Below are 65,195 nucleotides of genomic sequence, written 5' to 3' on the forward strand. Positions count from 1 at the left end.
CATTGTGATACTGTGGTACACGTGTCGATACTGTGGTACACGTGTCGATACTGTGGTACACGTGTCGATACTGTGGTACACGTGTCGATACTGTGGTACATGTGTCGATACTGTGGTACATGTGTCGATACTGTGGTACACGTGTCGATATTGTGGTACATGTGTCGATACTGTGGTACATGTGTCGATACTGTGGTACACGTGTCGATACTGTGGTACACGTGTCGATACTGTGGTACACATGTCGATACTGTGGTACATGTGTCGATACTGTGGTACATGTGTCGATACTGTGGTACACGTGTCGATACTGTGTACACGTGTCGATACTGTGGTACACGTGTCGATACTGTGGTACATGTGTCGATACTGTGGTACATGTGTTGATACTGTGGTACATGTGTCGATACTGTGGTACATGTGTCGATATTGTGGTACATGTGTCGATACTGTGGTACACGTGTCGATACTGTGGTACACGTGTCGATACTGTAAATAAATAATATGTGTTATCAAATATTATGCAGGCGGCCTTGTATGATTCTGACCATAATTAAGAGAAAAAAAATGCAAGCGTCGTCTGATTAGCTCTTGTCATGTCACACGAATACCTGCGTAACTATTTTTTATAAAGCATAACATTTTCCATGAATAATGTATTCAAACATTTCATTAGTCATTGTCACACAAAGCAGCAAATCAAAAACGCCATTGTCCTTTTGTGATAATATTAAAACATAGCTGACGTGTAATTCTCTCATTTGGAATTCGTTATCAGTCGGATATACACATCCGCTGTATAACAACCAAATCACCACACCAACGATACATGAATACATCGAAATTAACAAAGGAACTGCCATGAATAATTTTTTCACATTTTTTTTTTCAAAATGATGTAATGATGCAATTGTAAAAATAAATTCTCTCACAAAAAGTGCACGCATTGTCATCATTATCAGAATCCCAAGAATGTTTTATTTACAAGTCAATAAGAAATAAACCCGATACGCGGTGAATACATACTTTAATTAATGACCGATTACCTGACCACGCTAACGCAATACAAATCTGTTTAATTTGTATGTTAAATATCTTAATCTATTTGATGGCTAACATTGAATCCAAACAGCAGATATATTCATTCTTATATAATGTTTAAATATTCTAGTCATATATGCCATTGCCATTTTCATATTTTGGAATGAGGAAAATATCTATATTTGTTATATTTTTAATCAAGCTAACCAAGCTTGCATGTGTTTACGGCGTGTATCAGCTTTTGCTTGTTATTGATTAGTAAATAAAACATGTATATGGCTCTTACAACTAGACAACGCATTCCATATTAAGCGAATGCTTATTTCCGACTGAAAATAACTCCCAAATGGGGCCGCGGTGGCCGAATGGTTAAGGTGTCCCGACACTTTAACACTAGCCCTCGCCCTCTGGGTTGCGAGTTCGAAACGGGTACTCCGGCTTTCCACCACTTCCAAAACCTGGCACGTCCTTAAATGACCCTGGCTGTTAGAATGGACGTTAAACAAAAGCAAACCAAATAAACTCCCAAGTGAGAGAAACCTACGAATGCATTGTTGTCAATTGAATGAAATCAAATTTGAAATGATGCTCGCATCAAATTACATGCTAGCCATGTTTCAATGTTATCACAAACGGGAAATCGCGTACATGTATTTGATTGGTTACATTGTAAGCCAATACCTAATAAACTGTTCGAATAAATTAGTCATGGTCAAGGAAACGATTATTAAACCTGTTAACGCATGTTCGTGTGTATTCATGTGTGTGGCATGACAAGAATTAATGAGACAATAATTACATTTTTCTGAAATATGAGTAGATAAAATATTGAATTCATTAAAATTTCATTGATGCAAAATATTTGGTTTCCATTATTGCTTTGTCCCATTATTTGATCGGCCATGTTTATGGTAAACAAACGATGAATGTAGGTCATTCATGTAATGGATTTTCGTACATAAAGATAGTGTTAAGTCGAACCACTGGATAAGTCGAATATTTAACTTGGTGCCGCTGACTTCAACTTATCCGTGTTTTACTGTACATATATATCAATAACTAATGCAAGTACAATAGCATGATATTCCTGGATTATATTCCATACAGGTAATCAATTTAAAACAGGAAGTTTTTTGCGAAAAAACCCATAAATCATACTTATTTATAATGACTGTCTTTTAACAGACATTTATCTTAGGTTTCATTTAAGAATTGAACGATAATAATTTTGTATATATACCTTCAAAATTTTCAATAACTCATTTTTACCAAAAAAAAAAAAAAAAATTGGTTCTCTTTTCCGACTTTCTTTATACACAAGGCAAGTTTTCACTTCTTCTGGAATTCTTTGTTACCTACCACTTTGAATGGCAATGTTCAAATTAAATGCACGTATCTTATACGTATACAGGCTATTTATGTTCTGGGTTCATCGGACGTAATATTGGGAGGTCAACAGCTCGGGGAAGGAGGACATATTTCATACTGTTTAAGCGTTGGGTCTTGATCATACTGGTGACGTTTGCATGACCAGTACGTTATTTTTCTTTATTCCCAAACGGAAGGGAGAGTGAAAAATGTCCATATTATTTTGAAATTTAAAAATGTTAAAAAGTTTTAACCATATACACATGTTAGACTACGGCAATTTATTGTTTTTCTCACAATATAGCGAGTATTATTTTATTAAACAGACAACATCGATATGTGGCCAATATATATATTACAGTCCCCAGGTCAATATAAATATTACAGTCCCCTGGTCTATATAAATATTACAGTTTGTGTTTGTTTTTGTTTAACGTCCTATTAACAGCCAGGGTCATTTAAGGACGTGCCAGGTTTGGAGGTGGAGGAAAGCCGGAGTACCCGGAGAAAAACCACCGGCCTTCTGTCAGTACCTGGCAACTGCCCCACGTAGGTTTCGAACTCGCAACCCAGAGGTGGAGGGCTAGTGATAAAGTTTCGAGACACCTTAACCACTCGGCCACCGCGGCCCCATTACAATATTACAGTCCCCTGGTCAATATAAATATTACAGTACCCTGGTCAATATAAAAATTACAGTACCCTGGTCAATATAAATATTACAGTCCCCTGGTCAATATAAATATTACAGTCCCTTGGTCTATATAAATATTACAGTCCACTGGTCTATATAAATATTACAGTCCCCTGGTCAATATAAATATATCAGTCCCCTGGTCAATATAAATATATCAGTCCCCTGGTCAATATAAATATTACAGTCCCCTGGTCTATATAAATAGTACAGTACCCTGGTCAATATAAATATTACAGTCCCCTGGTCAATATAAATATATCAGTCCCATGGTCAATATAAATATTACAGTTCCCTGGTCAATATAAATATTACAGTCCCCTGTTCAATATAAAAATTACAGTACCCTGGTCAATATAAATATTACAGTCCCCTGGTCAATATAAATATTACAGTCCCCTGGTCAATATAGATATTACAGTCCCCTGGTCAATATAGATATTACATTTCCCTAGTCAATATAAATATTACAGTCCCCTGGTCAATATTAATATTACATTTCCCTGGTCAATATAGATATTACAGTCCCCTGGTCAATATAAAGATTACAGTCCCCTGGTCAATATAGATATTACATTTCCCTGGTCAATATAAATATTACAGTCCCCTGGTCAATATAAATATTACAGTCCCCTGGTCAATATAGATATTCCATTTCCCTGGTATATATAAATATTACAGTCCCCTGGTCAATATAAATATGACATTGCCCTGGTCTATATAAATATTACAGTCCCCTGGTCAATATAAATATTACAATCCCCTTGTCAATATGAATATTACAATCCCCTGGTCAATATAAATATTACAGTCTCATTGTCAATATACATATTACAGTCCCCTGGTCAATATGAACAATACAGTCCAATGGTCAATATAAATATTGAAGTCCCATGGTCCGTATAAATAGTACAGTTCCCTGGTCAATATAAATATGACAGTCCCTTGGTCTATATAAATATCACAGTCCCCTGGTCAATATAGATATTACATTTCCCTGGTCAATATAAATATTTCAGTCCCCTGGTCAATATAAATATTACAGTCCCCTGCTCAATATAAATATTACAGTCCCCTGGTCAATATAAATATTAGAGTCCTCTAGTCTATATAAATGTTTCAGTCTCCTGGTCTATATAAATATTACAGTCCACTGGTCAATAAAAATATTACCGTCCCCTGGTCAATATAGATATTACAGTCCCCTGTCAATATAAATATTACTGTCCCCTGGTCAATATAAATATTACAGTCCCCTTGTCAATATAAATATTACAGTCTCCTGGTCAATATAAATATTGCAGTCCCCTGGTCAATATAAATATTACAGTCCCCTGGTCAATATAAATATTACAGTACCCTGGTCTATATCAATATTACAGTCCCGTTGTCTATATAAATATTACAGTCCCCTGGTCAATATAAATATTACAGTCCCCTGGTCAAAATAAATATTACAGTCCTCTGGTCTATATAAATATTGCAGTCCCCTGGTCAATATAAATATGACATTGCCCTGGTCTATATAAATATTACAGTCCCCTGGTCAATATAAATAATACAAACCCCTTGTCAATATAAATATTACAATCCCCTGGTCAATATAAATATTACAGTCTCATTGTCAATATACATATAACAGTCCCCTGGTCAATATGAACAATACAGTCCAATGGTCAATATAAATATTGAAGTCCCATGGTCCGTATAAATAGTACAGTCCCCTGGTCAATATAAATATGACAGTCCCTTGGTCTATATAAATATTACAGTCCCCTGGTCATTATAAATATTACAGTCCCCTTGTCAATATAAATATTACAGTCCCCTGGTCAATATAAATATTACAGTCCATTGGTCTATATAAATATTATAATCCCCTGGTCAATATAAATATTACAGTCCCCTGCTCAATATAACTATAACAGTCCCCTGGTCTATATAAATATTACAGTCCCCTGGTCAATATAGATATTACAGTCCCTTGGTCAATATAAATATTACAGTCCCCCTGGTCTATATAAATGTTACAGCCGCTGGTCTATATAAATATTATAATGCCCTGGTCAATATAAATATTATAATCTCCTGGTCAATATAAATATTACAGTCTCCTTGTCTATATAAACATCACAATCCCCTGGTCAATATAAATATTACAGTCCCTTGGTCTATATAAATATTACAGTCCCCTGGTCAATATAAATATTAGAGTCCTCTAGTCTATATAAATGTTTCAGTCTCCTGGTCTATATAAATATTACTGTCCCCTGGTCAATATAAATATTACAGTCCCCTGGTCAATATAGATATTACAGTCCCTTAGTCAATATAAATATTACAGTCCCCCTGGTCAATATAAATGTTACAGCCGCTGGTCTATATAAATATTACTGTCCCTTGGTCTATATAAATATTACAGTCCCCTGGTCAATATAGATATTACAGTCCCCTGGTCAATATAGATATTACAGTCCCCTGGTCAATATAGATATTACTGTCCCCTGGTCAATATAAATATTACTGTCCCCTGGTCAATATAAATATTGCAGTCCCCTGGTCTATATAAATATTACAGTCCCCTGGTCAATATAAATATTACAGTCCCTTGGTCTATATAAATATTACAGTCCCCTGGTCAATATAAATATTACAGTTCCCTTGTCAATATAAATATTACAGTCTCCTGGTCAATATAAATATTACAGTCTCCTGGTCAATATAAATATTACAGTCCCCTGGTCAATATAAATATATCAGTCCCATAGTCAATATAAAAATTACAGTACCCTGGTCTATATCAATATTACAGTGCCGTTGTCTATATAACTATTACAGTCCCCTGGTCAATATAAATATTACAGTCCCCTGGTCAATATAAATATTACAGTCCACTGGTCAATAAAAATATTACCGTCCCCTGGTCAATATAGATATTACAGTCCATTGGTCTATATAAATATTATAATCCCCTGGTCAATATAAATATTACAGTCCCCTGGTCAATATAAATATTACAGTCCCCTGGTCAATATAAATATTAGAGTCCTCTAGTCTATATAAATGTTTCAGTCTCCTGGTCTATATAAATATTACAGTCCACTGGTCAATAAAAATATTACCGTCCCCTGGTCAATATAAATATTACAGTCCCCTGTCAATATAAATATTACTGTCCCCTGGTCAATATAAATAGAACAGTCCCCTGGTCTAAATAAATATTATAGTCCCCTGGTCAATATAAATATTACAGTCCACTGGTCTATATAAATATTACAGTCCACTGGTCAATATAAATATTACAGTCCCCTGGTCTAAATAAATATTATAGTCCCCTGGTCTATATAAATATCACAGTCCCCTGTCAATATACATATTACAGTCCCCTGGTCAATATGAATAATACAGTCCAATGGTCAATATAAATATTACAGTCCAATGGTCAATATAAACATGGAAGTCCCATGGTCAATATAAATATTACAGTCACTTGGTCAATATGAATAATACAATCCCCTGGTCAATATAGACATTACAGTCCCCTGGTCAATATTAATATTGCAGTCCCCTGGTCTATATAAATATTACGGTCCCCTGGTCAATATAAATATTACAGTCCCCTGGTCAATATAAGTATTACAGTCCCCTTGTCAATATAAGTATTACAGTCCCCTGGTGAATATGAATAATACAGTCCAATGGTCAATATAAACATTGAAGTCCCATGGTCAATATAAATATTACAGTCCCCTTGTCAATATAAGTATTACAGTCCCCTGGTCAATATGAATAATACAGTTACATAGTTACAATATTAGATATGATAATCTATCAAAATGTTTTTGTTATTTATGTTAATATCATAATAATTATTACCGCAATAAAAAAGTATCAATTTGTTGTGAAGCGTCACCATTGGCTGTTCGAATAATTGACTCCTCCCACTGTGTCCGACTTTTATATGAATTTTTTTTTTTATTTACAAAAAAATTTTTTTTGTTATTACAAAGACTTATAGAAACAACATCCGTAAATGTAAATATAGGGATTGGATTTCACTTTTATGTTAACCATGCTTTTATAGCTAGAATGCCATGCTGTCTTATCAAACAACTGACTGCGTTTTAAACCCTCCTCTGATGAGGATGTCTTGCTGCTTAAAGGGTCAAACTGGATGTCGCGGCATCCTTACAACCTTTCGCATTTAAACAACTCTCGTCTATTCGGGTTTCACATCTCTTAAACCACCACGATCACTGGCCTTTTCCCCATACAGAACTTGCGGTTTTGTTCTTTTCGTTCGGTCCACATCACTTGAAGCTTCTTTGTTTGTCCCCAACGTACCCTGTATAACATATGTTGACTTTGTCAGTACCCGGAAAAGTCCACGCCATCTGAAGTTCTAAGCATATATACCCATGTCTTGTTGAATATTTCGACTATGCCATCGAATGTTGGGTGGTAATGAGTTGTGCATGTTTTGCGTATCTGGAGGAATTTTCACATTTCACTAAATAGAGCACTTTCAAACTGAACCCCTTGATCCGAGTGCACCATATTGGGAACATCAAAGCGACAGCTTATTTCTTTTACTAGTACCCTAGCTACGGTGTGGGCTTTAATGTTGTGAACAGCGTATCTCTCGGTCAATTTGGTGTAATAATCGGGAATCACCATAATGTGTTTGTTCCCATGATCTGTTTCAGGCAGCTCGCACAAAATGTCGAATGCGCTCCATAGGGAATCCTGCCTCCACGACTTGCATCGCAGCCCTCTTCGTGCGACTGGGTAGTTTCCCTCTACCACATTGCAGGCAGCCAGCTACATAGCGCTTCACATCTGCTTTAATAGAATGACTGCTTAATATTTGCCAATGTCTTTCCCCGACCTAAGAGTCTAGCAGTTATATTGTCGTGCGTGTGCCCTAGAACACGATAGAAGCTTAAAACAAATCATTCGGGTGTTTCCTAGGCTTAGCATGTTTTTTTTGGCTCTCTATCAGTACAGTAAAACTTGTCCTATGGTTGTGCCCGGAGAGAATATCTGTTCTTCTGCTCTGCGATTCATCATATTGTAGTAGTGTCATTATTTTACAATACTGCTTTTTAATTGTTTATATTTATTTTATCTCTACGCGTGCGTGTATACCGGATGTCAGCCGTCCGCGAAATACGTATACCGTACGTATACGTATCATACGCAATGCGACATGGCGTTAGCGCGCGCGGGAAAGTAGCACGTGTGGATGAATGTGAGCCACTGGACGGATGTGACGTATCGTTATGTAAATTGTCTATCTATTATGTATATTGTCCATATATGGTGTTGTCTACATGAATGTTTCGAATGAATGTTGGGTAATTTAGCGAGGTTCTTGTCACTTCTGGACAGAGTGGCCGAAGCGACAGCACCTATATCTATGTTACAGAATTATACCACTATTTGAATCTATATATTGACGATTAGGCCATTCTGAGATTAATGTAAGTACTTGTCTAAATTATATAAGCGTAATATAGTATAGTATTTGTTTAATATATCTCTTAAGCGTTATAAGTTTATTATATTTGAAAGTTTGTCTTTGATTTACATATCGGGCGTGGTCAATTTAGAGAACGAGTTGTTTCAATGCAGCGTTAATATTGTTTTAATATGTGTATTGTTTTATTTAAATAGTACGACTAAATATTGTACGAGTTGGGAAGCAATGACTCCGCGGACTTGGTCCGGGAAAAGCTCTCTTCGCATTAAAGAGGTGGGTATTTTTTATAATGTAATGTATTTTGTAATTATTCATGTAATTGGTAATATATGTACATGTACATGTAGCTATCTTCTATATAAGTTATGGAATGAATAATTAGCTGTAAAGTATATATGTTTAAATAATTTCAACTGATTACGATAAGTTATTAGATTTTCGCGGCTACATTCTGCCGTTCTTAAGGGGATAATCCCCTGAAGAGCGGCAGAATGTAGCCGCGAAAGTACTAGGGAGACAGCAGATCTGTGTTTGGCTTTTTATTTTATTATATATATATATAATGTGCAGGGAAGAGAAAGAGAACGGGTGCAGGGGTCGGGTTGGGGATTACTGGGTGGCATCGGGGTTGGCATCAAAAAAATGCAAGAATGGAACAAACACTGGGTGTTTACCATCCGAGTTCATAATAATTTTTTATAGGAATGGGATAATTTTATATGAAGCATTTTCATTGCAATACAAACCAATGTGCCTATCTACAAAATCAGAATATATAGTAATTCATAGCCTATCAGAGAATTGTACAACATGCACATTGCATAACCTGCTGAGGGGGCCGCGGTGGCCGAGTGGTTAAGGTGCCCGACACTTTATCACTAGGCCTCCACCTCTGGGTTGCGAGTTCGAAACCTACGTGGGGCAGTTGCCAGGTACTGATCGTAGGTCGGTGGTATTTCTCCGGGTACTCCGGCTTTCCTCCACTTCCAAAACCCGGCACGTCCTTAAATGACCCTGGCTGTTAATAGGACGTTAAACAAAAACAAACCAAACAAACCAAACCAGCATAACCTGCTGAATGGTACTACATTAGTACAGTTATTCAATCGTCGCGTTATTTCCTGTTTAATTGTTAAAACGAATATCAATAATTGTAAATCATTCTTGTGGTAATATCATATGCCGTATATGATGCCAAATGTAGCTGATCTTATGAATCAAATTATGTAATTTGTCGCCAAGATTATATTCCAAAATGCTCAATATGTAATTAAACCATGTATAGCCAGGAATTGTCGTTGGACGAAACCTTTGATTATTGACTGATTTACAAAAAAAATGATATAATACACACAGAACATCAACAGAAAATAATTTTTGGGAAAAGAAATGTCCGTTATCAAATTGAACTTAGGTGTTATCCAATGTACCACACGTAAATAACTTAGGTGTTATCCAATGTACCACACGTAAATAACTTAGGTGTTATCCAATGTACCACACGTAAATAACGTGGTTTTTTTTTAAATCACAAACAAAACATCATAAATATATTTAAGTAGAAGTCTATAATATATAAATATAAAATAATGAATGAAATAAATCTACAGAGAAACTTTCGACATCTATTCATTTATTTTGCTTCATACTTTGGAATTTACAAATACCGAAGTGTATAGCTCTGATTTGTTTGGGCCGACAGGCAAGGCATTTGGCTCGCGATATACTGGATACTTCAAAGACATAATTCTGACAAATGAGTCCAATAAATTCATGTTTCCAATAAATACAAACGATGCTTATTACACACATTACATGATAAAAAATGTGGGACACATACTTTCGTTTCAGAAATGATTTCCACCATGAATGTCAATGCATACTCCGCTGATATCATGTATCAGATCAACATACCCGCGCCTATCATCATTCGTTAACTTTTTATATCATTCAATTAATTAGTGGAGTATATGGTACAAGTTTAACTTCCTTAAACCGATCCTGAACGGTAGATGAATACTGGGTCGGTTTAGAGAGGGTTCGATTTTGAGAAGTTACTAATTTTGGTCGACCAGGATCCGATGGAATCCTGTGATAACTGTTGATCGGGTCACGTTTTATATCTTTAAAGCAATTATATATATTGTTGTTGCAGTTAACGAATATATTCAATGCAGAATTTCTATGAAAACAACAACACAACAACAAAACAAAAGCAAAAACAAAAAAGTAAAAGATAAATTAAGTAAAATATATATATGATTATGATAAAGAAAAATATGAATAAGCCCTAATACTGATTGTAAAAATATGCCACCTCATGTATCATTCGAGACTCTCGTCATTGGCACCGATCTGCATCCGGCCTGTCGCTGTATCTATGTCACTGTAGAGCTAGTACCTACTACATTTTATTGTTCCAGCCCTGACAATATATTAAAATATCTATAAACTGTCTCTGTAAACATGCTATCTATCAACTCAGCTATACAGTCTCTACATTTACAGCTAAATAATTAATCGAAATGAAACAAACATGTATATGCTGTCTACGATGAATCACTATTGCTGGGATATTTTTTTGCATCTGGCCTTCTCTACCCCGATAAGGCCTGCACCTGGTGATTAGGGATGAGTTGATGGCTAGGTTTGTACCACGTGTTTGTACCACGTGTTTGTACCATGTGTTCTAAAATGCACTGATTGGTCAAATCTTTAAAGCCACGCCCGATAGCCCAATCTTATAAACTCACTGGTCCTCCGGACTGTGTGGCTTTAAAACATTACTGTTTACAGTCAGTCGTCGAATGGGAAGCAATATCAACAGGCTGTCAGTGAGAACTTCCCACCCAGTGATTTATACTACACATGAGATTTTAATCCATGACTAGCAGCATTATTGGCGATCCTGATGAATGCTGCGGTACTGTATGAGCCTGTGGAATAGAGTTCTCAGAACAGTTTGTCAAATTTAACTGCCAATGATAGTTGTGACAGGTCTATCCGATATGACGTGGATGTTACGGTGGACAGTGTTCTTTGTGTTTTGTTGCTGCTACTCAGGTACAAATTTATTCGATTATGATTTTTTATGTTATCATTTATTATACTTTGCTGACCATCACGATATTATGAACTTAAAATAGGAAACGAAATTGATGACATAACATACATGGAATTGTAAACTTTAGAAGTATAAGTACACATTTTAAACATTTTCCGCAAAGCAGCTGAATTCAATGAAAATCATAATAAAAAAAAATGTCGTACAGTATTTTAATAAATACGTGTTTTTTTATTATTGATCAGAGCTTGATTCAATTAGAAATGAAATTGTTCCTTTTGAGATAAAGATATACCTCCTTGTTTAGAGTATTACAGAAGAATGAAATAACACTTATCTAAATGAGCAGGTACTCCACGTTTTAATAGCAATACAACCGCAAACAAATTATTCGTGGTTTGAATTCCACGTATTATCATTGCCCTGTGCTTTTTTGTGTTTGCATGTTTTTTTTCAAAAACAAATGGCTAACCAGCATAGGCAAGTTAACTATATTGTATTGTTACAATAGGCCTGCACACAGTAACGGATGATATTTTCGCTCGAAATCTCTATTGTTTGTATCTTATAGCCCTATCGGTTTATTGCTGGTATGACACATGCATACATATATATGTGTGCGTGTGTGTAAATACATTGCGATCCAGGTATTCATATCATCTTATAGACGACTTCCACAATGATCATGTCAGGGTTTCGGGCCGGCCATCACTGCGCCATTGAAACGTTCTTTTTAAGCAGCGGTATAAGCTGCGGATATTTCTGGCTAGGCGATTGGGTGCCGTAGATCGTGAGTTCGAGGCCCGGTCAGGGCATGAGTCCAAAAGTTGTCTTCCTTCGTCATTTATTATAAATGAAATCAATCTAATCGCAATTTTAAACGTATCTGAAATGAAAAAGCATGCTTTTGTAAAACTTTTTTTTTTCGCAGTGAAATATAAAGTCTTAAAGCGCGAATGTAAGCTTTTTTTTTCATTCTAGAGGAAAAAAGGCAGTTTTGAAATTTTAACTCATTTTTGAACAATTAGAGCAAAGTTTTGAAATGACAAGGTACTTTTCCTGGAAATATAAAAGTAATTCATTCAGCACTCTTTAAATTAGAGAAACTTCTGAAATATCCATAGTCTGCTTCCTGACAAATACCGGAAATATTAATTACTAGCTATCATGAAACAAGAAATCAAACAGTCTAAATAACTAAGGGAAAGTGAACCTCAATCGCGAGGTCTAAAAAATATTTCACCAACAAATCATAATAAACCCCAAGATTATCTTGCCTCATCCCAGTTGCTCAGGAATCGTGCACAACTGAAAGCCATATACAGACTCAACATCATACATCTTCGTCTTCTAACCTCAGAATGTAATCTGATATGAAATAGGGTAGTGATATTCAATTTGCATGAAGGAGCAAGCCATTCTCTCATATCGCGCCATGTTGGATAGAGTTTGCCCATGTAAGATAGGTATGCAAGATAAATATATCTTACATAGCATTTCACACGCGCGGAGTAATCTGCGTTCAAGGGGGACAAATCTTACAACGTCGTGTGCTTGTGTTTACATCTGACAGTCCTTAGATTTATTATATCGTCGGTGTCGGTTGAAACGTTGGATTTAACTATAAAAATACACACATTCTGAGATAATAATATATCATATCAGCTATAAACAAAAGGGCTACACGATTAAACGATTAGACATTTCATAGTAGACTAGGTATACAGGCCCGTTGTAACAGTTACAGTACAGACCGGCCTACCCTACAGGTTTGTCATTTGCCATTAAAAACATTCAAACACATACAATCACCTGACAATGATAGGAAATCGAATCAAAGCCATATATAAAAAAGAAAATGTCAAACATCATAACCGATGAAATGGTTCCGTTTCCGTCTGCACAGGGGCCTGGATTGTTCACTCTAGGCCTACTGAAATCAGTAATATAACCTGTGTATTTGGAACATTCGGTACAAATGACACCCCTCGATATTCATATAAAGAAATATTATATTTTTAACACAGAGTCTAGGACCTACTATATATTTGTGTAGAGTAACCAGGGAAACTAACTGTTATCCTAGCCTTTCATCGTTACCGATGGACCGACCTTCGTCATTCTATCAAGAAAACTGGTTAAACACATATAATCCTATGTCACAGAAAGGATCGAATACTCGTATCGAGTCACTGTTCGCTAGTTCACACATGAAGTTGCCGAAATCACCGTGAATTTAAAATGACCACCCGAGAAACATCTTCAGTTAGAAAACATAGCAAGCGCATTTTATTTCCTGACGGTAAAAGTGATTGATCATGACACTGATATATTGATATTTGTCAAAATTTGTGAGTTTGTATTCATCATATATGTGATTCCGCAAACGAATCAAATAAGTTGGCCTACATCATCCACAGCCACTGACCTATCAATTGGTCAATGTTACACAGATGTGTTAGGGGTTATTACGTAAACATTTAAAATAATTCCTCGGAACTGGTGGAAGTGTATTTTGGTTTTAACTTTTATATATGTAAGTATTGCTGTTGGCTTATAATGATTTCTCAGTATACACCGAAACTTAATTGCGTTCTCTAAGTTGAGCCAGCAGTATTATAAAGAAACCCAATTACTGTACAGTTATCCATGAAAATTGCTTTTTTAAATTTTCAGATAATATTAATTAGATATTTTCTTGTTTTTTTGTTTTTTTTAATTAGTATCCGGGGATGAATGTAATTTAACCTCCATAGCATTAAACAAACCGGCAACGCAGTCGTCTGTGTCAGTGGATGGAGTTGCAGGAAGGGCTGTGGACGGGGATTTCGATCCCTATTACCACAACATGTCATGTACACACACGGCCGACACAGACAATGAGCCGTGGTGGCAGGTAGACTTAGAAGGTGTCTACAGTATCGACGGTGTCTCTGTTCAGAATAGATTAACCTCTGGTAAGAAATAGAATTAAGTCAAAAAATATTTTCAAAACAATTGCGCAATATTACAAAAATGTCTACTAACATTTATGTTGTAGGTATGTTAATAACTTGTTGTTACATAACATTGTTCAAGGTAAACACATTTCGATTTCTTTTACTTTTTGAGATATAGTATGAATAAACAATTCGATAATATATACTTTATATCACTAGAGACAATATGTCGGGTGAATGATGTGTTAAAAAGCATGCTATTGCCATGTTATGCTCAACGATGAAAATTATATTTTATTGTGCTCAGATAATATTTCAAGTCTTTAAAGATTAAAAAAACAAGGGATTGATTAGAAATTAAACAATGTGTCATTTTTTTATAATTGTTTTTCTTCCATAGCTGAACGACTGAAGGATTTCATTGTGGAAATATCAGAGACGAACGTCATAGGACCCAATGGTCATCTGAAAAATAGCAAGGTTTGCTATAATTACACTGAAGCTCACGTGCCTTCTGCCGAACTAAGGACTCTGGCTTGTCCAACTGGTACTGTTGGCCGCTACCTCAGGATCACAAAGTCATCCCCACTTTTAACCCTATGTGAAGTCGTTGTAGAAGGTACGTACCGAAACTGTTAAAATGACTCATGCTAGATTACTACTTTCATACACAAGTAATATTGATATTGTGAGTTATGCTATACGACACACAATTAAAGACGTGGGAGGGGGAGGGGGTGCATACATGTATATTTAATAATGGCTGCCACAGGTGCTGACTAGGGAATATCTTAATTCCGTAAATGGCAGAATCCATGGCATTCCTTTATTCTTACAGATACACGTTATTTGTACATTAATCATGCGTATTTATAGAATTAATCAAGTTTATCCCGAAATTCACTTTTAAAAAACGCTCTGATTAAATAAATCTAGCAAATAAATCGAGAATGTTTTTATTAAATACAGGAAAACCAGTTTCTTGTCTCGACACTACCTGTCACAAGATGCCAACGATCAGACAACGTGACGACCAATCTATGACGGAAATTGTAATGGAGTTGAAAAAACTGATGTCCGGAACCGGAAGTAAGTGTAACTTCAGGAGGAAATGGATCGATGGAGGATGGTATTGGTCTGTGTGGTTCCCGACTGACTGATTTGATCCGGCACATGACAAAACATTGTACTTAGAGGTTTACAGGAATAACATCGATGACGTCGACAAGGATTAAACGGCAATACTGACAAGTATCACACTGTAACAGCCACAACTTTTACACTGCGATATCGAAAGGATTGAACCGGCAAGGGCGGCAAGGAATACACTGCGATGATGAAAAAATAATAGCACCACGGCGGAAATAGTTATTACGCTATGATAGAGACAAGGATAACACTGTGGCATAGAAAACTGTTATACAGTAACAAGGACATAACTGTGATACAGTAACAAGGATTAACTATTACCGATTAGCAAGGATTAACTGTAACCGATTAACAAGGATTAACTGTAACCGATTAACAAGGATTAACTGTTACCGATTAACAAGGATTAACTGATATCGATTAACAGGGATTAACTGATATCGATTAACAAGGATTAACTGTAACTGATTTACAAGGATTAACTGTAACCGAAAAACAAGGATTAACTATAACTGATTTACAAGGATTAACTGTTACCGAAAAACAAGTATTAACTGTTACCGATTAACAAGGATTAACTGTTGACGAAAAACAAGGATTAACTGATATCGATTAACAAGGATTAACTGTAACCGATTAACAAGGATTAACTGTTACCGCAAAACAACTGCAATTTAACAAAGAAACACTAAATGATGTACAATGTGATATAAAAACAACGGTAAAGATTGAAGGTTTACAAGTCCTACAATAGTACACATCTTTTGTACATTTTGCACTCTATATCAGTGGTACACATTTTATGAACATTTTTGTACCCAATATTATTGGAATATGCATATTTTGTACTCTATACCACTTGTACATACTTCATGTACATTTTGTACTCTATACCATTTGTACACATTTCATGTACATTTTGTACTTTATACCATTTGTACACATTTCATGCACATTTTGTACTCTATACCATTTGTACACATTTATGCTCATTTTGTACTCTATACCATTTGTACACATTTATGTACATTTTGTACTCTATACCATTTGTACACATTTCATGTACATTTTGTACTCTATACCATTTGTACACATTTATGTACATTTTGTACTCTATATCAGTGGTACACTTTTATGTACATTTTGTACTCTATATCAGTGGTACACATTTATGTACATTTTGTACTCTATATCAGTGGTACACATTTATGTACATTTTGTACTCTATATCAGTGGTACACATTTATATACATTTTGTATTCTACATCATTGGTACACATTTATGAACATTTTGTATTCTATATCATTGGCAACACTTTTTATCGTTGGTACACATTTGATATATATTTTCTGCTCTGTATGATTGGTACACATTTCAAGAACATTTTGTACTTTTTATCATTGATATATATTTTCTGCTTCGTATGATTGGTACACATTTTTGTACGATGCTATTGTTTATGATGTCAGCATCCACTCTTTTTCATGTTAGTATAATTGCATACTGATTAGTTTATCTTTTATAGTCTGTAATTCATTTCTATATGTTATCCACGTACAACATTACCAATCTATAGTTCATTTTTATATTTTATCCAGGTACGACACTATCAATCTATAATTTATTTCTTTGTGTTATCCACGTACGTAACAAAGTTCTTGATATCTGTATCGTGAATGGAAATAGTATTGTTTCATGTAATCGACTGACAAAAAAACCCAAACAAAATAAAATAGTGACAACCATATAAATTATAAACCAGCAAAATAAAACAGTGACAACCACATAACATACAAAATAAAACAGTGACAACCACATAACAACATACAAAATAAAACAGTGACAACCACATAATATACAAAATAAAACAGTGACAACCACACAACAACATACAAAATAAAACAGTGACAACCACATAACATACAAAATAAAACAGTGACAACCACATAACAACATACAAAATAAAACAGTGACAACCACACAACAACATACAAAATAAAACAGTGACAACCACATAACAACATACATAATAAAACAGTGACAACCAAATAACAACATACAAAATAAAACAGTGACAACTACATCACAACATACAAAATAAAACAGTGACAACCACATACAAAATAAAACAGTGACAACCACACAACAACATACAAAATAAAACAGTGACAACCACATAACATACAAAATAAAACAGTGACAACCACATAACAACATACAAAATAAAACAGTGACAACCACACAACAACATACAAAATAAAACAGTGACAACCACATAACAACATACATAATAAAACAGTGACAACCAAATAACAACATACAAAATAAAACAGTGACAACTACATCACAACATACAAAATAAAACAGTGACAACCACATACAAAATAAAACAGTGACAACCACACAACAACATACAAAATAAAACAGTGACAACCACATAACATACAAAATAAAACAGTGACAACCACATAACAACATACAAAATAAAACAGTGACAACCACACAACAACATACAAAATAAAACAGTGACAACCACATAACAACATACATAATAAAACAGTGACAACCAAATAACAACATACAAAATAAAACAGTGACAACTACATCACAACATACAAAATAAAACAGTGACAACCACATACAAAATAAAACAGTGACAACTATATAACAACATACAAAATAAAACAGTGACAACAACATAACAACATACAAAATAAAACAGTGACAACTACATCACAACATACAAAATAAAACAGTGACAACCACATACAAAATAAAACAGTGACAACCACATAACAACATACATAATAAAACAGTGACAACCACATAACATACAAAATAAAACAGTGACAACCACATAACAACATACAAAATAAAACAGTGACAACCACACAACAACATACAAAATAAAACAGTGACAAGCACATAACAATATACATAATAAAACAGTGACAACCACATAACAACATACAAAATAAAACAGTGACAACTACATCACAACATACAAAATAAAACAGTGACAACCACATACAAAATAAAACAGTGACAACCACATAACAACATACAAAATAAAACAGTGACAACTACACAACAACATACAAAATAAAACAGTGACAACTACACAACAACATACAAAATAAAACATTGACAACCACATAACAACATACAAAATAAAACAGTGACAACTACATAACAACATACAAAATAAAACAGTGACAACCACACAACAACATACAAAATAAAACATTGACAACCATATAACATACAAAATAAAACACTGACAACCACATAACAACATACAAAATAAAACAGTGACAACCACACAACAACATACAAAATAAAACAGTGACAACCACATAACAACATACCAAATAAAACATTGACAACCACATAACATACAAAATAAAACAGTGACAACCACATAACAACATACAAAATAAAACAGTGACAACCATATAACAACATACAAAATAAAACAGTGACAACCACATAACAACATACCAAATAATACAGTGACAACCAAATAACATACAAAATAAAACAGTGACAACCATATAACAACATACAAAATAAAACAGTGACAACCATATATCAACATACAAAATAAAACAGTGACAACCACATAACAACATACAAAATAAAACAGTGACTACCACATAACATACAAAATAAAACACTGACAACCACATAACAACATACAAAATAAAACAGTGACAACTACATCACAACATACAAAATAATACAGTGACAACCAAATAACATACATAATAAAACAGTGACAACCATATATCAACATACAAAATAAAACAGTTACAACCACATAACAACATACATAATAAAACAGTGACTACCACATAATATACAAAATAAAACAGTAACAACCATATAACAACATACAAAATAAGACAGTGACAACCACATAACAACATACAAAATAAAACAGTGACAACCACATAACAACATCCAAAATAAAACAGTGACAACTACATCACAACATACAAAATAAAACAGTGACAACCACATACAATATAAAACAGCCAACAACAAACAAATAAAACAGTTACAACCACATAACAACATACAAATTAAAACAGTGACAACCAGCAAACAACCAACAAATAAGACAGTGACAACCACACAACAACATACAAAATAAAACAGTGAAAACCACATAACAACATACAAAATAAAACAGTGACAACCACATAACAACATCCAAAATAAAACAGTGACAACTACATCACAACATACAAAATAAAACAGTGACAACCACATACAATATAAAACAGCCAACAACAAACAAATAAAACAGTTACAACCACATAACAACATACAAATTAAAACAGTGACAACCAGCAAACAACCAACAAATAAGACAGTGACAACCACACAACAACATACAAAATAAAACAGTGAAAACCACACAACATACAAAATAAAACAGTGACTACCACATAATATACAAAATAAAACAGTGACAACCATATAACAACATACAAAATAAAACAGTGACAACTACATCACAATATACAAAATAAAACAGTGACAACCACATAACAACATACAAAATAAAACAGTGACAACCACATAACAACATACAAAATAAAACAGTGACAACCACATAACAACATACAAAATAAAACAGTGACAACCACATAACAACATACAAAATAAAACAGTGAGAACCACACAACAACATACAAAATAAAACAGTGACAACCACATATCAACATACAAAATAAAACAGAGATAACCACATAACAACATACAAAATAAAACAATGACAACCACATACAAAATAAAACAGTGACAACAACATACAAAATATAACAAGCAACAAATAAAACAGTGACAACCAGCCAACAACCAACAAATAAGACAGTGACAACCATATAACAACATACAAGATAAAACAGTGACTACCACATAACAGCATACAAAATAAAACAGTGACAACTACATCACAACATACAAAATAAAACAGTGACAACCACATACAAAATAAAACAGTGACAACTACATCACAACATACAAAATAAAACAGTGACAACCACATACAAAATAAAACAGTGACAACAACATACAATATAAAACAGCCAACAACCAACAAATAAAACAGTTACAACCACATAACAACATACAAATTAAAACAGTGACAACCAGCCAACAACAAACAAATAAGACAGTGACAACCAGCCAATAACTAACAATGAAAACAATGACAACCAGCCAATTACAATGTTATGGTGTATTGTTGAAGGGATGGATCACGCAGAAGATTGGAGACGCTTTATTCGAGTCAAACGTGTTCGAAACATCTGTGCTGAGTTTACAGAGATCGAAACCTTCTATTCCCTCAACGGTTCTTTTCAGACATACATTTCTTGCCCAAAGCACACGTGTAATATACTTTTGTTAAGTATTGTTTTCCGTCCCTTCAACAACAATGCTCATTTAAAGGACGACCTACCCCTATATACGAGATGCATGTGTGTGTTAAATATATACTTGTTTTAGGAGGAGGCTAATATATATTCGTCTTTGCCTCCTTGCCCAAGAATTGCTCTTCTGCTTAGTTTGCTTTTATCATTGTGAATATTGAAATATCGAATAAAAATGTCGAACAAAAAACGGAAGTTATGTCCCTTTGTACCACGTGAAAATGAGAACTATGGGTTACTTATCATACATATTAATCTAAAGGTGCTTCAACGGTCTATATTTTACATTTATATATAGTTGATACTAGCTACTTTTACGCAGCCATTTGTCGCATACATAACATAGAAAAACATAAATAAATGGCAGGCTCTTCCTTCTTACGAACACACGATCTGGGTCAAGACATTCAGTCTAAAATGGACACACAGTCATAAATACACGATCATATTTCAGTAGACATGATTGGTGGGATCCAGTAACAGTAAAAACACGTTCATTCTTACACTATTGCAAATTCCAAAAGGCAAATAACGTATATGGTCATTTCCACAGTTTTATGAACGCCTTATTGATTAAATACTATGAACTTTTTGAAATTATTTGGCAGAACTAAAATGAAATTATTAAAATGTCTAAAGACATTTCTTTGATTATATAACAGCGGAAAACGAAACGCAAATTTACTTCCGATAGTTATTCATTTGATGATGTGTAAATTGTGTGGATCTCACGAAAACATTTGTTTTACTGAATACATTTTGATGATTTTGTTGTCAAATCACCAACGGTGTTTGCGTGAATACTTTTGAAACAAGGATAGTCCCTTCGCCGTTTCCTGGTCCAAATCCGGAGCGTTTCTGCCCACCCCTGGCAACAGTCGGTGCACTAACTCTCAATTACATTGCCCCCATCAAAGTGTTTATTTTTATCAATCAGCTCCTGTATAAGGGTCTGCGTGAGTTGAGCGACCTTTTCATGTGACGTTAACGTGCTTCCCAACACCCCTGTCTAGTTCGTCCCACAAATACTCGATTGGGGATAATTCCGGACGGCATTGTAGCCAATCAACAACTGGAACGTTGTTTTGAGCCAGAAAGTCACGACAAACACCAACAACATGGGGCCTCGCGGTGTCCTGCTTCAACGTAAGAATACTTTGTGTTCTGCCATAAACTACAGACAACTAACTAAGATCCAATCTCTTTATTGAGCCCGTAAAACTACAACAAACAAATCAAACATACCTCAATACAAGGCTACTAAGATTACAGTATACAATGGATCATAATCAAACTCAATATGGAATTCAGATAAGCTAGAATTGTTCGCTAGTGATATGACTAGAAATATCAGCAATAATGCATGAATGCACATTATGGTCAATTAACATTTCACCAATTTGATAAGAAACACATAAACCTCTACACATTAAGAGAAATGATAATTTCTATAGTTTTGACAAATTCAGAATTGGGTTATCTCCCTTACTTAAAGTGATACAATACTTGAAAGGTTCAAAATAGTCTTAGACAATAATTTAATTTTGCATGAAACACGCATTTTCATTGGCTGAAATAATTTTGTTATACCTCCATAACAAAATGTTTGACGTTATGAAATGTAACGTCATTTTTGATTGGCTGATGACGTTGCGTAATAATTTATCATAGAAAAGAGTTCACCAAAGAAAGTGAAATATCTTGGTGTGTATAAGACGAAATTAAATTATAAGAATTAGCATTAATTATTTTTTCTGTTATACAGTCATAGCATAAAAAAAACTGCAGTGTACTCTCTTCATAAACCGCTTGGCGGTTTATTTAGAGTACACTCCAGTTTTTTTATGTTATGACTGTATAACAGAAAAAATAATTGATGTTAATCCTTAAGTAACACTTGTTTCTCATGAAAATATTATCATTTCTTATGTGACACAAGTATCCTTGCTATTTAACAAACTATACAATGTTAGTTACACTTACATCCTGATGATCTCTGTAAAGATGACCATGTACAATGACAGGAATTACCTATAGCATAACAGTATTCCCAGCTGTAAATAAACATACAAGAATGTGTAAGTTGATAGGACTCGACTCACACAAATAGACCTATAATGGGCATGCATCATGACTTGATTAATTATTCTGTATAGTTAGACTGTAACGCTTTGATCTGAGAATATACATGACGAGAAATCTGTGACATGATTAGGACATTTCGGTACAAAATACAACATATGGACGAAATGACTTCCAAGCCATAACAACTGTTGCACTAAACTTTTCATCAACGCATTTTCAACATTCCTGAATCTTTGCACTTAAAATTGACATATAACCAAATCAATCAATTTATCAAACATATAAACAAATCAATCTGTCATTGAACCACTTACTTTGGGACTTATATTCGACATTTTGACAAGCAGAGCACGCAGCGTGCTTTTCCGCGGCCCATGGCGAAAGCATTGGACTGAGACCACAATTATGTACTTCCGGGTTCAGGCCCAACGAATGAAGTCCCCTCAAAAATGTATGTATGTCAGGAAAACAAATAAAATGCCTCTTTGAACTTGATTTCTGTTGATGAATTTAATGTGGATTTATAGTAGAGACGTCAATCTAGGTTTTGTGATGTAAAATAACAATATTGATCATTTATTATGTGCTCCAGGACCCTGTGTGATGAGTCCTGATTTGACCTCTACCCCTGACCCAGATGTATATAATCCACGTTGGTGACACATTTTGACAGCTACATTTGTATCTCCAGAAAATGCCCAAACATGCTGGGTTGGAACATTTATATTTTGCTTCTCAGATGTTGGTCTTGGCCAGGTGAGATGGAAAGCTGCATATGAGATTTTGGGAATTTATTATGAATTTTAATGTTACAATGAAACATATAGCGAAGTTAATTGTGGTCTCGGTCCTAATATTGGAATGAAACCGATAGGGGAGGTAACTCCCGATTCACCTCATAAATAGTATAGGTATCATGCACCAATGGTGCAGTACACTTTGATGGGTAAGATGCATGGAAAACGTGCGGTTTGAAGACCTGGACCCGATACCTTACTAAGATCGATAACCATGGGAGGGGTTTCACGCCCTGAGATATCTCTTCCCATACAATAACAGACCCTCCCCCAAATCTGTCGCTTTCCGTTACACATATTATCGAAATAGAGTAGATATTTTATATTTAAAAAAAAACTGAGTGAATATAATATGCTTTGTCCACAATTTATAGGAGCACAAATCGCGTAGTGTATTGGTGCACAGTCGATCTAAAATCACGTGACAGAGGTGATTGTAAGAAACTCCTTTTGTAGTAGGAAAGGGAGGTGTGTATCTGGTCGCGAAAAGCTAGAGTTCTGGGAAAATTGCTGGACTTGAAAGGCAAGATTCGTATAAAAACGCCGGCTTAACGCGCTGTTCCCGTATTGCTGGTGTCAGGAGTGTAGACAGAATGGAAGCATCAGAGGACGACTCTATTTCTGTAACTTTGATGAACTGGGAATAATTCTGGATATGTTTTTAGAAAATATTTAAGTACTTGATTAGTTAAGAAGATTTCCTATGGTTGAAAAAGGAATATATTATATTTTATTTCAGCTTTGCTCGGAAATTTTCGTATGACCAACTTGTTCTTTTCATCTTAACCCCAGGTCAGACATGCATTAGATAACGTACTGTAGCTGAACGTGCATGCTTTGAAATAACGCTTAGCAAGTTGAACAACGTTAACTTGTAAGAGTAACGTGCCTTTATTTTGAAAGTAAAATTAGCAGGTGGGGTAAGAAATAGTGTATATAGTTTATGATTATACATTGATTGGTTAAAGAAGATATTTTACCGGTATTTGTGATTATTGGTAGAATAACATGTTTAATATACACATTTTTGTACCCACAATACACTACGCGATATGCATGCCTATGATTAAGGGCCTAATCGTATATTCTGAATCAGACATCGATGCCATTCTTACAAGTGCGGACACAAAAGAAAGCACTAGTTCTTAAATTAACCGTTTACGACTAGTCCGTCTGATAGGACTTAAATTGGTGTCCCGTGTGAGAATATATAACTTGCACGATAAAGATATATCGGCGGTGTTTTGGTGTGATAACGCCGGCCTAAATGATTGGGTATTTTAGGCCGGTATTTGATATTTCGAAATATTTAGTAGGTGTTTAGATGACGTCAAAAACCTTGATAAACAAAATTCACAGGTTGGGTATTCTCTCTTCTTCCTTCATCTTCGCTAGGCGACGCGTAACTGCTACTAAACAGTGCTAGGTTAGGACCCATTCGAATCTGGGAGTCGCTTTCAAAAATAATCACACCATCAATTAGACAGGCGACTCTCTTCCACCCCACTTTCCTGTTTAATTCTATACTTTTCCCAATCTACTCAATTTTCTATTCTATTCTCGTCCGCTGAAAGACCACAAGGCTGTAATAGCGGACTGAAAAAAGCCCCGTTAAATAGATAAATTAATATATTCTGAATAAAGTTATTTCATATTTAAATAACTGAACGAAAATTGTGATACTCTGGGGGCCGCGGTGGCCGAGTGGTTAAGGTGTCCCGACACTTTATCACTAGCCCTCCACCTCTGGGTTGCGGATTCGAAACCTACGTGGGGTAGTTGCCAGGTACTGACTGTAGGCCGGTGGTTTTTCTCCGGGTACTCCGGCTTTCCTCCACCTCCAAACCTGGCACGCCCTTAAATGACCCTGGCTGTTAATAGGACGTTAAACAAAAACAAACCAAACCAAAGTGATACTCTGTTTCAGGTTCAATAATTTTGTTTTATTTTCAAAGAGATACAGATACAAGAATGTCCTCATACATAAGGGCTAACATTCTCCATGCTTCTTTTCTCCTACTGCATTAAGTTTATTCCTGTGTGTTGTTTAAACACCGATGTGAATTGGACACTAAGGCCTTTACAAAGTCTAAAATTGTCTATTTATCTGTTTTTTCAATGTTTGATTTCGTTTGATTTCGTTTGATTTCGTTTCGTTTCGTTTTGGTTTGCTTTTGTTTCGTACTTTACAGGTACCCTCGTCAAAGCCCTATTAGAACGATGAGCTGAAGTGTAAATGGAGCTCTGTAGTCGAAAAGGACGTTCGTGGCTTTGATATGGGGATAGCCAAAAGTCTCCAAAACGTCATCTGAAGCAACTATTCTGTATAGAACGTAAGAAATTCAACAATTTACACCGGAGGATCAAACGATAGTTTCAGGCACAACAAGTAAATGAATTACACAATAAACTAGGCCAATCTAATTCAAGAGATTTCTGGTAGGACATCGGGAAAATAGGAATAGCTAATGAAAGGTCTACGCATATACCTCTTCAAGTTAAAGATGACGTTGGAAATGTCAATATTGATACGAGCCATGTTCTCGAACGTTGGCGATCAGATTACGAGAGTGTGTAAGGTACAAACGACGTCGAAGCCACAGCGTACGACGACGATCACTTTAACATGATTAAAGGGTGTGTAGCAAAAACACAGTGCCATTAAACATGGCTTGATTGAAGAACTGAATACTTCGGAGCTGAGTATTGACATCGACGGCATCAGTCTTTGTTGTCTCTTTTATGACGACATTGTGTTGATGATGTCATCAGAAGACCGACTCCGATCCTGGTCGAACTACAGATGATCGAGATGACGCTCTGTAATTCTAATGGTACTGCACCATGTTATCTATTAACTGACAAGCTGCCAATGACCACTGTTAAATCGTTTGAAGTTGGTTATTTTAATGAATATGTATTTACACAATGTAATTGTTACTCTGCTTTGACATTAAGTATTCCACCATATCTAAGGTAGAATGATCTTACGAGGCTAAAAGAAATGAGACTAACCCTATATTTGAAAATAAATTTCTATCTCTCCTTTTATTGAAAGTGTTGTCGATCAGCTTATTGACTCAAAGGAAAGAAAAACGTTGGTTCGATGATAATTGTAGAATGCTATATATAAAAAGGTATTATCGTCATTTAACGGGGAGAGGTCTTTTACAAACAGAGTTAATCTCTTCCAAGCTAAGAACAAATATAAAACATTTAGGAGGAAATTGAAGCGAGATTATTTGAGAATGGAAAGTAACATGGTCGATTTATTTAAATGAAATACTCTAAGTGAAAGACTTGTGATTTATCATTGGCGGATTTCTTTCCAATATTTCAACAGCAAAGATTGTGTATCGAATAGGATATATTTGAAAAACAGAAATATTAAATGTGTATATCTTGAGCTAGACGTACATTTTAGTCTTTAGAGATCATTGTTGTTATTAAGGAATTATATAAAAGCAAATCTGCAGGTAATGATATGATTATGATCAAAACATTTATAGCATATTTTCCAGGGACAGTGTAACTTTACATAAGAACTACGTCAGTACTTACAGGGTAATAACATTAATGGGTTAGATCGCTTACTTCGTTGTTAAGTAAACTTTGTTACAATGGCGTGCATTAGAGAACATTGTTACAGATGCTCATTTGGTTTCAAATCTGGGCTTGGAACATGGGATGCTATTTTTGCGTTGTATATATTAATTATCATTTCACTAGATCAAAACAAGACTCTACTACGTATTAGTAGACTATAGTCAGGCTTTTGACAGCGTAACTCATCAGAATTTATGGCACACACTTTGGAAAAGCAACGTAGAATGTTAAATGTTATTCGATCAGTTTATAATAATGTACGTTCATGTGTGAAATTACGTGGTAAACTATCAACCATGATTGATGTATACATGTCGGTTGTCTAGTCTAGTCAACCTAAGTAAAATATCGAAATACACAAAAATATTTGGCAAAAATGTAAACCAACAATTCATGAACAAATCTACCTGCATTTAAAGACTTGATTACATACCTTAAACTCTTAACTTACCAGCAAAGAACGATTGAGGTACCCAGCTCAAAAACAGGTGAACGAGATGAAACGGTCTACCCGGATATGCGCACGCATCCTTGCTGCATCCTCAACCCTGAACCGAGAGTTATCTCGCTTGACGCAGTACCCGTACCCAACATTTGATAGACATAAATTGATATCCTAACATATTTCTAAAATACCTAGACTTCTTTACATCAGCTTGTACAGGCGGTTCCAGGAATTGATGTGCTGATGGTGCACAGATTAAAAATAAACAAATCAGGATGAGGAAAATTTGCTATAGTGTTGTGGGGGTGTGGGGGGTTACTCGTAATCTTTGCTGCTTGAGGTGTTAAATTCATAAAAGAAATCCACGCTGCATTACGTTTACCGCCATTTATTAACCGGAAAACAACAAGTCAACTCTAAACATACAAACAAAAGGACCCGGACGCTGGGTCAAATATCCGGAATTTGACTAAATTAATCAGACACTACCTGACCAGTCATATGGGTGTATACAACATCCCCGCCCCCAGGGGAAATATATACAGTGGAACCTCTATAAACCGAACATGCATGGGAGATGTATATATATATATATTTAAATACTGTTCATTGAGTGTATGATTAATTTGAAAAAAGTTCAAACAAATCAGAATATTGCAATACATCAGAATGGGATAATTCTCTTAAAAAAAATACATGCCTCATGAAGATCAGCAGTTACAATAAATCTTAATTCTAAGAGACCAATTAACTCACATGAGTATGATACATTGGTAGTGGGTTGTATACACAAGATCGATGCAATGTAAATGACAGATTATGTTCCACAACGGACAAACCAGGTTATAATAGATATATGTAATGTAAAGTTACAAAATACTGACAAAAGAAAAAGTATATATGTTACCACATACATCACTAACAATCACCTGTGCACTAGGTAGTTACAATCACACATTCGCCCGTAACACATAATGTATCAAATTGATCAGAATTTTTGATATATTGATGAATGAAACCATTACATTCTATTGCTGGCAATCTAAGTCATTCCATACAAGATCATTTCTACAAAATCACTACAGAAGGAATCATAGATCATGAATCAATACTGTGAAAAATTGCAAAATCCCCACAGCCGGGTATCAAGTATAGACAACTAAATTCACATACAGTTTATATAGCTAATTGAATTGAACATATGATCCCATCGAAAAGACAAACAATAACTTTATAAGTGTATGCGACTAGGATTGATATAAGAATAAACTCAAATGGCATGAAGGCATGAACTGGAACATACATACAGCTTAGAATTACTAATGAATTGAAAAACAAAATAACTTGAGACTAGCAGGTTGACATTTAGTGAAAGGATGAAACACTAACATCATCATATTAACTGACAAATTACCATTCTTGTCAAAGGGAAATAGAACAATAAGTAATTATTACAGGAGTAATATACATGTATTTTCAAAAATAAAACTCATCATGCTAAATATCATTCAAAATATATGCAAATCAATAAACAACAGACAGAAAATCATCATATCTGTCCCCTCACAGTAAATCCTAAGGAGAGAAATGTTACAAAAATCAATGGAAATCATTTAATTGATTGATACAGCAAGAAAACAATGTATTAGTTTATATTAATTGTATATCATACATATGGCAAAGTAAAGAACAATGGTAGCAACATTTCTATGAAAATACAAGGCATGTACTTAGACATCAGAAATGCTTTAAGTAAACTGGTACACAGAACCACACTCTTCATGAACATAGAAACAAAAAATACCATGAAATCTAGGAAATTGACAAATCAAGGAATGCTGAATCATAGTATTAAGCTCTACATCACTGTCTATGCAATAATCATTGTCTATGCAATTATTTGTTTTGGTTTCTTGGCAAGGACAAACCGTTGTGCAGGACCATTCACGGAGTCAAAATGGAACCCACATTGCTTTGCCTGAGGGCTCACCCACAAACTGGACAAGATATTCAATGGTTGAGCCCCTTCTCCTTTGAGCAAGCACTCTTCGGACTTTGTAATGTTTATTATCTGATGAGCTTTCAGAGCAAGATAACAATTCTGGGTCAATATTGTCTTCAGATCGATATCGAAGCCGGTTTCCGAATGCAACGGCTTGGCCGAGCTTGTTTGTCTATAACATTGGTATCCGAAGAACTTTCTGTAGGAAGCATCCACTTTCCCGATACATTCTCCCGTGAAATATGATCTGCAAAGAGGGATTCACTCTCTGTCATGCTGCTTGAAGCGGACGCAGACACAGGCTCAACAAAGTCCCCAATATTATCAGTCTGTATGCCAGTATCAACTCTACATGTAGTAACGCTTCGAAAGAAGTCTATAGGAGTGGGTGCTCCTACATGAGCAATCTTTAAATGGTTGATATGCACAGGGCGTTCAAAAATTTTCCCTGAAGATGGGTCGGACAAAACCACCAAATGATCAGAGTGGACGATCTGTACTATATAAGGACCTTTATAAAGGTTCTGAAGCTTGTGACCTTGGCCACCAGGCTCATGGCGCAAGTAGACATAATCCCTTTTCTGGAATGTTAAACCACTAGGTCTCGCATTTGCAGCAGCAACCATTTTGCACTGAGCCTTTGTTACGTGTTCTTTCATGTCTGTGCGAATGCATTCGAGTCGCCGATGAACGCCATCAATGTAAGTGTGAACATCTTTGGGTACACTTTTCAGGTTAAGAAGAACTGGTAGTAATGGGAAGGAAGGTCTGGTTCCAAATATTACCTCAAAAGGTGAGTAGCCCGTGGTATGGTTAATTGATGCATTCATGGAAAATACTACCGCAGGAAGGATTGCCTCCCAGTTGTCCTTGCGATCAGTCATGTACGGCGTCAGTTTAGTGGCAAGCACTCTATGAGTTCGTTCACATGCCCCAAGACAGTGGTGAGAGTGGCTGGGGGTGAAGTTTTGCTTCACTTGTAACAAACGACATGTTTCCTGGGTAACTTTCGCAATGAACTCCGACCACTGATCTGAAATCAATGTGTCACATACACCGAATGTACACACAAGGTGAAATAAAGCCTCACCAACAGAAAGCGCGTCACTACTGGCAATAGGAATAGCGTATATGTACTTGGAAAACATGTCAACGGCAGTAAAAACATATGATTTCGCTGACGGGGTAATTGGTAATGGTCCGTAAAGATCAATCTCCCTTACTTCAAATGGTTTATGTGGGATTGGTAGAGCAGTGATGGCATGTCGCTGGGGTACTGATGGTACCTTGCGTTGTTGGCAATCAGGACAGGAACGCACATAATCCAAGACAATGGAAGATAAGCGGTATTAATTTTTTTCATGGAAATAGTCGAAAAAACATGATATATATATATATACATTGTATATTATTTAGTTGATTTATCAATTGATAAACATAGGTATTCATGATATTTCACGGAAAAAAAGTTATATTACATATCATATTGGTGATTTGAACATTGCCATTCAAAGTGGTAGGTAACAAAGAATTCCAGAAGAAGTGAAAACTTGCCTTGTGTATAAAGAAAGTCGGAAAAGAGAATAATTTTTTTTTTTTTTTTTTTTTTTGTAAAAATGAGTTATTGAAAATTTTGAAGGTATATATACAAAATTATTATCGTTCAATTCTTAAATGAAACCTAAGATAAAGGTCTGTTAAAAGACAATACTTATAAACAAGTATGATTTATGGGTTTTTTCGCAAAAACTTCCTGTTTTAAATTGATTAGCTGTATGGAATATAATCCAGGAATATCATGCTATTGTACTTGCATTAGTTGTTGATATATATGTACAGTAAAACACGGATAAGTTGAAGTCAGCAGCACCAAGTTAAATATTCGACTTATCCAGTGGTTCGACTTAACACTATCTTTATGTACGAAAATCCATTACATGAATGACCTACCTTAATCGTTTGTTTACCATAAACATGGCCGATCAAATAGTGGGACAAAGCAATGATGGAAACCAAATATTTTGCATCAATGAAATTTTAATGAATTCAATAGTTTATCTGGCCATGCCACACACATGAATACACACGAACATGCGTGTTGCGTTAACAGTTTTAATAAGCGTTTCCTTGACCATGACTAATTCATTCGAACAGTTTATTAGGTATTGGCTTACAATGTAACCAATCAAATAAATGTACGCGATTTCCCGTTTGTGATAACATTAAAACACGGCTAACATGTAATTTGATGCGAGCATCATTTCAAATTTGATTTCATTCAATTGACAACAATGCATTCGTAGGTTTCTCTCACTTGGGAGTTTATTTGATTTGCTTTTGTTTAACGTCCTTCTAACAGCCAGGGTCATTTAAGGACGTGCCAGGTTTTGGAAGTGGTGGAAAGCCGGAGTACCCGTTTCGAACTCGCAACCCAGAGGGCGAGGGCTAGTGTTAAAGTGTCGGGACACCTTAACCATTCGGCCACCGCGGCCCCATTTGAGAGTTATTTTCAGTTGGAAATAAGCATTCGCTTAATATGGAATGCGTTGTCTAGTTGTAAGAGCCATATATATGTTTTATTTACTAAACAATAACAAGCAAAAGCAGATACACGCCGTAAACACATGCAAGCTTGGTTAGCTTGATTAAAAATATAACAAATATAGATATTTTCCTCATTCCAAAATATGAAAATGGCAATGGCATATATGACTAGAATATTTAAACATTATATAAGAATGAATATATCTGCTGTTTGGATTCAATGTTAGCTATCAAATAGATTAAGATATTTAACATACAAATTAAACAGATTTGTATTTCTGCTTTGTGTAAAATGTGCATATATGGATAATGATATGTTGATAATACATAGAATTAAATATTGTTTTGAACGATGTATATGGTATGTATAAAACGGATTTATATTATACTTCAAGAGTATACGTCGTTATGACAAAAGACTAATAGCGTTCTTGCTCTTTGTGTATATGATGTTAATTATTCTGAATATGGTTAGTATCATACACTGTGACCGACATGACATAATACTAACACAGTATTTTTAATTGTACAGTATAGACAAGTGCCACGTATTGACACTGTGTACACAGTATATGACACGTGTACCACAGTATCAACACATGTACCACCTAATCAGACACGTGTACCACAGTATAGACACGTGTACCACAGTATCGACACGTGTACCACAGTATAGACACGTGTACCACATAATCAACACGTGTACCACAGTATCGACACGTGTACCACAGTATCGACACGTGTACACAGTATCGACACGTGTACACAGTATCGACACGTGTACCACAGTATCGACACGTGTACCACAGTATCGACACGTGTACCACAGTATCGACACGTGTACACAGTATCGACACGTGTACCACAGTATCGACACGTGTACCACAGTATCGACACGTGTACCACAGTATCGACACGTGTACCACAGTATCGACACGTGTACCACAGTATCGACACGTGTACCACAGTATCGACACGTGTACCACAGTATCGACACGTGTACACAGTATCGACACGTGTACACAGTATCGACACGTGTACCACAGTATCGACACGTGTACCACAGTATCGACACGTGTACCACAGTATCGACACGTGTACCACAGTATCGACACGTGTACCACAGTATCGACACGTGTACCACAGTATCGACACGTGTACCACAGTATCGACACGTGTACCACAGTATCGACACATGTACCACAGTATCGACACGTGTACCACAGTATCGACACGTGTACCACAGTATCGACACGTGTACCACAGTATCGACACGTGTACCACAGTATCGACACATGTACCATAGTATCGACACATGTACCACAATATCGACACGTGTACCACAGTATCGACACGTGTACCACAGTATAGACACGTGTACCACAGTATCGACACATGTGCCACAGTATCGACACGTGTACTACATTATCGACACCTGTACCACAGTATCGACACATGTACAAAGTATCGACACATGTACCAGAGTATCGACACGTGTACCACAGTATCGACACGTGTACCACAGTATCGACACGTGTACCACAGTATCGACACGTGTACCACAGTATCGACACGTTTACCACAGTATCGACACGTGTACCACAGTATCGACACGTGTACCACAGTATCGACACGTGTACCACAGTATAGACACGTGTACCACAGTATCGACACGTGTACACAGTATCGACACGTGTACACAGTATCGACACGTGTACCACAGTATCGACACATGTACCATAGTATCGACACATGTACCACAATATCGACACGTGTACCACAGTATCGACACGTGTACCACAGTATCGACACGTGTACCACAGTATCGACACACGTACCACAGTATCGACACATGTACCACAGTATCGACACGTGTACCACAGTATAGACACGTGTACCACAGTATCGACACGTGTACAACAGTATCGACACATGTACCACAGTATCGACACATGTACAACAGTATCGACACATGTACCACATTATCGACACGTGTACCACAGTATCGACACGTGTACACAGTATCGACACGTGTACCACAGTATCGACACGTGTACCACAGTATAGACACGTGTACCACAGTATAGACACGTGTACACAGTATCGACACGTGTACCACAGTATCGACACGTGTACCACAGTATAGACACGTGTACCACAGTATAGACACGTGTACACAGTATCGACACGTGTACCTCAATATCGACACATGTACCACAGTATCGACACGTCTACCACAGCATCAACACGTGTTCTAAAGTATCGAAACATGTACCAGAGTAGCGACACATGTACACAGTATCGACACGTGTACAACAGTATTGACACGTGTACCACAGTATTGACACGTGTACCACAGTATCGACACATGTACCACAGTTCATTCGACAAACTCAATCAGTGATCCTATGATATATATGTTAATACTTAATTGTCTATCATGATTTGCCAGTGGTTTCGTTTGTCCGGAAACGTTGTCATGTGTACCGAGGGTTTGTCCTGTCGAGCTCTCTACTTTACTCAAATGTGCAGCTTCCAAAGCTTGTTTGTTTGTTTGTTTTTGTTTAACGTCCTATTAACAGCCAGGGTCATTTAAGGACGTACCAGGTTTTGGAGGTGGGGGAAAGCCGGAGTAACCGGAGAAAAACCACCGGCCTACGGTCAGTACCTTGCAACTGCCCCACGTAGGTTTCGAACTCGCAACCCAGAGGTGGAGGGCTAGTGATAAAGTGTCGGGACACCTTAACCACTCGGCAACTGCGGCCCCAGCTTCCAAAGATAGGGGATTATTATGCCATGAATAAATTTCAATAAAGTACATGTAACATACGTTTTAATTTTGCATCAAACTAAGTCTGTTGACTTATTATATATCATCCTATATTGAATTGTGAAGCTGTGGCATAGATCAGAATGAAGCAGATGCCATGGACGGCTTCTACACGTCTCAAATGACGCCACAACCTTTCAGGTTCAAGAACGGTAACTCTTACTTAGTTTTCTCCGACTTTTTGCTTTTTTCAAATTACGATAAAATTTTGTTTTTCATTGGTTTTCCGATTTTAAATTATAAACTATTTCAAACAAATTATATCTAATACACATGTAACCTAGATTGACAAAAACAAATCAATAATCAATGGAATACGTGTCAACTGTTCAAGTTTTATGCATATTTGATTTAGTTAAAAAAGTAAGGACATATCATATAACTGATCTAAGTTAACTTAAACAATTACAAAACGGATTAAGAGAATCTTCATCGAAGGTTTAAGATGTACAAACGTTTTATATCAGCATCCAAGATGGCCACCTATCAACCATTTTTTCTGATCAGTCCCGAAACCAAAACAGCACAACTTAGCAACAAGGGAAATCTTCACATGCGTGGAGTCTGTAAAGTCCGAGTAGATCCATTAAGCATTTCTCAAGAAATAGCGATAGCAAGACAAGAATTGTTTAAGGACGGACGACGGACGGGCGACTTACTACGGACGGACGGACCACGGACGCAGGGCGATTTGAACAACCTACCATCTGATTGTGATGGGCTAATATATGTGAAAACTTGGTTTGTTTTTTGGTTTGTTTTTGTTTAACGTCCTATTTTTTCCCATTTCATGTTAGATCATTTTTTTCTAAGTGGAGACTAAAGATGACGTTTGGTTTGGTTTGGTTTGTTTTGTTTAACGTCCTATTAACAGCCAGGGTCATTTAAGGGTGTGCCAGGTTTTGGAGGTGGAGGAAAACCGGAGTACCCGGAGAAAAACCACCGGCCATCGGTCAGTACCTGGCAACTGCCCCACGTAGGTTTCGAACTCGCAACCCAGTGGTGGAGGGCTAGTGTTAAAGTGTTGGTACACCTTAACCACTCGGCCACCGCGGCCCCATATGTGAAAACCCTTCGCGTTGATTATACAAGTCTATATAGTTTAGTATAAGACCAATGCCTTAGATTGATTCACTGGAATACATAAGTGGTGTAAAACATCTCAGTAAATGACTAGTGGAACAGAAACTGATTTTCAAACAACAGTTCCTCTCATTTAATTGTACCCAAAATATTCGCTTACAAAAGCCATGTCAAACAGATCAATGTTCAGATTAGTCAGAGGTAGTGACAATTTATGTGTACAGGTGTTTGCCAAAGGTAGACCTCCCGGAGAAAAATCAATCGTTGGTTGCAACGAGAACCCGAGTGTGGGTTCTTCCTCACATTCAGTAGCAAATCTCAGGATCCTACCAATTGTGACGCGTCTACCAGCTGAAATATGAAAACAAAAAATCAGAATGACAGTTAAATATTTTGCTAATCATAATCAGATGATACCATTTAAATAGCAGGTTAAAGTTTTAAAACAAATAAAGTAAATCTATTATCAGATAAAGATTCATGAAGGTCATCCAGAGAAAGTAATACACAATAATTCAATTAACATTTTTTGGTCCCGCCCATCTGCCAAGGAGGTCGATCAGGTCCATCAATGGCATACAAACGAACCTTCATTCCATGCTGATAACGTTAGCCAAGATAGAATGAATTCCAATACAAAGATTCGAAAAAGTGATCACTGAAATTACTAAGGTAATTATAAAGTGTTCACCAACATCCTGAACGATACCAGAATCTTAGCTCCAAAACACTCAAATACATAAAGGATGCCATTCTTAAATGAGATTTTGGAAAAGGTTTCCCTATGACAAATCTTTAAACACATATTGACCGGATTTTACATCATTCAAGTTCAGCATTCCACATTACAATTTTGATTGTTCTAGTATAACAATTTTTTTTTAATTTGTCACGGTGACCTAGTTTTGAAAAAACCCTGGATCCATAGTATACAAATATAAGATATAAAATTTTCATTGTTCTGTGGCATTTTTTTGGAAAAATTGGTTATCGTGACCTAATTTTGCAAAATTCATGTTCAACATCTATTGCTCATCCTAGATGTCAATTTTCACTGTTCTGTTGCAATGTTTAGAAAAGTAGGTCACAGTGACCTAATTTTGCAAAATTCAATTGCAGCATCTATTGTTCACCTAAGAGGTGAATTTTCATTGTCATATTGCAATGTTTAGAAAAGTAGGTCAGTGACCTAGTTTTACAAAATTCAAGTTCAGCATCTATTGCTCATCCAAGGTGTCAATTTTCATTGTTCTGTGGCAGTTTTCGGAAAATAGGTCACAGTGACCTCATTTTCCAAAATCCATGTTCAACATCTATTGCTTATCAAAGATGTATATTTTCATTATCCTATAGCAATTCAATTCATACAAAATTAGGTTACGGTGAACTTATCTTATAAAATTCAATTAATGTATGTAAAGTAAGGACATACCTGTTAATAAAAAAATGTACAACATAATACTTGCTTCATTAATAAAGCAATGAAGTTTTTATTACATTTTCGTATTTTAAAATTTTCTAAATATGTGCTACACCTATAATGTGTCAACTGTCAAGGACAAAATTTTATCAGTTATAAAGCTCTGGAATGTAGACCCTGCAAAGGGTCGCCATAGCAGAATACATTAATTCAAGCTATCCACAGTTCAAACATATACATGTGTAACGTGTCGGGGGTCCGTACCCAAGTTACTTCTTGGGATCCCTTATAGGTGCTCTTTCCGGGTGCTCAAAAGTGCCGATATATACAAAAATATATTCTGAGCATGCCTTGCTCAAGAATGGTAGCAACAATAAAACATATACACACAACCTTACTGAGCAGAACTGACTAACAATAATTACAGATATTAACTATATGTAGAGCAAAGGGCAAAACGTCTCTACCTATATCTGCTCACTACTTAAACAACACCAAATATCAACTATTAATATACAAGGTAAATTATAAGAGAGAGCATGTAATGTTACGGCTATGTTAGACCCCAGTACTCGATCCCCGAGTACTCCCACCAGACTACTACGCCGATACGCCTGTCCGCTCAAAGGGACATAACTCCTATAATACCGACCAGCACGCACACACACACAACAGCTACAATGCACCGCTGCTCACAGTCACAGCCAGCCTCAGGTACCAGTGCTCAGAACACTCCAGAGCACGCGTTACAGCGTCTGCTCACTACAGCAGGGCCCGTATATTATTTACTATACGACCGCTCTAACCTACGGGATGCATGTGAAGAGAGCAAGACTGAGGGAAAGCACTATTTCAGCTACGTCTACAGTCTGCTCACTCACTTCAACTCGTAGTTTATTACCGTACCTTTTTGTGCTGCTGCCTGGTCAGTCATCGAAGTCTGGTCTAACTGACAAGCTAGCAGACGGCTTTATATACCCTCTCAAAACCGAAGGTGGCGCCGTCTATGTTCCCGCCGGAACTTTCCTATACTATATCTTTGTCTCTAAAATGTTTGAATGTTACGCGCTCTAATCACGCCATGCCTCAAGCTTATTATTGCCACCGAGGTGGTATCAAAACACGGAAGTAAACAGGTATTGTAACGTTATGAACTGTATAACATATGTACAAATAAACAAACAGCTGGATAGGTGAAAATATGCTTGTCACACATGTAACCCCTTTTTTCACCTCCCACAACACAAACGCCTGTAATCACGGCATCTGATCATTCCTAGCAGTCGACTGAGATGCTGCCTAAGGAATACAGAATATCTGACATAGGTAAATATAATGTAAAGCACTTAACATATAATAAATAGGTTTGGAAAATTAGTATACATCATTTAAATAACTCATTCTTTTTGTATGTAATAACTTTCACTTTGAAGTGGAAAAGCCATCCATATATTTTCCCAAGAATGCATTGTGTTTGACATTTCCGTTTTCCTAATATAAAGAAGGAATACAATTTATTCTAATTATTTAATCAAAGTACTGGAAGTACTGTAAACGAACATTATTGTTTAATGCAAAATCAGTAATCTTCTAAGTTTTAAGTTGATAAATTTACTGATATCGGTTTAGGAATTAATTGCAAATAATTTGAAATGTTTGCAGCTGTTCTGATTTGATTGTACACATGCATGTTTCTGTAAGGTCCTAATTGAAATTGGAAGTTTGTTGATCTATCTTGGATCGATGAAAATAAAATATGTCTTCTTTCTTTCGGGAAGGCATCATCAGTTATAATACAGCCAGGACTCTGTGACCTTATTGATGCCAACTTCTAATATGCACTAAATTTAGGCTAGTTCTATCGTTAGTTTGGCATACATAGTTGTATTTCAACTTAATATGATGAAACACACATAAAGAATTACTGAAAACCAAAACCAGAGCTGCTAATCAAGGCCCGAATTAAGAATGTATCCTATTGAAACTGTACTCAAGCATTTATGGTACTTTAAAACAAATAAAACCTGACTCCTTTTGTTCAGGAATCATTTGATGTTAATAAATCTGTATATGAGAAGATAAACTTCTGGTATAATTACAGTATTGTAAACAATGTGATAAAGAATAACAACCAGATAAAGACTATCTTCATAGTTCAGCAAACAGGAAAAGAAAACTTCAAGATTCATTTTCAACTTCAAACCTGATCACAAAGATTACAGTCCATTCGATGGGACGACACATTCCCTATTTATTGTCCTTTTCCAATGTTGATCATCCAATCATACTGAACCACACAATTCAGCAATGTAATTGCACAAATCACACCTTTATGTGGAGAGAACATTTTTGGGGGTGTTATAATATTCCATAACTGTATGCAAATTGTGAAGCATTCCATATCTATAACTATATATATACAGTACGTGTATATATTTACACATATCAAAATTGGAATGACACAGGAGATTTGCAAGTTTAATCATCAGTCATGGGAGGTTTATGTAAAATGTTATATTTACCGGGGTAATTAGTAATTTTGAGAATATATTTATGAAGCTCTATTCTGTACATTCTACCAGTGCTTAAAGAATGGTCACAATTATATGCTCTCCAATGTCAAAATTAATCATATGTAAAATATTACAAACAACTGTTTGGTTGGTCAGATCTTGTTTCTTCTCTTAGATACCAAGATTTATTACATTTTTACCAGTGAAATATCAAAAATTATTCATTCTATAAAAGTGATATTTTTCACTAGTGAAAAATATCACTTTTGCTGATTTGACCAATCAAATTAATGATTAGAAAATAGCAAAATAATTGACCAATCAGAAAGCCCGACATATACGTCAGCAGCTGGACAGGGGAAACTACTTTTTTTTGTTTACAAATTATCGCTGTAGTCCTAGTTAGCATACGGGATAGGGTTTTCGTTGATAAAAAATGTAATAAACAGAATATCTAACAGTGTCTTCAGTAAAACCAAATATATTTCACTCGTGCGGCTAATATTTTGATATTTTTCACTCGTGCGGCTAATATTTTGATATTTTTCACTCGTGCTGCGCACTCGTGAAAAATATCAAAATATTAGCCCCACTCGTGAAATATATTTGGTTTTACTGAAGACACTGTTAGATATCCTCTATATATTATTTCCATTTCATATCCTTTTGTATCGCTGGTATGAATGAGTTATGTCAATACATCAATGTCTAATTCAGATTAATTTTTGCTCGAGTTATCGTGAAAAATAAATGTAAACATATGAAACCATTGATGCTATAATAGGCGTTTTTGTTTTAGGCTATACAATATTTTTCCTCATCCGAAAAGGGGGAGGGTCCTGACCCCCAGGATAATTCTTTCTCTCATATCCCGCCATGATTGATATAAAAAAAAATGTATGTAAGGACTTTTATTTCCCATGGCATATCACGCAACGCAACATCAACTAGACTTGAGGTCACGAATTCGGCGATGCCGAAAAGTGAAAATGGCGACATGATAAAACAATAACATTTCACAATATTTTAACCTTACGTTTTAGATGATTTCTTTAACTTTATTTTCGTCAAAAAAGCTCAGGGGGGGGGGGGGGGGGGGGGGGGGGGGTTATATTTTCAAAATGGAGGCCAGTTAAAAGATTTTCATAGTTTTTAACAGGTGTACGAAGCCCACTAGATTATGGTATCATTCCGATGAATCAATGGATCGGTTTGTCTTCATCTTTTGCAAATCGTGTAGTGTATGGTAATGACAGGTCGCTATTGTTTTTGCGGTCTGGGTGATAAACGGTTGATTCACGTATCACATCACAATCTTTTTAACACATTCATAAACAAAGTATAATATATTTGGATACGGCATCAATAATATATATATATATAGTATGTTTCATTTATATATGTAGTTTATTTGAGTTCAATACATTATATACTATAACAGTCTATATCCAAAATCTAGAGGCCAGGCTTGCGGCTAACGGCCGGCTTGAGTGCCAAACCAAAGACTTCCTTTCAGCTACGAATACAGGACTTAGACTTCCCCGATGGACAGTTTAACACGTGAACTATTTCATCAGAAAGTTACCTAATACATATACATGGCATACTCTGTTTACAACAGCTTAGTTGAGATTGCTAATGAACACTGCAAATATATTATTGAATAATCATGTAGGCCACTAATCTTACATAACATGTCTGGTAAATTGTATGACAGGTGACAAACCTTTATACATGATTAATTACGTATATACATTAGCTTAGTAGCTGACAAAGTCTGTCTCATAACAGGGGTAACATATTTAACTAAATGTCATTTTTGAAATTCGGCACAAAAGATTATTTGGAAATAGAGTCAAGTTTTAACAAAAATGCCATCACATACATCACATCACATACATCACATCACATCACATCACATCACATCACATACATCACATCACATACATCACATCACATACATCACATCAAATGGAGACGCATTTATTGAATTCCTTGGGAATGTTCAGCGTAAGCTTCATAAAAATGTCCGACAAAATACCATATTAGAAACGGCAAATAATGTGAAAACAGACCGGACCGAAATTGCAACTACATTGTTAACAAAGTGGTCAACGGTGACCTTTGACCTTTAACCTTGACCGATGACCACATAGTTTTATTCATATTTAGGCCTTGATTGTTTGATGCTATGGTATGAAATCAAATTTGTCTAGATATACACGACCGGATGGTCCTATGATGTAGATCTGATACACACGACCGGATGGTCCCATGATGTAGATCTGATATACGATATAATACTGATATACACGACCGGATGGTCCCATGATGTAGAGAGGACAACACTCAGTGTCTCCTATTTGTTTACGTTACAGTAAACACAAACGCATGTTTGATTAGCAATGACAAGTCTATCCTTGCTGTACTGATAACTCATCGTTACAGGAAATATATGTATACATATGTAGAATGCATGAAAAAAATTAAACGATGTTTTCAACGATGTTTAACAAAAAACGAAGTTTATCAACCCCTAACAACACCAATATTAAAAAGCTTAATTTAACAGCAGGTATTGTAATCAACGGTAGGTAAATATTGAATATAGCCAGAGTTGTTTTTTTTTCTCGAAGAAATTGCCAAAATATATCCACATCGTCATCCTGCTCGTCTTCTAGGTTCTTGTTAATTTTCACTGGGACAGTTCCAGCATAGCTGGTAATTATACCCATCCCACACTTAGGATTTTTTTTCGCTTTGATTTATAACATTTTGTGGATCACTGATCAAACCACGCAGGCAAGTGTTTTTATTATCTAATCACATCCTTAAACTTAGTCCTGACCCAGGAATTTTCAAAATAGTTTCCATAAAAGATATTAGTTTCAACTGCATAGCCATGATCTGTTTACTGTCATAGACAATTAAACGATTATAATGAACTGTAAATATTTACTTGTCATGTGATGATTTGCTTACCTGTTCACAACTTTAACCTGAAGATGTATAGGAATCCGATATTTCAATCATCACTATTGATATATCTCTCTTGGAACTCCAACATGGCCACAGTATGTATTGTGTCGTTAACAAACTTGAAGCAATCCTAAATAAAATCAGAGAATACTGAAGCGTCAACTAAATTTAATTAAACTAGATATTACACAGAGACCACCGAAAGAAGTACAAGAGAATGAACCCGGGTGATCCGGAGCGTATCCCGGTTCATCAACGACACCCGCCATGTAAATCTCACCAACCTTCATCAACCTGTATCTCTCGAATCCTTTTGCCGTAAATATATTCGAAACCAATATCTATCAAGACAATCTTGATATTCAGAGCAAGCCCTGAGACAACAAATCAATTGTAAACATCATGTAAACATCTTAGGTTGAAGACGAAACGAATAGTTTACCATCGGAAAATCAAAATCGTCATGTTTATCTTAGTTTAAGTAAAGATCGAAGTAAGTGGCTGATGAAGAAGAGTCTGCTGTATCCTTGAGTCAAGGATGAAGAGTCAAGATGATACGGATTGTTTAAGTCCATCAAATATCGCAGCAAAATACATTTTAGGTTTATCTACATTTGTGTCAAGAAATGGAGATCACAAAAATAATTTTAAAATATAGTATTCACTTATGCGAAATAAGTTACTTTTGCTGGGACGTTGTTTGGAAAACTTCCTTCAAAAGTGTCGTGACAATAGTGGAATATGACATTGAAGACAGGAGGAATCGTGTCATCATCATCACTGTATTTCGTATCGTTGTTTCGTTCTGTTGAATCAACTTCCGAAAAAGCTTCTGCTACCCTATCCTTACGACAAGAAGGTCTAGTCAGCGGTTCAAGATCATATGACGAACAGTCGTTGTCTGTCACGATCTCAATTTTCGATCTTTGACATAGATAGTTGTCTGAAAACTGAATACTACACATGTGTCATCTTATCGTTTTCAAAGCGTTATCCGCAACATAACCGTAGCATTTCAGTCCTGCTTTCGACGTATTTCCGTAGTAATACCGTAGTGCTAGCAAGTGCTATCGTAACTGATAGGAAATTACATGTAGCAACATGACAACACAGCACCTTGAGTTTGGCTCAGTTTTCTTCATTTAGTAATAATCACAGAAGATAGATCCGGTAACCGGTTCAGATTTCCGGAAATTATCAAAATCAAATCTAAATTTAACAAATTATTTCTAAATGATAATATTGGATTTGAAAACGACAATAACTGTAATTACCGTAGCAGATATAATTTTAAATTGTAAAAGCAAAATTGCAGTCTCCAGATAATTATGTGGCGGCCGCCTGATGATTAAGTGGCTGACGCCAGATGATTAAGCGGCGGCCGCCAGATAATAAGTGGCGGCCGCCAGATACAATATTTTTGCATGCCATGAAAAACATACTCCAATGTGAGCCTAATACGCTTCCGTAATAATCAGCGGTGTGCGTCGTAAACAATTTACATTTTCAACTTCATCTTGATTAACAAAAGGCCCAGAGACCTGATATTGGGTCAGTTGCATGCTGGAACAAAAGGCTATAAGTTTGTTTAAATGGATGACCTTGACCTACATTCAAGGCCAAAGGGGTAAAATATGCTAAAATCTTTAAATGACTTCTTCTTAATAACCAAAAGGCCCAGAGACCCAGTATTATGTATGTAGCATTCTGGGATGAAGGGCTACCAAGTTTGTTCAAATGGTTAACCTTGACCTTCATTCAAGGTCACAGGTGTCAGATATGCTAAAATCTTTAATTGACTTCTTTTTTATAACAAAACGGTCCATAGACCCAATATTAGGTCTGTAGCATTTTGTGATGTAGGGCTACCAAGTCTGTTCAAATGGATGACCTTGACCTTCATTTCAAGATCACAAGGGCCAAATGTACTAAAATATATCAAACCTCAGGTGACTGTAAAGGCCTATGGGCTTCTTGTTCCAATTTACAATGCAAAACAATGAATATCAGAACGGCTCAACGGATTGATCAAATTGATTATATACTATACACACTATATTATCAGCCTCGTTCAACAGAACATGGATTACCAGTACTTCGTGTTAGATATTTTTGACTATTGTACATACATCCATAATATACTTGTTTTATTACATAATTTTTAAAACACACTTAAAAAGTCTAGAAGTCGCCATGACTGTCGTCAGGCAGTGTTGACATTTGAGTGTCTTTTAAAGAGTAGGACCGAATTCCAAAACGTCACAGGTGTTCAATAATTCGCACGTGATAAAATTCCAAGCGTCAAAGATGTTTAATAGTTCGCACGTGAGCAAATTCCAAAATGTTAAGGTGTTCAATAGTTAGTACGTGAACGTGCAAATGACATTTTAGCCGTGCAATAGTTCAAAATATAGCTTATGCGTATAATTAAGGAGAAACAAGCGTATAACGTAATAATTATATATATATGAAAATCTCAATAAATTTTGGTCATTGAAAATGCCATTACTCTTTAAAATGAGAACATTAGTTTGGTAATTTTTGAATGAGCAAATCAAGCTAATCTAGCTTAGATATGCTTACGCAGCGTATCAGCTCTTATCTGTGTCATTTGTAATAAGCTGTTTTTCAATAAAGCGTCAATATAAATCCTAGCAACAGCCACAGCTATATAAGAATGGGTGTCAAAAAAGAGCAAAACCCCAAATAGAGCAGAGAGAAAAAGGAAAGATTTAAGATCCCAAGTGTTGCCATATGGGCACTGGAACTTTTTTTGTCTCTTCAATGTCCCGTAAATAGACGGGGGATAATATCCGATAACTATTAGTATTCGGAGAGGGGGCATTTTTACTCGCCGGCTATGATCAAAATACATTTGGATCAAGAGGGCCTCATCCTCAGGCTTTTACCACTGAACAAAAGATAAAGGAAAACGGCAGCCCCGACTATGTAAGGGGATCCCCGCAATTAGTCTCCTCTCATGACATGCAGTGAAATACATATTCTTTATCCACTCCTGCATGTCATTTGGTAGGTTGGTCCGCAATTATTCGGATATATATGTACATACCTAGTGTTGCGAGACCAGTATCATGTAATTCTTAAAAAGTTTTTTTTTATATCTTTCATCAATGACTATCTGAATATACCAAAATATCATGTAAGCATGTATATTAAATAAAGATATATATCTATATAGAGAGCGAGCCAAGCTAATGTCAGTGAAAATAATTCACGTTGTCTCGAAATAGCTGCCAGACCCTTCAATATGGAACCATATTTTCATACTACCAAATATTAGGTTTCAAAAACAGATATCTATTAACTGTGAGAGTTACGATAATAAAATTACATGTTTGTGGAGCTCAATGCCTTGTTGACCGCTGAAATAAAAGTGCAATTGAAAGAAGTAAGGTTTTTGCAAGTAAGTGTACATGCATTGTCAGTATGATTTTCTTGGCAACAGGGCACAGACATTAAGAATGCCATTCGTTTAGTTAAGTTAATTTGTTTTAAAGATAGCGTCATTTAATGACATGCCATGTTTTGAAAGTGGAGGAAAGCCCGAACACCCAGAAAAAAACCCACACCGGTCCACGGTCAGTACCAGGTAACTGCCCTACGTGAGTTTCGAACAATTAACCAAGAGGTGGACACCTTAACTATTCGGCCACCGAGCTTTATTTGCTTTGAAATAGTGCCAATAAAAATCGTATTCAACTTAGCAATGACATTTTCTATGAAATACAAAATATTTAGGACTATTTATAACTATGAATATATTTGAAGTCTCGATGCAAAATTGACCATAACTAAGGAACAGAAGACAAGTAGTGATGATGAACCTAATCGTCGTCCTTAAGATTTGAAATATTCATCGACAAACAAAATGTTCATAATAAACAAGGAGGTTTTGGCATTATGTTGAAGGGATGGACAACGCGCTGAACTAGAAATAACCATGATTTTCAAATCAAAAGTGTTCGACACATGTGCTTAGTTAACCGAGATCAAAACATTCGATTAATTCATCAGTGGTGATTAACGCTCCACCAACAGTTAAGGTCATTTAAGAACCACCTTCTCCGTGTGTGAGATGCATGTGTGGTGATCATGTAACTGTTCTAGGAGGAGGCTATTATATAGTCGTCTTTGCCTCTCTGTCTACGAATTGCTGAGCACAGTTTGCTTTCACATATTCTAAACCTGAACATTGAAATAACGATTCATGACGACCCTAAAAGAAGATTGCTTCCCTTTTATACCACAATAAAATTAAAATTGCGCATTATTGATAATATACCCGATCTATGTTTTATGTCGATAGATAGTTGACATTGGTGTTGTAGCATGTACTTTGTTACTTTAAAAACACAGAGATACAAAAGTGTACATATATACAAATGGCAGGTTCGTCCTTCTTTGGAACACATGGCCTGGGTTGGGACACTAAGGACAGTCCTAAATACACGATTCTGCCTCATCAGACATGATCAGTGAGATGTAGCAGTAGTAAAACATCTCTCTTCACAAATGAATACTTCAAAAGCAAGGCGAAGAACTCATATGGTCATCAACACAGTGTTGCCAACGCCTATTTACCTGAATACTATACAATACTCTGAATTATTTGGTTATGTAAAATTCTTGAATTGCCTAAATATCTGTTTATATTACATCAAGCAGACGTTTATTCTCCCTTAAGCCTACCTTTTGTTTATTACATATGTCAGGTGTACCTGTTGTCGGGGTAACTGTTACACATGGTCCTCGACCTCCCTGTGTTTGTAATGAATTATAGGTTAACTGTGGAATTAAAAAGTATATACAAAACTGTCATATAACGAGATTATATCTGGTGTAGGAACACATCGCACCACTAAATGTATATGGAAACGCAAAATTATCCGACACCGCTAGGATTTGAGTGTATATGAAATAAAATATGGCATGGCAAAACACTGACCTTACATATAAAGGCAAATGAAATACATATAATGTATCTATTGACCCAAAAATATCAATCTAGTACCATATTGACTGGTCGATATTTCACAATTATCAATTATTAATATTTATTTGAACCGACGCCATATTGACAACTATTTTAGTCTTGGTCGACCTAACCGCCATATTACAGCACGATGGACCTAAAAAACAGTATCTATTTTTATACAGTTCAGCCGTTATGATTTGTAAGCAATTAATTCGTGCTATATCAATAGAATATGTTTAGGTAATTAATAAAAGTCTGTTTCATACTATAGAAGAAGAAAAATATGATAAATTATATTTGGCCTTTTCGGTCCATTGCGTTCCGATTCAGAAGGTTAGTTGCACCTTAAAAGACTGGCGGGTTTACAGTGTGAGATTTTGACAAGCGTAAAGCTAGCAATAATATAGCTTAACCAAACGTACAATATTGTAAAAAGCCTTGTCATGCAGATGGGAACATTTCTCTAGTAGGAGGGTTTCCTAAGAGGATTTATGACTCCCTAACCAAGCACTACATGATTGTATAGTCAGCGTAATAAATAACACGCTTCCAGTTGTGATGAATATCATATTCAAATGAGTTTTTGTCTATTCCGCAGGTTTCAGTCTTTTCATTAACTTTTTATCTTTTGTTGTTTCGTGAATTATGAGTGTTGCATTTTGTAGGGTCAACATGTATCATTTCTGTGAGAATTCGTTTTTCACATCAAGCCTATAGGAGTCCTGATTATTAATTCGCGAACGTAAAATGTGTTAATGACTTTACATCCCTTCTGTTCAATATCTATAGCACGTTTTCATAAAGACAGTCATCTCTTTGCAGTTAACATCATCACGGTAGTGTTTATGGGTTATTTGAAAAAGAAAATACGGCTTAATCATAGCACCTTTCAAAAAGCATTTCCTCGTGACAGAATTGATTTTCAAAGACGATCTTTTTTCTCAAATTTTATTGACAATACACTGTCTCCTAATAAAACTGGCGTGGTGTTTATGTCGTGGTTGCATGATACCCCATGCTGAATGAGGCTCATGTTTCAAAGCGGCACAAAATGGTGAGAAAGATGCCGTCGAAGTATAAAATAAGTCCTTAATAAGAGGATACTATATCAAAGAAAATGAATAATTCAGGACGAGGACTCTCCTACCTTGAACAGATCAGGGTCACTTTGACACGACGGCAAACGGTCAATTGCAGTTGACATGAATATATTACATGCATATTTTTGTTGTTAATTTTGTTAATTTTTATGACGACATAGATAAAGCGTTCAGATAAGATATCATTTAGAGTTTGGTCACTGCTCTGCCACTGTAAGATTGGTTGTGCGACAGTAAGTAAGACTTAACCACTGCTGGCAGTACAAAAAGATTGAATGCTTCTTTAAGTAGATAAAAAGGACTATACTCACACATGCACAGTTTGGATGGAGGACGGGCAGATATTTTCCAATTTTGCCCCCTACAGGGGTCTCCTGTGTTCCTCCTACTTTTTCTTGAGGCCACCACAGTTCTTTTGTTTAATTAAGGCACATACATTTGATCAATGTGATCGCCTATTCTAAACCATGTTCTTTTGTCCACGAGTGAAGTGCGACATCAATGACAAGTGACTATCGAACATTACCTTCGGGACAAGGTGACATAAACACCTTGGTGATAGAAGTCAGTTCCTCACACGCATTACTTCTCGCCGGTTTAATAGTAGAATTTGGTCGAGCTATATTCGCCAGCAAGACAATATGAGGGGAAAATATACCTCTTCCACAGACAGAAAAAGTAAACTCAAGTTGACATTGCCTTGGCCAATGTTGCTCTCGACACCACTATCCCCAATCAAACACTGTCGAGCAAGTGTCTGAGTCTAGCCATAAAAGAGAGAGAAAAAAAAAGAAGAAAAAAAGACGCTTTCACATCCTCCATCATCCCCCAGTCTAATAGGACCCCATGCAAAATAAATTCCCTGAGCTGCTGTTGTCCCGGAGAACATGCAGCACAGGGGGCACTAGCCAAGGGACGAGAAACAACGGACTAGGACCGTTCCTCAATTGCATCAAGAAACCCATCATAAATGTGGGATTCTGAAGTTGGTGCCGACTTCCGAGTTCCGTTTAAGTAAACGAAACTCGGAACCAGCCGGTTCCGTTTAACCAGTTCCGAGTTCAGTTTAAGATAAACGGAACTAGGAACCAGTTCATAGTTCCATTTGATACTAAGTTATGACTATGTACTTGTATTTAATCGTTCGTTTATCTTTATCAATTTTTGTTCAGTCTATATTTCATTTTTTTTTTCATTTACAACATTAACTGATCTTCTGATATTTGTATCGTGCATGTAAATCGTACTGTTTTCGTTTTGTAAATATCACAAATATAAATTTTAACCTCTTAAGACGTTGATATCTTTTTTTTCAAATTCATTTAATAGAAAATATTATAACCGTACATATTTTTTTAAATCTCGTTGCATAATTTTGTTGTATGTTAATCCATTTCACCATGCAATTAAGTTGCTGTCCGTTCAATTAGAAATATTACCTGATAAATACTTATTGAAAAATTAAAGGTTGGACAAAAACAAGGAAGTTTTGATATGATTCACAATTCGAAACATCTGTGCTTAGTTCTTTGGTATCAATACACTCGACTCCTTTGATGGGTTCGACATAAATTTCTTCAGTTTTTACGATTTGACATAGCGCCTCTCTAGGGTACATCCGAGATACTCAATTACAAGACACGTGTGCTATACTTTGGTGAAGTATTTAATTTCCATTCCATGGCTAAGGTAAGTTAAAGATGACCTCCCCTGCATACATGTGGTGAATATGTGTATTTTAGGAGGCTATTGTATATCCGATTTTGTCCCCCCCCCCCCCCCCCCCCCCCCCGACCTATGAATGTTAGTTTACGTTCACGAATTCTGATCGTAAAAATTGAAATAACGAATTATAATGTGGCACATAAATGGAGACTATGTCCCCTTAATAATACAAGAAACTGAAAACTGCGAGTTATTGGTCGGATATATTAATCTTACAGATGTCAAAACGATCTAAATTTTACATCTATAGACAGAATGTCGCTGGTGTTGTAGTAAATTCACTGATGACGATGCTCAGTGTAAGATGGACACACAATTTTGTGTCTGAAGAAGTGTTCGTTGAGAACCAGTTGTAATCAAAATTCACGCTCCTCCTTTCACACTTGAAATGAAGTAAAGCAGAAGGAAAATCTCCAAAGTGGTACAATATCTAATTATCGGAATACTTTGAATTATTCTAAGTCATTTCGAAGGACTAATGTGAAATTAACTGACATTTATCTACGTTTTAGTCTTCATGTAAATATTCCTTTTGTTTGTTTTATGCTTGTTGATCTGAGAGAGATAATGTTCTGTGTAAGTCACGCATGAATGGGTTGCGGTTTTCGATATCTCACTGATTGTAGATTAACTAATGAATTATTACTTTTTAATTAAGTTGTCGGCATTTGCACAAATTGTCTTATTGCATTATGGATGGGAGATGCTTATCTATTTCAGTTCAACAGAAATAATAGAAATAGCTTTATTGTGGTGTCGGAAAAGAACATGTAATGTTATGTGGTTTGCCCACATACAATTCTATTGAACAACTGTTTCTTATTCAGATTTGTTGAATCCTCATACATCACTTTAACTGCTCAATCATCACAATCCAGTGATGCGTCCGATAATTCTGTCTTCGGCCTGGTGCCCTCCTTCGGTCGGGAATTACTGTTCCCATATCCCACATTAAATAGTTTCTTGAGGTGTTTAATCGAAACACTCTCGTATTATATTTGTAAAGATATATTTGATATGACTATTAGTTGATAGGATATAACTGTAAACTAATAGGATATACTTATACGCTTATATGTTATTGATATAAGCTGATATATTAGTATTATTAGTTGATAGGATATTGCTGAAAGCCGATAGGATATAAATATAAGCAGATGGAATATAGATGCAGTTCCGAGTTCCGTTTAAAAAAACCGGAACTAGGAATTAGACCCGAATCTGAAAAGAAATGAAATGTCAATGAGTGTAAGGACACTTATCTGTCAGGTATAAACTTTACGGGACTTGGTCTTTGCTCCCAGTTCCGTTAAAATAAATGAAACTAGTAACCCGTTCCGAGTTCCGTTAAAGATAACTGGGAACCAGTTCCGAGTTCCGTTTAAGTATAACGTAACTCGGAACCAACTTCAGGCTCCCCGTGAATGTATGGTTCACACCCGGCACACTTAATGCCGCATTGCTCCTTCTGTTTGACTACTGACTAGTCGCCAATAATTCCCGGTCGGAACACTACCGACCGTCTTGATAAAACGGCCACCATTCCAAAAGTTCAACCAAACCATCCTCAACATCACAGAATCTTCCCATAGAGCATAACATTTTCTTGTATTTGTTTTATTTGTATTTTGCTGCCCCAGACCAAATAATTAGTTTTTTTGAGAAAAATAAACATCAGCAAAAACAAGAAGTTACATTTTTATATAAAATTGTGATGGATTTGGAGTAATATATTTTTTTGCTGCATTATGCAAAATTTGCTGAAGAACAAAATTACAACTTTCTTTTGCAGTTCTTTCGTGATTGTGTGATTAAAACATCTTCAGATATTATAAGTTAGATTGTCAAAAATATATATGAGGGGTGTTGTAATTAAAATTGTTGAAATATACTGCTATGTATTTTTTCAAAGAAAAAAACTTGTTTTCATTGGTACATAGGGACTGACACTTACTCTAATAACTGACTAAAGAGACATTTCAACATTTCCAGTTGATGTCGGCTCTGAGAGTCAGACCAACGATACATACGACAGAAAACATGTTATTTACTCATTAAAATCCCCAGGTATAAGTAGCTTACCATATCGCCATATTTTTAATCCAAATATTGTGTATTCATAAAGTTTTAACCAGAGCACACCCTGTTCACGTTCTCATCATATCATCATACCATCACTATCAGAGTCTACATTTTATTACATTTGAGATGTCATCAATTTAGGTTGATGTTCGCGCTTAGCCAATTTTAAAATGAAATTTATTGTGAAAACACCATATCATCACCCTAATCAAGTACATACCTACTAAACAATTGATTACATGTTCATATTCATCAGTCAAGGGTAAAGGTCAGACAGCACATCTGGAAAAAGGTTGGTAAATGGAAAAAGCCTGAATATATGAATCCTCATGAAACTCAATGCAGGTTAACTTCATAGCTTCACTACCACATTACACCATGAAGATAAGTTGTTTTATACATGGGAGTACCTACTCATTTCCCTAGTATTTTAAACGAAGAATGGCGGAAGACTATGGTTTTGCTGAATATAATGTTTGCTTTTGGGGTATTTCTTTATTTTATATAGTATATGGTGAAACAATGACACTACATGGGTTCTTGAATAATGTACATGTTGTACTCTACTGATATCACCGTGACTTTATATAACAATTTCCCTTGACGAATAACTTCATCTGATACAAGGTAAATAAATAATTTGAAAAGAGCGACACATATTGCAATTTATATTATATTGTTTTGTCGTATCGAAACAATCTCATTTTAAAGTGACGCATTTTAAATATTCCATTTTAACTTAAAAACATAATAGTAAGCTATGTTATATTGGTGGTGAAGTCACTAAAGCGCTAGAAAATATATTGTTCCATCTGTCATTACTCTGTACCGTGTCTATGGACGGGTTGCAGACTTCCTATCAATCAACTTCAGAATATCAATCTACAGTTAAAAGATAATTTCCTTGACATCATTAAATGAAACACATTAATATGTGAAATTGATTATACACTTTCTACCTTGAATACCAGTTGCGTAGTAGGGTGGTATTGGCGCCAGGCTTTCTCTTATCATTTCACAATCATCACAACAAAGATGGAATACACTTTCTGAACATATGGCCTCGCTTTTGATGGGGGACCCGCAATTCTTGGGGTTGTGTTTGTAGCCTTGGAAAATGATGTCATACAAACAGGGGCTGTGGATTGCTCTGTCTCTTACTTAAGCGTCCTGTACCACTGAGGTTATATTCAAAATACGAATTTGATCAGTGTTGATAACATTTCTGTTATTTCTTAGAGGATTTGCCCTGAAATTTGATTTTAGATTCGTGGTTGATACGTCGACAGAGGATTCAAATTAAAAAGTCATAGGATTTATAAGTGACAGTGAGGCTAATACTTTTCCAGTCTTACAGAGCTTAATGTTATGAAACCGTTTTCATTTGAGCTTACTGTTATTGAGCTAAACACTATTTTATAGTTCAATGGTTAATTGCAGGAATCTCCACGTTAATTTGGTACGTAAGAGAGGAGGTGGGGTGGGGGTGCGGGTAGGGCACATAGTTATATTTGCTACCGTTCACTAAATGACGTTCAAGACTTTTATGAAAAAATCTCTCAGTTCTAACTACATCATTGTCCCATACCCCTAGCTGTTGTAGATAATGTACATTTTATTTGAATCGACCACATATATATGACGAGTCATTAACTCAATATGTTATCCAGTTTGAATTAAGCCTGTTTTTATTATTACAAGCTAACCGGTAATAAGTATTTATATATTACAGTAGTTTGCCGTATCCATCCACGTAAAGAATACATAAAAACATTGTGTGACCAGTAGCATTGGATTCTATAGTTACTATATCTTTAACATTTGTCTTTCAAATCTTAAGCTACATGAAGTATTCCAAGCAACTGTTTTTATTTAACATAAATACGTAGTTACATTGACCTTTGACATAAGAGTCTGAGTACATAAGGCATTGTGCAGAAAACGAACAAGAGTCCAAATGGGCCTACATTAATCACCTTCTCTGGACCTTTTTTGATATTGAGAAAAAAAGGGCTTCAACATTTTTATTATGTTTGACTGCTGAATGTGCGTCAATATTGCTCATTTTTAAATAAAGGGCCTGTTTCCAAAATGGCCCCTTCTGTGATTCAAATTTCCTGTTGGTGGTGCATTACCCATGCCGTTGTGGTCACAAATCTATACAGTATAAAACTTTAGGTCACTTAGTTTGTTTTTTATGGCTCCTCAAAGTTATACCTTTCAGAAGCTGTCTAAGTGTTGATAAAAGATGCATGTTATGTATAATATTAATGAAAATTTCATCAAATGATGGTCACCGTAAAGAATACATTCATGGCATGATTGTGACAAAAACTCATGTTTCCATCGCGCCATTTGGCTGTTTTATCGAGAAACAATCACAAAAATGCCATTTTCGATGATAACATTTTAGGCAAAAAAACTGTGTTTTTTAGAGAATACACCCTTTTATGGGCGTTGGATGCAAATCAATTTTTATCCTATTAAACAGTACGTAAAATGCTATTGATGAGAGGAAAAATCATCAACATATAAGTAGCGGAACATTTTCAAATCTTGGGTTGAATTAGCCTATGGTTGAATTGCCGATTTTTGACTTTCTTTAGATAATTAACAAAAACACGGGAGTATTTGCTCGTTATGTTGAGAATATGTACACAGATATGAAAAAAAGTGAGAGAAACACTTTTTCATCAAAAAAATCCAAGATGGCTACTTCACAAGTCCCCGTGGTTGAAGACGTTGGCTGACAAATAGACAGAACAACAAACAAAACGTTTTCCTTATGATTTTGGTTGGTTTTCGCATTTACAGGAGTGTTCATAGCTACGGGCGATTGTATAATACCTATATTTAAAAGTTTGGTTAGTTACATGGTAACTGGGATCTTTCATATCGAGCCCCAAACATACTTTCGACATATGCATTCCGTTGCCACATGGAAAACTATTTCAAGTTTTGTTGGAATTTTTTCACCTGTGGTTGTAATGGTCGAGGGTTTTCCAGCGCCCTGTAATACCCAAGGTAGTACAAGATACTGGAGATGTGCGCACACATTCCCATCGTGCTCTCTCCAACTGGGCACTGGCAGTAGTAGTCCTTTATTGGGGCCTCATCATCGTCACAATCCGACAATTGACGTTGCGTATTGATTTGATAAAGAGAATTACATTTTCTTTAAATTAGAAAATCTTTTTTTAAATTAATTATAAGCGTTGATGTCAATTATTTTTTAGTTAAGCTACGCGGATTCATACAGTTTGCAAACAAAATTTGTTTCATACCCCGATGAAACTAAAAAATAATGACATCAATGCTTAAAAGTTATTTAATCGACAATTCGAAAAAAATCCTTTATATCATATCGATCAAATCTTTTCGATGATGACAAACAGTGGCAAATAAATGGTTTCTCAAGGTTTCTGTATCCAGTCTATGGCCCCATTGGGACGTCACCACAAGGCCTCTCTAACTTACTTGTCAAATATGTAGAGTGATTCATGTGTAATTTCAACATTCCAGAGGATAGTTTACATGTTTATTGATAAATACTTTGTGCGTTTGTCACTGAGTACATAATTTCCTCTCTGAAAAATGTAAATGTTATCATCAAAAATTTGTCTGCTAGCTTTATGATCTAAAACGGCAAGCAACAGACTGAGTAAACAAATTGGTGTATTCATAAGACAATGAATATGTAAATGCGATTACATATCTGAGATGCGTAAACACTGTCTGTGTCTTTCTTCCAAAAAATACAGATTATAGATTATATTTAGAAATAGAGAAAAAATATGGTATAGATAGGAGAAAATACCAAAGTTTCGTCAAATATTTACGACATTTGTGCTAGGATTGAAAACCAACGTTATGCAGTAATTATGACCTGAATAATCCGTTATCTACCGTAAATAAATGACCGCTATAATGATGTGACAAAGAAGTATACGGAAAGGTATATCGTAACAATGGATTCTTAATTAATTAAATAGAATATTTACACATAATACAGAAGACACGATTGTGTTTACAGAATGAAGTCATGCATATACATTTTGTAAAAGCTTAATACAATGTAACATGATCTGTATCGTCGCAGCTTACACATATTCGAAAGCGTGCACGCGCTATTTGATAGAATCACATACCAGCTACGACTCACCTTTAGTATGTGTTAGACATCATGGTAGCTATCTATTCACACAGTTACTCATGTAGATCTTGAATATGTTGATAAACATATGTAACATCTAAATACATTAAAGTATTGACAAACTGAAAAAAAAAAAAAAAATTTAAATTAAAAAAAAACAACAAAAAAACAACCATAAAACATAATATCAATAGTATCTTTTATTGGAATTTGTGTTAGAAATGACCGCAGTATTTTAATCAGAAGGGTTCGAAACATCTTTTATATTGAGCAGACTATCATTATCCATGTAAATTTACTGCTTGTTTATACGCATGTATGGTATGTAGTTTTTGTATCTGTCGTACATGGATGCATCTTACCTGCCTTTGATTCCCTGTTTGTAATGAATTATATATTAACTATGGAACAATTACGTATATACCTAACAGTCATATAACGCAGTATGATCGTTCAATCGAAGAATACTTGGTCAATGTTCGCAGCTCAAACGGAATCATAAAGATCGCTTTATTTAGGTGTCAGAAAAATAGCCTGTTAAGTGGTGCGATATGCTCTTAAATAGCTTTAATGATTATTTTTGTTCACTTTTATTACATATATCACACAGTATACCTACGCCTAGATCAAGTTTTCTCTAGCCATGACAGCATGGCTGGTGTAGAGCCAGAACGTACCACTATATGAAAATATGTGGAATTCTCCGACACCGTTTGGAGTAGCTAAGATTTTGATACTGATTAAATAAAATCGGGCGTGACATAACACCTACCTTACATATACGGATAAATGAACTATTTATCTACTCCAAAACACCCATTAAGTCCGTTATCGGGGTGATATATCGTCCGTATAAAATACATAAAACACCTATTTCTATTAAGTCTACCGATTTAAATTTGAACATAGCGACCTATTGCAATAGATAAACATAGTAATAGGTTTTGGGAAATGATAAGCTTAATTTGCTTGATTTAAACTACGTAAGCAGAAAAACAATAACTTATATAAGGTCTTTTCGGTTAATTGCGTTCCGATTCGGATGGTTAGTTGCACTGTCACTTACAAAATGTCGGGTCAACTGTGAATATTGTAAAGCGATAAATAAAACATATCAAGGGGGGGGGGGGTAACTCCTATTGGTCACTACAATAGAACAATACTCAGCGAACATTTGGTAAACTGTCTCAGGTGACATGCAATTATTGTTATTAACTTATTAATATTAAGATTGTATCTAACTTTTGGCATAAATTTCTGATCACCTGTTTTCTTATAACATTTCTATGACAAATTGATGCATATCAATTTGATGTTTTTTGATGAAAGTTTATTTGGGTGATTCTGTGTTCCCACTGGTCACTCCAAAAGTATTCTGATATTTATATACCACGACAATAATTTGCCAAGAAATAAGTATTAAAAATACAAATGAATGGAAATTGGTTTTTGTGTTATTTTTGGTTATTTGATAATGAAACATAACCTGGAAACAACTGTATATTGAGCTTAACGCGGATGTCTTCTGGCGGTTTTATAAAGACTGTAAAACCTTTCAAACAAACTAGACTCTAAGCTACACCTTTGGATTCGCAAATAATGACGACATCTTTCAAAAACGTCCCGACACTTTAACACTAGCCCTCCACCTCTGGGTTGCGAGTTCGAAACATACGTGGATCAGTTGACAGGTGCTGACCGTAGGCCGTTGGGTTTTCTCCGGGTACTCCGGGTTTCCTCCACCTCCAAAACCTGGCACGTCCTTAAATGATACTGGCTGTTAATAGGACGCTAAACAAAAACAAACAAACCAAATTCTCTATCCACTAATACATGCTATTTAGGGTAGGTAAGCGGGCAGGGGGCCGCGGTGGCAGAGTAGTTCGGGTGTCCCGACACTTTATCACTAGTCCTCCACCTCTAGGTTGCGAGTTCGAAACCTACGTGGGGCAGTTGCTAGGTACTGACCGTAGGCCGGTGGTTTTTCTCCGGGTACTCCGGCTTTCCTCCGCCTCCAAACCTTGCACGTCCTTAAATGATCCTGGCTGTTAATAGGACGTTAAACAAAAACAAACAAATCAAAGATAAACGGGCCAAAATCATAAAATATATATGGATCAACTGCCTAGGGATTATATGTATTTATGAAAAATTCTGACGACACAAAGTGAATTATGTATGCTGCTATTACACACTTCATTTGGTTTGAGTCTTTTGGTAGATGTACCAGAACAGTTTGTCTTAATCTAATGATGGTAATGATGGCGGTGGGAGGTCTTTCTGACCAGGCGAAGGTGATATGGTGGACAGTTTACTCAGTGATGTCTTACTATTACACAGGTAAAGTCATTTGCTTATCATTTCTGATAACATTTGCTGTCGTGTTTTAGGTATTTTTTCTGTCCAAAAAATATAACATTTGGGGCCAAAGCCGTTTGTCTGTGATGTTTATGTTAAACTGTGCCTCTTGCGATGTTGTGTCAATTATTTGAGCAGCCTTTGTTCCATCTTCAGCTATGACATACAAGTAAACTCAGAGGTATTTCTGTCCAGTTTACTACGCATTTAACTCATTCGTTAATTGGCATTAGTGAGCTACTAAAAAGATAGTGTTTTTGGTAGATTATGGCGGTATCAAAATGGCGCTTTACTTCCATTGGTTCAGGTCGCAACAAATCAACCAAATGTTTGTATCAAATTACCGTTAAAATGTATGTCGTTAAAAGTAGCGGAAAGTCGTTACTGATATGTTCATAATTATCATATCGTTATCATTTTAACATTTTATTAAACATAATGCAGGTTAAGATAGATCCAAATCGATTGATTATAATCTTCGCTATTTTTTCTGGTATCAGAGTTTTCATTGGATACCTGATTAACGAAGGGTGACGAATTAGAATAAATGTTCATTCAGCAATTTCCTACCACTACCCATCACAAAACATTCCAGTAATATTTCGTACAATATTTCTTTCGTTCTTCAAAAACTTGCTGTCCAACACAAAATAAAACACGAAAATAATTGAGGCAAGCGTCAAATTTGGCAGGAAAATTATTGGAAACATTTGGCATACAGGAAATATTTCCAAGTATAATAAGATGAATAAAAAGCTTCGTCATTTCATCATGGAAGTTATAAGAACCCCGAAGTTTTTAATTGTGATACTAATGAGATGAGTTAAAAAAAATTCTAGTATGCTGTCAGAGTAGGAATTAAACAAAGCAGTTTCCTATCTAAAAAATAACGTTGCATGTCATCCATGGCAAATAGGGTAAAGTGTCTAACCAAAGGACACGACCACCCCAACACAGACTGGCCTGTTTCCGAGCTTCCAAAGACACACAAACTATCATTTGCATCAAAAATCATTTTTTGAAATTTTTGGCATATTATGAACTTAACTTTTTTCTCTGTATTCTTGAGGTTAAAGTTTTATAGTGGCACACCATTCACTTAATAATGGTAGAAGGATGCTGATTCTTTGCATAGAGGTACTTTTGGTGTGTGGCATTACTTTTTTACAGTTAAAAATGAAAAAAAGTATTTTCTTTTTTTTTTTGAAATTTTTGCCATATTATGGACTTATGCACTGTTATTGCTGTATTCTTGAGGTTAAAGTTTTGATTAAAGTTTTATAGTGGCACACCATTCACTTAATAATGGTATTAGGATGCTGATTATCTGCATAGAGGTTCGTTGGGTGTGTGGCATTACTTTTGTACAGTTAAAAATGAAAAAAAAAATATATATTTTTTGAAAACTTTGGCATATTATGAACTTAACTTTTTTTCTGTATTGAATGCTTCACTGATATGAGAATCTTTTTGAATAAAATCAGTGTACTACTATGCTGTGCTATGCAGAATCATGTTTATATTTCAATCTAAGGCTGTTATTACACATTTTAATTTAAATAAAAATAATTTACTTTAGATTTTTTACTCTGAATACAGTAGACTTAATACCTGAATATCTTTTAGGGGCAGGAAACATTGTTTATTCAACCCAATAAAGTTGAATTTACACATTGTTTGGAGTGATCTTGTTTTCATAAAATGATCATGTTTCAGTTTTAGCTAAACTTTTTTTACTCAAATTTGGCTAAAGGTTTAACTAGGGGGCACCGGTAGGGGACATGTTTTGGTTTAGCAATACTCACATAATGCTTGTTATATATGTATATGTGACCTCTTGTTACACACGCAATCTAATTGAAATTAGACTTGTTATTTCCATTCCTCTACGATTCTCTACGATACACTGCAATACAATACGTGTAGAGTATGGTAGAGGAATGGAAATAACAAGTCTAATTTTAATTAGCTTCGTTACACACGCTACCTTGAAAATTTGAACTATAACTGGAAATGAAACTGTAACATGTATACTGTCATAAAATAGTTTTGTCATGGGTAGGACTTCGCACATTTAAAAAAAAGTCCTGTTGAAGAATCCCAGTATTTAAAGTGTTCCTTTTGGATACTCTGTCACTTTGGGATAATATAGATTTGTCAAAAATAATTGATAGTGTGTAGAGGCGAATCCAGGAATTGGTGTTGGCGGCGTGAGATAGAAATGGTTCAAAAGCCTGCATTCTGAGACTGACGGCACCACAGTCGCTTGCACAGAAAACTTGATTTAAAAAAAAAAAAACAATATATATATATATATATTTATATTGCAGTGGTACAGATATATGTATGTGTAATCTGTGCTTAACTGATTACACATACCACTGTCATATATTTTTTATTTTGAAAATCATGTTTTCTATGCAATCGCCTGTGGACGGGACCACATTACCTACAAAATAAAAACTTATGTTTAAAGGAACATGTGCTATTTTACATACAAACATTTTAGTCGAAAATTTTTTGCTGAATTCCAGGTTTTGATCTTAAGTGGTCATATGACAGAAATGAATAGGGTGAGGGGTCTGATGGCTGTCTAGAACCACAAATATAGGGTGAGGGGTCTGGGGTTTGTCCTCACATACACACACAGACCTCACATACACACACAGACCTCACATACACACACAGACCTCACATACACACACAGACCTCACATACACACGCAGACCTCACATAAACACACATACTTCACATACACACACACATCTCACATACATACACAGACCTCACATACACACGCAGACCTCACATACACACACAGACCTCACATACACATACATATTTCACATACACACACATACATCACATACACACACATAATTCACATACACACACAGACCTCACATACACACACAGACCTCACATACACACACAGACCTCACATACACACACATATTTCACATACACACATATACCTCACATACACACACATAATTCACATACACACACAGACTTCACATACACACACATACTTCACATACACACACAGATCTCACATACACACACAGACCTCACATACACACACAGACCTCACATATACACAGACTGCACATACACACACATACCTCACATACACACACAGACTTCACATACACACACAGACCTCACATACACACACATACTTCACATACACACACAGATCTCACATACACACACAGACCTCACATACACACACAGACCTCACATACACACACAGACCTCACATATACACATACCTCATATACACACAAATACCTCGCATACACACAGACCTCACATACACACACAGACCTCGCATATACACAGACCTCGCATATACACAGACCTCTCATACACACACAGACCTCCCATACACACACAGACCTCGCATGTACACACTTACCTCATATACACACACATACCTCCCATGCACACACAAACCTCAAATCCACACACATACCTCCCATACACACACATACCTCACATACACAAACAGACCTCCCTTACACTCACATACTTCACATACATACACAGACCTCACATACACACACAGACCTCTCATACACACACATACCTCACATACACACCCTGACCTCACATACACACACAGACCTCACATACACACACAGACCTCACATACACACACAGACCTCACATACACACACACACCACACATACACACACAGACCTCGCATACACACACAGACCTCACATACACACACATACCTCACATACACACGCAGACCTCACATACACACACAGACCTCACATATACACATACCTCACATACACACACAGACCTCGCATACACACCCTGCTTTCGCATACACACACATACCTCAGATACACACACATACCTCGCATACACACACATACCTAGCATACACACAGACCTCATATACACACACAGACCTCGAATATATACAGACCTCACATACACACACAGACCTTCCATATACACAGACCTCACATACACACACAGACCTCACATACACACACAGACCTCGCATATACACAGACCTCACATACACACACAGACCTCGCATATACACAGACCTCACATACACACACAGACCTCACATATACACAGATCTCACATACACACACAGACCTCACATACACACACAGACCTCGAATATATACAGACCTCACATACACACACATACCTCACATACACACACAGAGAGGCTAAAACACCTCATATAATTTGATGCCCGATCGCGATATACATATGTACAACTTACGATTGCTGAAAAACGTGTATTTCTGTAGGAAACTTGATTGGCATTGGCAAACATATGACTGATTACAGGTGCAACATTGTCATTAGAATTTTGTACAGTAACAAACATTTTCTAAAATCATCAAACTTCTGTATTGGACATTGCGTGTCAAACGTTGTAATATTCAATAAGTATCACGTCACACACTATGATACGTTATGGCAAACATTCAACAGTGCATGTACATGAATATAAAGAATTACACAAACTAGTGAAAGAAGTTACCGTTATACGAGGCGGTAAGAAGGCGGTATGTTTTATAGTATTGATAAAAACATTAATAAAACTATTATTAAATTTCAACACTGAAACATTATGTTCAGCATTTGATACTTATAAAACCTATGTATAAGGGTATGCAAGTGGGGTTCCCACGAAGCTCCAGATGTTGAAAAAGTACATTTTTGTGAGAGAGAAAAAAACAACAACAACAAAACTTGAGGTGTAGGTAAAAATACATGGAATGTATATTTACGAGTTCGGTAGATTACGGTAATATTGCATACTGTTCTACATATGCAAATATTGAAATATTATGTTAAAATAAGAGATAATTGTATGTTGAAAGCATGAACAGAGAATATTAGACATTGATGATTCGATTATCAATATATAATCAGAATTAATTAAGTTACGATAAATATTTATGGAATAACAACTATGTAAGTAAAATTTGGTATAAGTTGATAAAACAAAACATTTGCTATATGTATACACAAAGCAATAGGCACAGAGGGACTGTATCGCTCACCTGGTTGGATTAGACCAAACGTCAAAATATGTTCATGTTCAAATTTAAACTTGTTAATAGCTTTATATGGTTATGGGGAAATGATCTCAATTGCTTCAAACATAAAATCTGGAAACGAAGTACAGACTCCCTATAGGTGTGAAAAGACCCAAGGATGGTTTTTTACAATAAGACTGTGTTTAAAGAAACTAAGTCCATTGGGGTGGGGAAAGACCCCTGGGCCTACTTTTACATCAGGATTGTGTT

The 65,195-nt window shown here is 35.8% G+C and overlaps 1 protein-coding gene and 1 long non-coding RNA gene across 2 annotated transcripts; one reads left to right on the forward strand and one right to left on the reverse strand.

Annotated features, from left to right (window-relative positions):
• Positions 1-8,494: 8,494 nt before the first annotated feature.
• LOC117333327 (fucolectin-1-like) lies at positions 8,495-16,819 on the forward strand. The gene is made up of 6 exons (XM_033892573.1): positions 8,495-8,586; positions 8,780-8,858; positions 11,382-11,648; positions 14,373-14,606; positions 14,989-15,207; positions 15,558-16,819. Exons 3-6 carry the CDS (start codon positions 11,567-11,569, stop codon positions 15,746-15,748), a joined length of 726 nt encoding a protein of 241 aa, XP_033748464.1. The 5' UTR covers positions 8,495-8,586; positions 8,780-8,858; positions 11,382-11,566; the 3' UTR covers positions 15,749-16,819.
• Positions 16,820-36,689: 19,870 nt separating this feature from the next.
• Positions 36,690-39,311, reverse strand: LOC117333718. Its single transcript, XR_004533991.1, has 2 exons — positions 38,898-39,311; positions 36,690-36,922 (listed from the first exon to the last, which is right to left on the reverse strand). It is a non-coding gene; the product is annotated as an uncharacterized LOC117333718 (long non-coding RNA).
• Positions 39,312-65,195: the final 25,884 nt, after the last annotated feature.

Source organism: Pecten maximus, chromosome 8, assembly GCF_902652985.1.
Source record: "Pecten maximus chromosome 8, xPecMax1.1, whole genome shotgun sequence".
NCBI lineage: Eukaryota > Metazoa > Mollusca > Bivalvia > Pectinida > Pectinidae > Pecten > Pecten maximus.

Excerpts from the sequence above, each read along its gene's own strand:
- LOC117333327 (XM_033892573.1), top strand. The coding sequence starts at position 11,567 with ATGATAGTTGTGACAGGTCTATCCGATATGACGTGGATGTTACGGTGG. Across the intron at positions 11,649-14,372 it reads GTTTTGTTGCTGCTACTCAG|TATCCGGGGATGAATGTAAT; the intron begins GTACAAATTTAT and ends TTTTTTAATTAG. Across the intron at positions 15,208-15,557 it reads ATGTGAAGTCGTTGTAGAAG|GAAAACCAGTTTCTTGTCTC; the intron begins GTACGTACCGAA and ends TATTAAATACAG.